This window comes from Procambarus clarkii, chromosome 10 (genome assembly GCF_040958095.1).
Source record: "Procambarus clarkii isolate CNS0578487 chromosome 10, FALCON_Pclarkii_2.0, whole genome shotgun sequence".
In the NCBI taxonomy this organism is placed as follows: Eukaryota; Metazoa; Arthropoda; class Malacostraca; order Decapoda; family Cambaridae; genus Procambarus; species Procambarus clarkii.
The window spans coordinates 43,171,108-43,235,792 of record NC_091159.1 but is presented as its reverse complement, the minus strand read 5'-3'; the positions used below and the strand labels follow the sequence as shown (position 1 = coordinate 43,235,792).

The following is a 64,685-nucleotide window of genomic DNA, read 5'->3' as shown; positions in this document are numbered from 1 at the left end:
CTAGGTCTGGGCCCAATGTATCAGAAGACTGGGCTCTAGCCCCCAACACAGTCCGACTCAGGGGCTTGGTCGCCTACCCCACGAGCCTGAGAAGTCATAAGAAGAATAGTACAGTATTCAGAGACATGGAAACGAGAGGTAATACTTTCATTCATGAATGTGCCCCCGTACCTACCACGGAGCCACAATAAGAGGCAGGACACCCGACAAGAGACATGTTGCTGATCTTGCCGGGCCCCCCTAGGGGTGCGTCGTGAGTATACGCCCCACAAACGCCACCTTAAGAACCGTCAGTCCGTCGAGGTTGAGTTCGGTGGGAAAAGGAGGATTGGCAATAAAAGGGTTCCCTCGCTCGAGACGTTGGGTGCTCCAGTTCTACAGGTGCAAGAGTATGCCTCCTCAAACACCCGGGCATCAAAACAAAAGAAGGCCAAAAGAATAATCAAAACAGGCAAAAGGGTGGCACGAAATGACAATTAGAAAGGAGAAGAGGGGGGGGGGGGGGAGAAAAACGAAACATAAGGAGAAGTCATCCAGCACAATTTGTGAGGACAGCACCAGGAACATAAGGCCACAAAGAAAAAGGAAAAAGGAAAAAATAATTAAAACTAAATGGGTAGAACACCTGGAGAGAAATGATATAATATCAAACAGACAGTATGGTTTTCGATCTGGAAGATCCTGTGTATCGAATTTACTCAATTTCTATGATCGAGCAACAGAGATATTACAGGAAAGAGATGGTTGGGTTGACTGCATCTATCTGGACCTAAAAAAGGCTTTTGACAAAGTTCCACATAAGAGGTTGTTCTGGAAACTGGAAAATATTGGAGGGGTGACAGATACGCTTCTAACATGGATGAAAAATTTTCTGACTGATAGAAAAATGAGGGCAGTGATCAGAGGCAATGTATCGGACTGGAGAAATGTCACAAGTGGAGTACCATAGGGTTCAGTTCTTGCACCAGTGATGTTTATTGTCTACATAAATGATCTACCAGTTGGTATACAGAATTATATGAACATGTTTGCTGATGATGCTAAGATAATAGGAAGGATAAGAAACTTAGATGATTGTCATGCCCTTCAAGATGACCTGGACAAAATAAGTATATGGAGCACCACTTGGCAAATGGAATTTAATGTTAATAAATGCCATGTTTTGGAATGTGGAATAAGAGAACCTAGACCCCACACAACCTATATATTATGTGAGAAATCTTTAAAGAATTCTGATAGAGAAAGAGATCTAGGGGTGGTTCTAGATAGAAAACTATCACCTGAGGACCACATAAAGAATATTGTGCGAGGAGCCTATGCCACACTTTCTAACTTCAGAATTGCTTTTAAATACATGGATGGCGATATACTACAGAAATTGTTCACGACTTTTGTTAGGCCAAAGCTAGAATATGCAGCGGTTGTGTGGTGCCCATATCTTAAGAAGCACATCAACAAACTGGAAAAGGTGCAAAGACATGCTACTAAGTGGATCCCAGAACTGAAGGGCAAGAGCTACGAAGAGAGGTTAGAGGCATTAAATATGCCAAAACTGGAAGACAGAAGAAAAAGAGGTGATATGATCACTACATATAAAATAGTAACAGGAATTGATAAAATCGATAGGGAAGATTTCCTGAGACATGGAACTTTAAGAACAAGAGGTCATAGATATAAACTAGCTAAACACAGATGCCGAAGAAATATAAGAAAACTCACTTTCGCAAACAGAGTGGTAGACGATTGGAACAAGTTAGGTGAGAAGGTGGTGGAGGCCAAGACCGTTAGTAGTTTCAAAGCGTTATATGACAAAGCGTGCTGGGAAGACGGGACACCACGAGCGTAGCTCTCATCCTGTAACTACACTTAGGTAATTACAAAGGACAGAGGACCGTCCCATGGAGTATCACACTCCGGCAACCGCCCACCAAGCCCCCTCATGGCATGCATAAGCATAAGCAATGTTAAAAAGAAAAGATGGTAAACCTGGAACCTAGTCTTGGGAAAAGGTATAAGATCATGATGCATCAAGATGAGGATGGCTTGTTCAAATTTATAGTGCATGCATGCACAAAAGGCAGGGTGTGCCTTAATGCAGTTGATGCATTAAACTTAGGAAAAAGAGCAATCTGAAAATGACCAGGGTCATTACACAAGATGCAAAGGACTGCACTTTGATGAACCATGTCCAAATTTCCAACACCTATTGCAGAAGTATGAAGGTAGTATATATTCCCGAAAGGAGCAGCTGATACTGGCAAGTACAGTATTACGGAAGACTTAAGGGTCCTATCGTCAAAAGTGACCGTAACGACTCAAAGAGGATGACAATGATGACCACGAGGGAGGGTGAGTGAATTTTCAATCGGGAGGATAGAAGAGCCTTATGTCTCGAGGATATATTTAATATACGAATGGTAGTTTGAGTTCTCTATCTCCAGTTGCAGTATGGTGCAGGACAATGACTGTGCCAATGCTGGCATGTAACTGGATATTTTTGCATACCTTAACTGGGGTCTCACCTTTGCAGGGCAAAGTAGCTAGGTGGGCCACAACTTCATGCATGCCAGTCTGGGTTAAAAGTAACATGGGAATCTACAGTCAACAAGGTGCTCATGTATATGTAAATCAGTGTGTATATTCACTTTGACAAAGATCAAAATACTTAGGCCATGTAGTGGGGCCAAACAAATCCTGGAATGTAGCAGCAATAGAAGGAATTGTGTGTGAGTGGCAACAGCACTGTGAAGCCCCATTAAGAAGGGGGGAGGGAAGTAAAAGGCATGGTTGTCACAAGAAATTTAGCCACCCCGGTCGGCCGGGGGACAGCACACTGGACTTGTGATCCTGTGGTCCCGGGTTCGATCCCGGGTGCCGGCGAGAAACAATGGGCAGAGTTTCTTTCACCCTATGCCCCTGTTACCTAGCAGTAAAATAGGTACCTAGGTGTTAGTCAGCTGTCACGGGCTGCTTCCTGGGGGTGGAGGCCTGGTCGAGGACCGGGCAGCGGGGACACTAAAGCCTCGAAATCATCTCTAGATAACCTCAAGATGATAACCCCCCCAGGTGAAGGGGTAAACATCAGTGAGGGCTTGGGGCTCATCCCTGCCAAAGAAATGGGAGAGGAATGGACTGGGTCAGGTGGGGGTAGCCTTAGCCCAAAGCCTGGTTTGGGCCAACTCTAGCCTGAGCCATGGAGCCTGATTTTCCAGTACTGTCAGACATGGAGGGCCTGGTCATCTACCCACAAGTCTGAGAAATTGAAACATCGTCTGAAGGAAACATTCAAAAATAGAAAAAACAAAACTTCACTGCCCATCACCCACCACTGAGCCTAATAAAGGGTGGCCCAAGCACATGGGTAAGTAAGTAATTATCAAAGAAGGTACCAAGCCAGGAAGGCTGTGTAGCACCAAAGCATATGGGTAACCAAACGGTATATTTGGGTAATCATCGTCTAACTAGGTGGACTAACCAGACGAGTCAATTGGTCCAAGTGGACAGAAACCAAACCTCCCAACCTATTCCCCCCACCCCCACCAAGGAATCATCCACTGAGGGGGGTTACCTTGAGGTGTTTTCGGGGCTTAGTGTCCCCTCGGCCCGGTTGCTGGACTGGTCGACCAGGCTGTTGGATGCGGCTGCTTGCAGCCTGATGTATGAATCACAACCTGGTTGATCAGGTATCCTTTGGAGGTGCTTGTAAAGTTCTCTCTTGAACTCTGTTAGAGGTCGTGTTCAGGGGAAATCCATTCCAGGGATGTGTTTGTGCTGTATTGTATGCATTATTTGACTCCCATGCATCTGCTTTACACAATTTAATGATTGCATTGACTTTTACCAATAAACCCACAACAAATTATTATACTGTACCATAGCTGTACTTAATTCTGGTATACCTTTTCATCTTAATTTAAAATTAGCATAGGTAAAAAAAAATTAATATTGTTAGTTAAATTTTTTATCATAGTAGGCTAGATACGTTTCAACAAAAACTGATTTTTCAGGTATATACAGTAGTATTTAATCTGGAAATTGTTTAGACAATGATTAACTGGGTAGTTTTTATGCATCCATTAATGTACGTTTGTCCATAATTTAAAATAATTAACTATATTTTTAGAAATAAATGTTCAAGTTGACATCTAAATTGAACATCTGGTTGTTCACCTGGTTCAAAGTGCTCATAACAATTCAGTCAGGTCAAGTGTGGCTCGACTAAACCCTAAATGATATAAACAAAGACTTCACCAGTACTGTAATTGCCTTTTCCTAGCAATTTCAAAATTCACTCCATTAAGTTAGAACAACACTCATAAATTCTTACATAGTACTATGACTACTACATTCTTTCAGCATTATCTCTCCTACTCGTAACTTGCTACTGTATATCTGGGATGCATATACTGTAGATGTAATAGCAATTGATATCTGTACTCGTGTAAATTATAATGCATATATATATACTGTATATTGTTCTGACATCAAATACATTTTACAAAACAGCAAATTTATTGAGCTACAACTTAGTAATAACTACACACACTACATTGTCATACCTACTTCTCAGAATGTTTCTGCTCAAGTTTTTCCACAGGTTACATGTTGATGTATGAAAGCTTATATCAGTAAAGAGTGAAACTTTTAAATACAGAACATTAACTATGAATAGAAAACAATTGTGTCAGAACCAGCATCCACCGTGAACCACAGTTTCACACTGGTTTGGTCCACAGCTTCATATTTTCTGACATGGCTAGTCTGAGAGTGGGAACTGTACACACTGTCGTCACAACAACTTGGTTTGATAAATTCTTATGTGAAGCTTCAGTAAACCAATTTACACTTAAAGAATCCACTTTAACACAGTGTTCAATATATAAACTGAAAAATAATAAATTACTCTCTATCAAGTGAGAATTTAAATTATTATACTGTACAGTACTAGGTAAATTATCATCATCTAGAAGCAAAGATATGATGATGAGACGACTGTGTGTGTACCTTTACCCTCATCCACCACGTGAAGCATTGTTCCGAGAGGGCCTCCAACCACATGCTCCACCACCAGCGTCTCCAGTCATTGGGTTGTATTCTGTTGATAGTTAATGGTAATTAATACTTAAACACATCACTATTCATTTAATAGTCAGCAGGAACACTACCTCAGATTTTTTAACATACCATGATATGATCTGCAATATATAAGATTATGGGTGACAATCAAAGAATATAGTGGTTTTATATGTTTACTTAATATGTAATGTTTTATATGTCTTGGTTACAGCAGTTGGATGTTAGAAATGGATCTAGGCCTGGATGGCAATTTTGTTAGGGATGGCCGAGGAAGGAAGAAGACCAAGCTAAAAGTTGAAAGAGGTCACGGTGGATGTTGAAGAGTGAGGTGGTGGTGAAGTAATGCAAATACAGTGGGTAGGGTGGGTAAGGTTTTCCACCCTTCAACTGGGAAGGGTGCAAAATGCCAGTCAGTAATACTTGAACACCCTCTGCCTCAGATCACAGTGGATGGGAAGAAGAAGAACTGGTGAAGGTGTCAGGGATTAAGGCACAAACAGTTGAGGGACTGTGGAAGGGAAGAAGGGTAGGAAATAGTAGTACAATGCACGAGCATCAGTTACATCAGAAAAATATTTAAAATGGCGGATCTGGGCCCCCTTGCCTCGGTCAAAGATATACAATCACAATGGTTTAAGTTACGAATAGCTTGTTCAAATTTATAGTGCATGCATGTGCAGAAGACAGGGTAGGCATCACTGTAGTTGATGTAGTGAGCTCATAGGGAAGGAAAATCTGTCTTAGAATGGACCCTAAAGGATGTCTCACTCCAGCCCTCTAAGGGGTTAGAGCTATGACTAAATATTTTGTCTATATCTGATACAATAATGAAAAAATAAATGGGGCAAGGGCTGTGCACCGGGGACTAATTTTTTTCCTCATTATGCTTCGACTATTTTGTTTGACTATTATTCCTTGCATTCTATAACAGGAAATGTAATATTCACCCTATTGAACCCATTATTTCTATTGAAATAATTTTATGGGCTATGACTCAATGAGCATATTTCTCAAATGCCTTGTCCTCCCTCTCTCGTATCCCCCCCCCCCTCTCGACTCCCTCCCTCCCTCTCATCTCCCATTTCTCTCCCCCCACTCTCGTTCCCTCTCCCCTTTCTCTTGTTCCCTCTCCCCTTTCTCTTGTTCCCTCTCCCCTCTCTCTCCATTGCCTCCCCACCCCCCCCCCCTCTCTCTCTCTCCATTCCCTCCCCCCCTCTTTCTCTCTCGTTCCCTCCCTCTCCCTCTCTCTCGTCCCCCCTCCCTTTACCTCTCTCTCTCTCTCGTCCCCCTCCCTTTACCTCTCTCTCTCTCTCGTCCCCCTCCCTTTACCTCTCTCTCTCTCGTCCCCTCCCTTTACCTCTCTCTCTCTCTCGTCCCCCTCCCTTTACCTCTCTCTCTTGTCCCCCTCCCTCTACCTCTCTCGTCTCCTCCGTCTACCTCCCTCTCTCGTCCCCTCCGTCTACCTCCCTCTCTCGTCCCCTCTGTCTACCTCCCTCTCTCATCCCCTCCGTCTACCTCCCTCTCTCATCCCCTCCGTCTACCTCCCTCTCTCATCCCCTCCGTCTACCTCCCTCTCTCATCCCCTCCGTCTACCTCCCTCTCTCATCCCCTCCGTCTACCTCCCTCTCTCATCCCCTCCGTCTACCTCCCTCTCTCATCCCCTCCGTCTACCTCCCTCTCTCATCCCCTCCGTCTACCTCCCTCTCTCATCCCCTCCGTCTACCTCCCTCTCTCATCCCCTCCGTCTACCTCCCTCTCTCATCCCCTCCGTCTACCTCCCTCTCTCATCCCCTCCGTCTACCTCCCTCTCTCATCCCCTCCGTCTACCTCCCTCTCTCATCCCCTCCGTCTACCTCCCTCTCTCATCCCCTCCGTCTACCTCCCTCTCTCATCCCCTCCGTCTACCTCCCCTCTCTCTTGTCCCCTCCTTCTACCTACCTCCATCCCTCTCTCTTGTCCCCTTTCTCCTACTCTCTCGTCCCCTCCCTCTACCTCCCTCTCTTTTGTTCCCTCCCTCACTCATCCTCTCCCTCTACCTCCCCCTCTCTCGTCCCCTCCCTCTACCTCCCCCTCTCTCGTCCCATCCCTCTACCTCCCCCTCTCTCGTCCCCTCCCTCTACCTCCCCCTCTCTCGTCCCCTCCCTCTACCTCCCCCTCTCTCGCCCCCTCCCTCTACCTCCCCCTCTCTCGTCCCCTCCCTTTACCTCCCCCTCTCTCGTCCCCTCCTTCTACCTCCCCCCTCTCGCGTCCTCTCCTTCTACCTCCCTCCCTCCTCTCTCGTCCCCTCCTTCTACCTCCCTCCCTCCTCTCTCGTCCCCTCCCTCTACCTCCCCCTCTCTCGTCCCCTCCCTCTACCTCCCTCTCTCTCGTCTCCTTCCTTTACCTCCCTCCCTCCTCTCTCGTCCCTCCCCCTCTCTCTCTCTTCACCTCCCCCCCCCCTCTCTCTCTCTCTCTCTCTCTTGTCCCCTCCCTCCCTCTCTCATCCCCTCCCTCCCTCCCTCCCTCCCTCCCTCTCTCTCGTCCCCTCCCTCCCTCCCTCTCTCTCGTCCCCTCCCTCCCTCCCTCCCTCTCTCTCGTCCCCTCCCTCCCTCCCTCTCTCTCGTCCCCCCCCTCCCTCCCTCCCTCCCTCTCTCTCTCTCTCTCTCTCTCTCTCTCTCTCTCTCTCTCTCTCATCCCCTCCCTCCCTCTCGTTCCCTCCCTCCCTCTCGTTCTCTCTCTCTCATCCCCTCCCTCCCTCTCGTTCCCTCTCTCCCTCCCTCACGTCCCCTCCCTCCCTCCCTCCCTCTCTCTCTCTCATCACCTCCCTCCCTCCCTCTCTCTCTCTCGTCACCTCCCTCCCATCACCTCACCATCACCTCATCCCCCCCTCCTATCACTCTCATCCTCTGCCCTCCCAGATATGACAAATGCACCCCGTTTCTTCTGAGGAAGAAAAACACAATGTTACACTGACCTGGTCTGAGTTTCGGTTTTCCAGATGGTTTATTATTCTCTGCACTACTCTCAGTGGCAGGTGCTTTTCCAGTCTTACTTCGATAACCCTCCCCTCGCTTGTGACGTTCCCAATCTTCCAAGTATTCACGCCTTCGTTTCTCTTCTCTCTGTAATAAAAGTATACCTAACGTAATCACTATTACAAAAATGTAAGATTTACAGCATTACAACTAAAAGTTATAGTGTACAGCTGTCTCAGTTGAATGAAACTTTTATGCAAGACCAGATACAATAGAATTACATTACCTTACCTCAAATTACCCTACTTGTGTTCATATAAAATAAAAAAAAGTCTCCCTACAATGCAAAGCTCTTGCACCAATTAATCTGGTGCAAGATACTGTACATCAGTTACTCAAATTTGTTAAGTACATCTATCATAACATTTACTTTTATGAGAAACATACCTCTCTCCTTTGCTCCTCTTGCTTCTGTACCTGTAGGTTGTACTGCTCTTGCATCCGAAGACGAGCGGAATCCAGTGCTCTTTCTCTAGCTAGCACTTTATCTGGATCTGAAGTAAATTATTACATCATTTAGGTATAGAGTATTTACAGGAATTTAAAGTAGTTATCACAATATAGTGCAGTATATAGTTCACCTAATTCATGCGTGTTGATAAAACCTACACATTAATAACAAAGTACTGTAACTATACAAGGCAAGGCTAACAGCTAGAGAAATATTTAACCCCTAAAGTGAAATTATTGTTATACTGTACTGTACATTGATTCACAGGGTGATTAAATTATCATCAAATGTTGACTTTAACTATTACTGTATTGTCTGGTTATACACCGGATGATGCGTGTGGGAAATAATCCACAGCCTCATCTAAATAATTATTGTATAGAGTTCCCAAAGTGGACCTCCTTCACGTGTGGATCAGGACGTTTTCCCCCTAACGAGTCTAAACTTGCGATGTATTAATGCTGGGACTATTATTATAGCCCTAGTTATAAATTACCAAAATTATCTTATTTTACCCTTGAACGGCGCAAATTGCATATATATGATTCTGATCTAAGTCCCTGCATGGCCCACATCATATATATATATATATATATATATATATATATATATATATATATATATATATATATGCTTTTTAAAGTATCGCGTATGATTTAAAAGTTTCACAGCTATACGGGGTTCACATCAGTTTCCAGAAGGCTCCAGTAAACAGATGCCATTTAAAAAAAAAAAAATCCTGTGTACCATTCCCCGGGTGTATTATGAAAACCTCAGTAGTGTACTATGTGAGCAACCATGGCTGGCGCATGCAGCATGACCTAACAGCACTACTGTTCAGCTTGTGATCACAGCATTGCTTAAAAATGTAAATACTGTATACTGTATATATGTAACTAAGTCATACCACATGACAGTGTTAACTAACAGGGAAACACAAATTAGTGACATCGAAATAGGGAGTGAGCTAGGTATTAGTGTAACTAACAGGGAAACACAAATTAGTGACATCGAAATAGGAAGTGAGCTGGGTATCAGTGATCACAAAGAAATCAGATTTAGCATAGAATGGAAAGGATTTGTAAGAGAAAATTCTGTTAAAGTGCCAGATTTTCAAAAAGCTGATTTTAATGGCCCAAGAAATTTTTTGGGTGAAATAGATTGGAGAGTCCTGGACATGGAGGGTGGGCTAGTCATGGAGCGAGACATGAACCCAGCGATGGGTGATGTAAAAAGGGATTTTGATGTGAACTCAAAATATAACTTATTTAAAAATATTCTAAGCAAAGCACAGGAACGTAGTATACCAAAGGATCTGAAGAACCTTATAGGTAGAAAGAGAGCTTGATACAAAAGGATTAAGAATAGGGAAGTCAATTTAGAACAAGAATTCGTCCAACTGTTTAGAAATATTGAAAAAAAAAAATAATGAGGACAAAAAGACACTATGAACATTGCATAGCAGGGGCAAGAAAGACAAATCCTAAAGGGTTTTTCAGTTATATCGAACAAAGATTAGGGAAAGGATATGTTCATTAACCCTTGTATGGCGCCTGGCTATTTAGCATTTGTCACCCACAGGCGCATAAAAAAAAAAATCTTTTTCCTTCCTAACCTGTTAAGTATTTGCATATTCGCTCATGCACGGTGGGTTCCGGAGGCGTCGCGCACGGTCTTCAAGCAGCCGCAGTTGCCACAAATTTATTTTCGTGTCATTATTTACAGTGTCTAGGCCTATTTTATTTGCAATATTAGTCACTAATTGTGTTGCACATAATGTTACATCACAGTTATTGTCAATAAATATTGCATACATCGAGAATACACATGCGCACACAAATGTTTTCCATTATGCCATTATATTATGTAATCACAATGTTCATTATTTTATATGTACACACAAGCACGCACTATGTACAGGTTTTTGCACTATTATTGAAGTCGTTGAAGCAGTCAACAGCACACAATGGAACTGCACACGCTTCACACCATGTTACGTTTCTGTTCTCTCCTTTTTGTTGTTTTACATACTAGGCATTCACGTTGGCCTATTGCACGCTTTCCAGCTGGTGGCAAATTCTTTAGTCTGTGTTGCTGAAAGGCATCTATGTGAGCGAGCCTGGGTTCATGATTGGTCTTTGTAAGCCAGGAACATCTTTACCAAACTTTGCTAATAACTGTGTTGCAAGTGTAAAAGCAAATGCACAGAAAATAGGTTTACGTCCAGTTTTCACCAGATACAAATTATACCAGTTCAACATGCTCATGTCAACAAGATGGAAAAACACTTTTTTTGTCCATTTCAATGTTTTCCGCACACACTCGATAATGCCTACCATCATGTCAGCCTTATTCAATCAAACGCATGTTGATATTGTAGTCAAGAACACAATCTGGCTTATATACTGGTTCTTTCATTACACGGTGCACCTTGCCACTGTTCACCATTGTACCCTCATGAACGGTTGTCAGCAGGTTCACTTCTCTCTTGTCTTTCCACCGTACCGAGAGTATTTGATCACATTTCCGTAGCTGGCACTCACCAACTGCAAGTCCACCGTCAAACATTGGCATTTCCCTTCTTCGTGCCTTTACTGTGCCAACTAATCCGGTTCTATTTTCAATCAAGAACCTAGCTAGCAATGGACTTGTATAGTAATTATCTGTGTATAGGATGTGGCCCTTGTTCATCCTTGGTGCCATCAGTGACTTCACCACACTACCCGAGAAACCATGTTCGTCATTACCAGGAATGTCTACATCGCTAGCTGAATACAGAGTCATATGTAACACGTATCCTGTTTCACAGTCACACAGTACAAAGAAGTTCAATCCAAATCTGTTTCGTTTGGAGGGAATATACTGCTTGAAGGCAAGATGTCCTTTAAAAAGCACAAGGGATTCGTCAATCACCAACTTCTGTGCTGGTACGTAAAAATCTCTGAATTTCCCAATCACTTCATTTATATAGTGTCTGAACTCGCCAAAGTCTTTCATCCTCTGTCTGGTCCTCATTACTTGCAAAATGCAGACACCTGAGGAGTATCTGAAATCTGTCTCGGGACATATATTTCCTGAAGAAAGGTGTTGGAATAGTCAGATCTTTGCTCCAGTAATCTGTGATAGCGTGTTTGACACAGTGTTTCATCAACATACATATTACTAAAAACACATACATTTCACCTACAGTGGTGGTTTTCGAACGTTGCAATCGTGAAAATTCTGTTATCTCTCTTCTAATGAGATGAGCCGCATGAAGGTTCGTTTGGTGTACAATATATTCCATGAGCGGCTCATCATAGAATGCTGTAAAATAATCCAATTCACTCATATCCTCTCCATTATCAGGGAAAAGCTCTGTAATCCCAATGTCTTTATTGTCAAAAGCAGGAATTCGAGGAATGAAACCAGCACCATCACTCCACACTACCTTTATGATACTAGTACACCTGGTGTTCTGCGAGACGCAGGGGACGCAACAGACACACCACAGCGAGGAAGCGATGCACATCGTGGACCAGGAGCTGAAGCCCGTCTACGCACAGTACGGCCGCTACGTGCACGTGAGGTGGAAGCATGTAGAGTCATCAAAAATCACTTTCCTCGCCATCAGAAAATAATTCACTGGTTATTTGCTCTTGCGTGAGTGATTGCGTGGTGCGTGCTCGGGAAGCGTTCGGCCGTGCGCTCAACATGATGGCTGCTGGGTAACTGAGGCCTCCCACGCGATGGTAGCATCAGCTGGATTTTTTTCAAAATGGCGGCTGTTTACTATAGCCCCTGGGCAGCGTATGGAGACCCCCCATACCCCGCGGGCCTTTCAAATCTTGCACGGTACTCCAAAACATCATATGATGTGGAGCAGAAATAAAATAATAACGGAAATCGACAAAATGATGAAGAATTCTTGGGACCTGGACTCTTCATGACCAAAAGGTCATAGATTTAAATTAACTAAACAAAGCCCCCCCCCCCACCCAAAAAAAAAAAAAAAAAAAAAAAAAAAACACTTTTGCAAACAGTAGTAGATGGTTGGAACAAGTGAAGTGAGGTGGTGGTGATGGCCAAAACCATCAAGCAGTTTTAAAGCATTATATGACATTGCTGGGAAGATGATACACCACAAGCACAGCTCTCATCCTGTAACTACACTTAGATAATTATAATTTCATTACATGCAGTCTAGTGTTGACAAATATGGCTGGGGCTCACTATCCGCAAACCTTGTATAGTTCACGTAAGCAATTAAAAGATTAGTATTCACATCATTTTCCCTTTTCCTTATGTATTTTACAACCAAATTAATAAATCTATAAAGAAATTAAATTTTTTGCATGCACATAGGCAGATAAGCGTGTAAATTCTTAACCACACAATAGGGGTTAAAGGGCTGTTTAATTATGAGAAAGGCCTATCTTTATGACAATACGAGAAAGGCCTACCTTTATGACAATACGAGAAAGGCCTACCTTTATGACAATACGAGAAAGACCTACTTTTATGACAATACAAAAAACCTACCTTTATGATATTGGGCCAATTCTTTAAATTCTTCTTGTCTTTTCTGCCACTGCTGGAATTTTGCTTTTGTATAGTGCCAAAATATATAGCAAAATAACAGAAAGAAAAGTATGAACCACCCATTGGATGCTATCCACGATGTTCCTGAAAGAGAGATTGGGAGAATGAAAGTAAGTTCTGTACAGATTCCTGTAAACCACTATTAGTGCAGTGTTTTAACCCTTGGACAGAGGTTATTGTCATACGCTGATTTGTGGAGAAATACGGTTATCATCATGTGATGATTTAAACAATTATTGTGTGGGTTTTACAAATATGATGCAAATATGGATATAATAGCTCTCTGTGGATGGAATGGAGTTTACCTTGACCCATGATAAAATACTACCATTTCATGGTTACGTGTACTAGGAGGAGCCTGCCACCATGCATACGTGCCCATTGGTGGCTTACGCCTTTCTTGCAGCCCATATTCCCACCCATATGTTACCAATTAGACCGTATGTCATCGCTCAGAGCCCAACACCATTGAATATTATGTCCATATCCTTTTCACTACTCTATTGTTGTAATGGAGTATACCAGGTAAATCAATCAATTGAAACATCTGTTATTGAAAATTGTGTTATGTGAATTTTGCAATAATCAAGATATTCAACACATATACTCTTGTAAATAAAGAGAATCAAGTGATAAACAATCTGTAAAACATCAGAGGATAAAACAGGAAGAGTCAGCAAAGTCGAGAACCGGGTGTCGACAGTTGCTAGACACAATACTGTAACTACACGACTTTACAGAGCACCTCCACCCAGTAAAAAGTAAAGAAAAAGATAAAAGATATCAGTAAAAAGATAAATATTCACTTTGTGTTTTTCTTACATTTTGCATACAAATTAATAATTCCATAATGACATATTATTTTCTAGATTTTTTTTATTTTTTTGGCACACAGGTATGACCATTTCTCCATAGCCACTGTCCAAAGGTTAATGAAGATTCCCATCACTTAGGACACAATGTAAAAAGCAGCACATTAAATTCTAAAACTTAACAAATGGCATTTTTTATTTTTAGAATTAAAGATTGGTTTATGAAGATGAGAATGATATAAACACCATACATGCCTACATTGCATGAAGGTAATAAAGAAACATATCCATGTACTGTATCTCGAGACATCAACAATAGGAGTTTCTGAAAATTATGTTTAGTATATACATGTACTGCATTACTAAAAGGTCTTGGCTGCAATGTGCCATATTGTATTATGTATATTGTCATATGTAGCAGTTAAGGTAAAATCAGTGCTTTAACAGTGTCCTGCGCTACGCAGGACACTCTGGGGCTGGGGTTCGTATCCTGGCCGGGGAGGATTGACTAGGCACCAATCCTTAACTGATGTTAACATCCTCAGTTCATGATGAATGCAGCAGTGAATGGCTACTGGTTGTTAAACGATTTGGTGGGTCATATTTCGGGGAAAATTAAGATTAAGGACCTGCCCGAAATACTATGCGTGCTAGTGGTTTTGCAAGAATGCAAGAACTCTCGTACAGTATATATAAATAAAAAAAATTTAAATGAATACCAGCTGCCTTCATAGTTAAATTTATGGTGTCATAAATTGTAAAAAAAAATTCTGAAATAGCCACAAAGGTTCAAGACCTTTGGTGCCTCTAATTTATCTATACTATCACTTACAGAGTATAAGGGGGTGCACAAACTACCACTCACTCTCACCCATTTTTCAGGCATCCCTGTATTTACCCAAGTGTAGTTACAGGATGAGAGCTACACTCGTGGTGTCCCGTCTTCCCAGCACTCTTTGTCATATACCGCTTTGAAATTACTGACGGTTTTGGCCTCCACCACCTTCTCACCTAACTTGTTCCAGCCATTTACCACTCTGTTTACAAAAGTGAATTTTCTTATATTTTTCCAGCAGCTTTACTTTGTTAGTTTAAATCTATGACCTTGTTCTTGAAGTTCTGGGTCTCAGGAATTCTTCCCTATCAATTTTATCAATTCCTGTTACTATTTTGTACGTAGTGATCATATCGCCCTTTTTCTCCTATCTTCTAGTTTTTGCATATTTAATGACTAACCTCTCCTTGTAGCTCTTGTCCTTTAGTTCTAGGAGCCACTTAGTGGCATGTGTTATATCCTTTCATCTACTTGTATACTTCAATAACTCCCCACCCACTTCTTCTTTGCCCTGCTAAAGAAAATCAATACCTTTTTCAATCTATTCAAAAGGTAAGTTACTAATCCCCTTGGATAAACTGCCCCCTCTCTCTCACTTTCTCTATAAATTTTCTAAAACAAATGTATTATAGTCCAGTGTCTAAAACTGAACTACATAATCTAAATTGGGCTAACAAGGTAAGTACTGTAACCGTAACAAGTACAGTGGTACCTCGCATAACGATTGCCCCAAAAGACGAATATTTTGGGTAACGAACGGCCCGATCGGCGTCAAATCGTCCCGTATGACGAACGCTGGTTTGAGTAACGTCAACACAACATGGTGGGGTCGCGCTGCTGTTTGCACATTCTTAGACGCCTCCGACGATGCACATAAATTATGTTGTTCTTGTTTAAAGATGCTAATGATGCTGGGATATAAAAGGGTGACTGCTGAGATGTTGCAAAGCATTGACGTTTTTGTAGGAAAAAAGAAATGAAATATCTGATATACAACAAATGTCAAAAAAGTTCGTTCGGTGTTCGGCAGGTAGGCTGCTCCATTATAACAATCTTTCTTTGTTTCAAATGTGTTCCATTTGTTTTTTATTTGTCATTTACGTCTCAATAATGGAGAAGCCTACCTTACATACACTGAATAAACCATTATGATATTTTCCTTTCTTCAAATGTGTTCAATATTTATTTTTCATTTGTCTTATAGCAAAAGGTTCGTTCGGTGGTCGGCAGGTAGGCTGCTCCATGTTTCTTACATACAAAAAACGTAAATAATAAAAAAAATGAAGAATTTTGAAAACCAGTACAAATGTCAAAAAGGTTCGTTCGGTGGTCTACAGGTCGACTGCTCCATGTTTCTTAAAAAAAAAAAAAACGAAAAATAAAAGAACTGTTGAAACAATTTGAAAAATGGACAAATGTCATAAAGGTTCGTTCAGTGTTTGTCGGGTAGGCTGCTCCATTATTGAGACGTAAGTGATAAATACAAAACAAATGGAACACATTTGAAACAAAGAAAGATTGTCATAATGGAGCAGCCTACCCAACAAACACTGAACGAACCTTTTGCTATAACGAATATGAAAGACAAGGGCTGCTGGCTGGGTTAGTAGTGCGTGAGCAACCATTTGTAGCACACATGCCTCTGGCTCTCAAACACCTGTCCCACACGGTGTTGAAAGACTGTACTCAGTCAGTGCAATTCAGACCCTATTGTTTGAAGAACATAAGGGTCATAACATTGGTGAAGCTAGGCGCAATAAGGGCTTAACACAACGGTCGGATGCCTGTGATACAGCACCTATGAGGATGATACAGCGAGCGTATCCAGGTGTAGCTCTGAGCCCCACCCTTGCCATCTCTAATGTATATAGATGATACATAGATGAATCGTTTTCTGCGTTCAGTGATGATGCATCTGATACAAGTAGCATAGATGAACAGTGTTAGCGGCTTCCATGGTGGTGGTGTTCATTGATATTGTTAAGAATACCTGAATCTTTTCCTGACCGATGGACACTCTTTGAGGCTAGCTGAATCTCTTCCTGACTGATGGACACTCTTTGAGGCTTGCTGAATCTCTTCCTGTGTGGGACCTTACAAAGCGATCTTTTCAAGACTACCTTACAAATTGAGCTTTTCCTATAATCGTTTCAATACTACTTTATGCTTTACAAGCTTGGCTACATACCACCTACAAGTACTAAAGCCAAGGGTGCACGCGAGTGCATTATTTGCAAGCACACAGAACGATGAAACAGGAAACAAAAATCTATCTGTAGCTGGTGCAAGGAGAGCAAAGTCGCGCTGTGTACCATGGACTACTTCGTTGACTATTACGCACCTCCAAAGTACTGAGTGTGTAATACAGTGTGTTACTGTGTAAATAGTATGTGAAACTGTACATATTGTAATATTAGTGAATTTTTACCACGTAATATTGTGACAATAAACATTTATTGTGGACACATTACTGACACATGTATCACAGTTTCATGGAAAATTATGAACATTCTACTGTATACATATTGTAAAGGTCACAAATATGCATCATATACGATAAAAGAATCAAATAAAACCGCATTGGAAATGCATAGGAAAAATATTTGAAAATATATTTGTGGCAACATGCGGTGCTTGAATGGCCTGCGCGACCGTGTCTGGGAGCTTCACACACGGGCGACCAGGCCCTGATGACGTCACAGCGCACCTTGTCCACGCCCTCACAGCCAAAGTAAGTGGAATTTGGTAATTATTTTTACATAGACATGTTCAGGGACGGTAATTTATCATTTTACAAAGAAAAATTATATTTTGGGGAACATTTGATGTCATGCACACTAGGGAAATTTCACAATAAACACAGTGCATCACACTGGTTACATGGGGGACACTCGTTTTGTATGACGTCCGTTTCACATGACGAACATGGAACGGATTAAATTCGTTATGGGAGGTACCACTGTATATATATATATATATATATATATATATATATATATATATATATATATATATATATATATATATATATATATATATGTGTGTGTGTGTGTGTGTAATTACCTAAGTGTAGTTACAGGATGAGAGCTATGCTCGTGGTGTCCTGTCTTCCCAGCACTCTTTGTCATATAACGCTTTGAAACTACTGACGGTCTTGGCCTCCACCACCTTCTCACTTAACTTGTTCCAACCGTCTACCACTCTATTTGCGAAGGTGAATTTTCTTATATTTCTTTTTCCGTGAATCTGTTTCCCATTTCCAACCTCTGGATATTATCCTTTACCTGCAATTTGTTGTTTATGAATTTGTAGAATAGGCCCGGTTCTGTTTTACATTTATCTGCTATCCCTTTTTCAAAATTTCTTTCTGCCTCTCTCCTTACTGCTGTATAATTGTTTCTCGCATCTTTGTATCGCTGGTATGTTTGGGGGTTTGGCCTCTTCCTATACTGATTCCATTTTTGTGTCTTTTGGTCTCTTGCCCTCTCACAATTTCTGTCGAACCAATCCTGTTTTCTGGTCCTGCATCTCTGTTTTGGTATGAATGTTTGTGTGCCTTCCTCGTATAGTTTTAAAAATTTGGCATACATTTCATTTACTTCCCTGCCTAGCAACAATTCTGTCCAATTACACTCATTAAAAAAATTTCGAAGTTCCCCATAGTTGCCTCTCTTTAAATCGAGTTTATCAACTGTTTCAATGTCCCCATTTTCTTCTAGATGATATCTTAAAGCATATTTAATGTCTAACAGGACGTGATCACTCTTTCCCAAGGGAGGAAGGTACTGGATGTCAAAAATCTCTTCTTCTTTCCTGGTGAATACTAGATCCAGTACTGATGGTATATCTCCTTCCCTCATTCTTGTGGCTTGCTTTATGTGTTGATACAAGAATGTCTCCAGAATGAGGTTCACAAATCTGCATGTCCAAAAGTCCTCCGTTCTTGCTTCATAGGCCTCCCAGTCTATTGCTCTAAAGTTGAAGTCCCCCAGTATCAACAGTCGTGATTTATCTTTATCTGCTTGTACAATAATATCTCTCATGACCATTATGAGGCCCTCTCGTTTGTCATCCAGTTCTTCCTTTGTCCACGTGTTGCTTGCTGGTGGGCTGTAGGTATTTACAATTATCAGGTTATCATCCTGATTCCAGACCTGCAATGCCATTATGTCAATATCTCGAGGGTTTTCAAATATTAACTCTTTTACCTTCAGGTGTTTTTTCACCAGTACAGCCACTCCTCCTCCCTTCCTAGTTTTCCTGTCACGTCTCCAAACTGAGTAGCCTCTTGGGAATATGACTTCATTTATTATATTTCCTTCAAGTTTCGTTTCTGATAATGCAACAATATCTGGGACCCTAAGCTGGATTATATCTTGCAACTCCAAAGTTTTTGACCTCACTCCATCTATGTTGGTATATACAATTTTCAGGAACATGTTCCCTTTTCCTTTGCTCTTTACTCCCCTTTCCACTACTGATCTTGTTGCTTTGTTTTTATGTACCATTTCACAAGCTTTCCAGTCCCTGTCACTTTGTAAAAAAAAGAATTTCTGTCTTCTTCATTTCTATCCCCATTTAGACGTTTTGCCTCAATTAAGTTCATTTTCAGCTTTTCTCTGTCTTCCTTGGAGAGGTCTTGTCTTATTGACCAAGATTTGCCAACCTCATCACTCTGCAGTTTCCTGGCATTTCTTAGCACTTCCATCATGTTTTTCACTCCATTAAAGGTCACCCTTAAGAGTGTGTGTGTGTGTGTGTGTGTGTGTGTGTGTGTGTGTGTGTGTGTGTGTGTGTGTGTGTGTGTGTGTGTGTGTGTGTGTGTGTGTGTGTGTTAACTTGATAAACTTGAATAACTTGATAAATTACATAATTCACACAAGACATGATAATGGGGAGCCGGTGGCTGAGCGGACAAAACACTGTACACATGATCCTGTGGTCCCGGGTTCGATCCCGGGCGCCGGCGAGAAACAATGGGCAGAGTTTCTTTCACCATGATGCCCCTGTTACCTAGCAGTAAATAGGTACCTGGGAGTTAGTCAGCTGTCACGGGCTGCTTCCTGGGGGTGGAGGCCTGGTCGAGGACCGGGCCGCAGGGACACTAAGCCCCGAAATTATCTCAAGATATCTCAAGATGTTTCAATTGCCTGGTTTATTCCATTACAACCAGTACAGATTAATGAAAAGGATATAAACATATTATTCAATTGTGTTGGATTCTTGATGATGACATATGGCCTAATTGGAACCATATAGGTGAGAGAATAGATTGAAACAAAGATATAAGCCACCAACCTGCACCCACAGATGATGATCGTCATATAATGATAATCGCATTTACCTAGTAAGTAAAGGGATTTACTTGTAACTAACGAGCAGGATTTTTTTTCCTGAGTCAAGGGGAAAACTCCATTTTATCCACAGACCAATTATATCCTTATTTGCCTCATGCATGTAAAACTCGGGCAATAATTATTTAAATCATCATATGATGAAAACCGCATTTACCTAGTAACTAATGAGTAACAGGATTTGTTAGTACCTAATGAGCAGGATTTTTTTTTTTGAGTGTCAAGGTAAACTCCATTACATAGATAGTCCTATTATACCCTTTATTTGCATCATGTGTAAAACAAAAAAAATATTTGTTTAAATCGTGACCACTACCAAAGGGTTAAGAATAAAATTAGATGTCTTATTACTAACACATCTTATGAATCCAAGTATATCATATTTACCTTATTTCAAATACAGTAGTTATACTACATATTGAATTCTTGGCTTAAGATTCCTATGAATTATGACACTTCACATTCAGATCTGGCAATATCAACATTATCTAAATTACATCTGCTAACTTAGCATTTTTTAAGCTTAGAACTTGGCATTTGTCAGCACTGAACCGTTTAGAAAGGTAGAAACACACAGTATTGGGTGCTATCTTAAGTTGGATAAGGGGGATGGTTATATCAAAGGAAACAAAGTTGTGGGATCACTGTATTTTCAAGCATAGGTTAAACATAAATATGAGCGAATTTGGATGGATATATATGTATCATATAAGCCATATGGGCCAAGAGGCCTTCAGCAGTTTCCTTAATCTACAATATTTTCTGTACTAATACTTGCTATACTAATGCTTTCTGATACTAATGTTTCTGTTAAATGCTGTCAAAATCATTTATAGTATACTAGAGGAGGTGTCTGGCAATGCCTGGGTCTGTCTGCATTCTATTTGTCCATCCATCCATCCATCCATCTTGCTATCCGTATCTATCTATGCATCTTTATATCCTGCCATTTATTCATCCATCTACTCGCGTATTTATCCATTTATTCATCCGCACACTGTCTGCCTGTGTGTATGTCCTTTCCCCCTTCCTGTCCCTGCCTCTTATAATATGGTGTTCGTCCTTCGGAACCGAAGATGACCATGACTTCAATATACCAGGTCGAAAGTCGGTGGCTGTGTGCCAGATGGTTGAGGAGACCAATCTGGGATTGGAAGGCTCACCCACACATGGGACATATGTGGGTGAATGCTACTGCAGCCTGTCCTCTTAAAAATAACATCGCTTTTTGCCCGTATGTGTGCTATGGCCAAAAATGGACGTAATTTGAAATGAAATCGGGTCACGAAAGTGATGTATTGTCCCGTTTTCAGTTTGAGTCATCCGGCTTACTCAGAGAGGTTAGGAGAGGAAACTTTCAATTAACGTTTTCATGATGTTTTGAAACTTTAGAATTTCCTGCCTTCCTAACCTACCAGAGGACCCATATATTACTGCTTTGAAAAAATAATAAACATTTTAAATTTTGTTTCATTTTCAAATTACGTTCATTTTCGGCCATACGGGTAAACAGCCAAATTCAGACGTAATTTGTAAGAGGATAGGTTGGCTACTGTAAAGATGAAGGTTGCTCTTGCTTTGCACACGGTGTTTTCCTCTGGGCCTCTGCAGTCTGTCTATTCTCTGCCACATGGGCCCCTGTGGTGACTTTGGTTTTTCAAGTTGGAAGTTCTTGAGCAAATGACTTCCAAATATTGGGGTTATGTCCAGGTCTTCGAGGGTCACCTTGAAGCAGTCCTTGAATTGTTTCTTCTGCCCCTCAACTGAACGTGTGCCCTGACAATTCTCCATACAGCAGTTGTTTTGGCAATTGGCTGTCAGGCATTCTGACAACATGGTCTTCGTTTTCTGTAGGAGGGTGTAGACACTGGGAATACCGGCCTTTCCAGGACCTCCATATCTGGGATTTTGTCCTGCCACCTGATGTGGATTATGCAGAGACAGCTCAAGTGAAAGTGATTGGAGATGTTTGGTGTGTCTACTGTAGATAGTCCATGTCATGCTAGAAGGATGGCGAGTACCACTGCACGGTAGCCTTTCAGTTTGGTTGTAAGGCTAAGGCTCCCTCCCTCCGCTCCCAGACATTCTCACGTAACCTTCCAAAGGCAGCGCTAGCTTTGGCGGTCCTGCTGTTGACTTCTGAGTATGTTTACTGCTCTTGAGAGTATGCAGCCAAGATAAGTAAAGTTGTTGACTGCCTGCAGGTTCTGCCCCTTGACAGTGATTTGTAGTTCCGGGTAGGGTATTCCAGGTGCAGGTTGGTACATGACCATGTACTGTACATCACAGTCTTTTTGCTGGTGATGACAAGACTAAAGTTATCACAGGCTTGTAAGACTCATTCCATTTTGTGCTGCATCATTTGCTCTGTGCTGGCATTGAGGGGGTGCAGTCATCAGCTAACAGGAAGTCTCTTATGACCGTTTCCTTCACCTTTGTAATGGCCTGCAGGAGCCCGAGTTTCTGATACCCACCCACCCTCCCTCCGGTTGGCAGTTTTCATCGTTCAAGAACTGGAGTGGTGGGCGACTCGCTCCTCCTCCCCCTCCCCCCGCTTTTGTAGAGGGGGGTAGAGAAAACGAGCGGGAGTGCAAGTTGCATGAAGTGTTGCTTGCTGGGTTTCTTTCTAGGGGAGATATTTTGATCTTTTCAGGTGTAGATTGCACTGGTTAACTAGTGGTCTGTTTTGATTCACCTACCTTTCTGGGTCCTTCCTTGGTCAATGGCAATTATGACATACTATACAGTGGTACTGTACCTTCATTTATGATCGTAATCCGTTCCCAGAGACGCATCGTCAGCCAAAAATTAGGCAATCAAAACAAATTTTCATATAAGAAATAATGTAAATTGAATTAATCTGTTCCATACCCCCAAAAATATTAACTTAAAAATACATTTTATACTGAATAACACTAATTTTGTACTAGCTACAATACAGTACAGTATGTATATATTACCCTGAATGAGGACTCTTGTTGGTGTATGGAAGACAGTGATGAGGAGGGGAGGAGGAGAGGTGTTAGTGTTTGGAAGGGGCGTCCCCTTCCATTATAACAGCAGTGATGACATTTCTGGGGTACTCTCCTACGTTGTGCAGGCATACCACTAGGACATGGTTGTGGCTCACTGCTCACTTGTCTTACTAAGAATCTGTAAAGAAAACACTTGCCTAAGGTTTCCTAACGTTTTCTAAAACGTTTCCCTCTTCCTTAGGGCAGGGTGTGTGGACTTGGGCAGGCGGTGTGGGTGGGCAGCTATTCGGGCGGAGTGGATGGATTTGGGCAGGTGGATGGGCGGCTATTCAGGCTGGGTGGATGGCTTTGGGCAGACAGATGGCCAGCTATTTGGGTGGGCAGTGTGGGTGGTTGGCTATTTGGGCAGGCAGTGTGGGTAGGCAGCTATTTGGGCAGAGTGGGTGGATTTGGCAAGGCAGATGGGCAGCTGTTTAGGCTGGCAGGGGGGGTGGATTTGGCAAGGCGGATGGGCGGCTGTTTGGGAGGGCAGGGTGGGTGGATTTGGCAAGGCGGATGGGTGGCTATTTGGGTGGGCAGGGTGGGTGGATTTGGCAAGGCAGATGGGCAGCTATTTGGGCGGGTGGTGTGTGTGTGAACGGCTATTTGGGCAGAGTGGGTGGATATGGCAAGGCAGATGGATGGCTATTTGGGTGGGCAGTGTGGGTGGGTGGCCATTTGGGCGGGAAGGGTGGGTGGATTTGGCAAGGCAGATGGGTGGCTATTTGGGTGGGTGGTGTGTTTGTGAGCGGCTATTTGGGCAGAGTGGGTGGATTTGGCAAGACGGAAGGATGGCTATTTGGGCGGGCAGTGTGGGTGGGTGGCTATTTGAGCGGACAGTGTGGGCAGGCAGCTATTCGGGTGGATGGTGAGGGGTGGGCAGCTATTCGGGCGGTGTGGGGTGGGCAGCTATTCGGGCGGTGTGGGGTGGGCAGCTATTCGGGCGGTGTGGGGTGGGCAGCTATTCGGGCGGTGTGGGGTGGGCAGCTATTCGGGCGGTGTGGGGTGGGCAGCTATTCGGGCGGTGTGAGGTGGGCAGCTATTCGGGCGGTGTGGGGTGGGCAGCTATTCGGGCAGTGTGGGGTGGGCAGCTTTTCGGGCAGTGTGGGGTGGGCAGCTTTTCGGGCAGTGTGGGGTGGGCAGCTATTCGGGCAGTGTGGGGTGAACAGCTATTCGGGCAGTGTGGGGTGGGCAGCTATTCGGGCGGGGTGGGTGGATTTGGTCAGGCCGATGGACAGTCAGTCGGGTCTAGTCTTCACATGCATAGGTAGACAAGCCTTAACTCACCAAGGGGTCTCAAACTGTCAGCTACCCTCATATTATAAAGAATATAATTGTCTACCACTGATGTGTGGGTGGTCACTGGTAAGAGGAGCTGACTGCAGTGGTGTCAAATACTAAAAAAAAAAAATAGAATAGTTACCCAATTTATTCTGAGAAAGTGGTGTGACTTCAGAAACCTTTGAAGCTGTGGCAAAATTCTCTCTTATGCAATTATGGGCAAATTATGGATTAGCAGGAAATTTTTAAATTTTCCCATAGTGAGTAAATAATGGTTTATATTCCTATATGAATTTTGTTATGTTTGTTTTTAAAATATTTAGACGAGGGTCTGGCCAGCAGTTACCTTGTGGTGATTTCGGGGCTCAATGTTCCTGTGGCCTGGTCTGCAACCAGGCCTCCTGGTTCCTGGACTAATCAACCAGGCTGTTGGATATGGCTGCTCACAGCCTAGTTGATCAGGTTAAGTTTTTTGCACTGCCAAAAATAATTGTGGGGGTCTGAATGTGATTCTGGTATATTGTTTCCTTTTGAATTCTGGCAACCCCGACCAGCCTATGTTCATCCCGGACCCCAGACCATTCCCTCTGTCAATTTGGATGAGGTTAGCCTCAAGTGTCTGGCCTCCAACTCTGGACATTCTCACTTATGGGTATGGATATACTGGTATATTAAAAATAGCAGTCTTGGAACAGAGCTCTGGGGCAGTCTACTTACAATGGTAACTCACTCAAATTTGACTCCACTTGTGCTTATCCAGTTTCCTTGTAATAATGATGTCCTATCAATTTATTCTGAAATGTATACTGGTATTTACAAATACAAATATTTATTCAGGTAAAGTACATACATACAAGGTGAGATACAAAAAGTTGATGGATTTATGGATAGAGCTAGTACATACAATGCCTAAAGCCACTATTACACAAAGCGTTTCGGCCATTTTCGGGCTTTCGGGAAAGCTAATTTCTTAGCCTTACCTGATGTAACCAAATAGGAGATCACCCAGGGATTCTGCTGCGTAAGTGATGGTGGGTGGACGATGTCCTTGTTTGGATCCACCTCTCCCATTGTAAATATCTGTAAACAAAAAATTATAACTATGTTATTACTCTCTACAGTATATTCTTTCTAATCATAAAAAATCAATATAATGATGTCAGTGGTGAAATTCTACAGGTGATGCAACTGGAAGTCTAGTACTGTATGTGCAGTAGAGGATATTTTTATGTAATCAGTGCAACCCATCCTCCAAAAAAAATGAGAGCCTATAGCTGCTATGCATGGAATATACAAAATATATATGGACTGTTGCACCCATAAGAATGTATGAATAAAGGAACTGCCAGAGGATTATGTGCCCATATGAAGCAGCTTCTATTTTCATCAAACCAAACTTTTATACACATCTAACCTACACTTAACACAAAGTGACCCCGTCTTATTTTTCCCAGCAATTTGTTCCATAGATCAAACACCATTTTCAAAACCAGTACATACCCAGGTCTTTCCTGAATCCAAACTTACCCCAATTATATCCACTGTTGTATGTTCATATATTTAACACATTATTATTAATATCCCCTTTGTTATACTCTTTCATCCATTTATATAAGAGTACTGTACCTACAGTAAATTATATCAACCCTTAGTCCTCACCTCTAGAAAATATATATTAAACTTTAATCTCTCTTCGCATGGAAGGTTTCCAAATTTGCAAATATCCCTTCTCAATCTGTATCTATATCATTTATATACTGAATATTGTAACCAAAGGTCTCAGGACAGAGCCCTGGGACACACTACTTACAACAGTTTCCCCACTCAGACTTAACTTTATCTATACTCTTTCCCCTTGAAATAAGCATGCCCTTATCCATCTTAGGATAGCACCCACAATATTATGAACCTCTACTTTTCTAATCAGTCTTTTGTGAGAATATCAAAAGCACTGCTAAAGTCAAGGTACACAATGTCACAATCCTTTCTGCTATGAAACCCCAAGGTAAGGTATCCAAGAGTATTATTCTGTATAAAATGTGTTTTTTTAGTTAATATTTTTGGGGATGTGGAACAGATTAATTCAATTTACATTATTTCTTATGGGAAAATTCATTTCGGTTTTCGTAGTTCTGGTTTTCGTAGTCTCTGAGAACGGATTAACTACGAAAACAAAGGTTTTCGTATAACATAACTGTATAACAAATGATGAATTATTATAATGTTTTATTTCACTAATTCTATAAATAAATACAAATAAATAAGTTGTTAAATGTGAGAACAGCTGTAAATGCAAGCTAGTGCACAAGTACTGTACAAGAGACCAAAATACTGTAACACAACTGACGTGTAATTACCCAAGTGTAATTACCTAAGTGTAGTTACAGGATGAGAGCTACGCTCGTGGTGTCCCGTCTTCCCAGCACTCTTTGTCATATAACGCCTTGAAACTACTGACGGTCTTGGCCTCCACCACCTTCTCACCTAACTTGTTCCAACTGTCTACCACTCTGTTTGTGAAAGTAAATTTTTTTAATTTCTTCGGTTGGGCAAATTTTCTTTCACGTAATTCACCCAGTTCACCTAGCAGTGAGTAGGTACTCAGGAGTTAATCAGCTTGTTGTGGGGTTGCATCCTGGGCAGGGTCTGAAATTCAGCCTTGGGGGGGGGGGGAGGATGAACCTCAATAAAAGCCAACGGTCCGTCTAATTACCAAAAACTACCACATGCTACACACGCTTCAGAAAACTTCCTGGCAATACGTTAGTAATGAATAAATATGATATATTTACTCATTACAATGTTGGTGCTGAACATACAACATGAAAAAACATAATTTTAATCTGAAAAAGTATCTTTTTATAAAGAAATTAGACGAAAATAAAAAGCTGGTGACGCCAAATCAAGTCGACGATCCAAGCTTCAGTTAGGTTAGGTTAGGTTTGGTTAAGTTAGGTTTGGTTAAGTTAGGTTTGGTTAAGTTAGGTTAGGTTAGGTTAGGTTAGGTTAGGATAGGTTAGGATAGGTTAGGTTAGGTTAGCCTAACTTAATATATCATATTTATTCATTACTAACGTATTGCCAGGAAGTTTTCTGAAGCGTGTGTAGTATGTGGTAGTTTTTGGTAATTAGACGGACCCAAAGCCAACGTGTATGAATGCACTCTGGCTTCCTGTTCCCCAACACAGTGAATTATATTCCCATCTCACAGAATGTTTAGTCATACATGGAATCAGGGGAGAAAATACCACCCTTGATACAAAAACAAATCAACTCTGGCAAAATCAGGAGAGAACATTAAATGTAAGGCCCCCACTAGCAAAATCTGGGTACAGCACAAGAAGATCTTCCAATATTCCCGAGTGTATGAAGTAATTATAGAGCTCAAAGTACCTCATACCATTTGGTCTGAAGTCACCGATAACGGCAATCACAGATATAGTGTTGGAGAGTATGTCCTAGCTCTTGTACATTGGAATTTTCACCATTGGGGGGGGGATTCATTACCTGCCATAGATATTGATATCCCAGCCTAATTCTGGCAATTACAATGTCAAACGTCTAGTGGATGAGTAAAATGGCAATGGTAAAAATGTCTTCTGTACCAACTGACTAGTAACCATAATAAATAGTTTTAAACGAAAAAAAAACTTTCGTTGAATCGTCTCGTCCAAAATGACCAGACCCCCGTCAACCCCCCTTAGGACAACTACTCCATACTCGCCGTCTGAGGTATGATTCTTGCCCACAACACGAGTCACTGAAGCTCGTTTTCCGTGTTAAAATTGTATATATTGTTATGCCAGGATGCATCAGCTTAGATTAGGCTGTATTGGACCCGGTTAGGTAGATTTAGGTTAGGTTGAATCAAGTTAGGTTTCAAAATCCATTGGCTAATCATCATTTGTACGATGTGACATGTCTCGCACCTTTCCCGGGATACAACATAAAACAGTTGCTCAACTTTTATCATTCAATTGTCATACAGTAAGCCGCTCCTCATACGCACCTTCCTAGGTTAATTTAACTCATATAAAAAGGTTATGGAGGCTACTTCAGCACAATATGATGGGCAAGACGACAGTCACCCACAACGTTTAACTTGTTTATGGTCCGGGCAGACGTGGCTTAGCGACAGGGTTACCAACTTATCTGGTGGTGGCTCTGGTGGTGGCATGCCTGCCAACCTTCCTGGTACTCATACATAAGAACATTTATTTATTTATTTATTTATTTATTTATTTATTTATTTATGCATATACAAGAATGTACATAAGGAATGTGAGGATACAAATATGGTAATTACAGTCTTGTAAAGCCACTAGCACGCGCAGCGTTTCGGGCAGGGCCTTAATCTAAGAAAATTTTAAGGAGGTAAATACTTGCAAAATTATAGACAAAAAATGATAACAGATTACATGAAATGAAAAAAAGATGAGAGAAAATTGTAGGTACAGTATATTAAAGCACATAGGTAGCTAAGATTGATTGCAATGACAGCTTGAATGGTAGTTGACAAAAAAATTGGTAGGCATAATACAGCAGAAACAATATAAGATTGGTTGCAATGACAGCTTGAATGGTAGTTGACAAAAATTGGTAGTCACAATACAGCATATGGCTAGCACATAAAAGAAGACAGCAATGAATACAATGATAAGGTTGTTTGAAATTACATAAAAATTAGGAGATTGGGTAACACTAGGTACAGAGCAAATTTAAAGCTCAGTGTAGGAAACTAAGAAGATGAAGTTAGGTACTTTTTGGTTTTGCTTTTAAATAAGGCAAAAGTTTTACAGTTTTTCAATTCACTAGGGAGTGAGTTCCATAAACTAGGTCCCTTAATTTGCATAGAGTGTTTACACAGATTAAGTTTGACCCTGGGGATATCAAAGAGATATTTATTTCTGGTGTGGTGATAATGGGTCCTATTACATCTGTCCAGGGAGAGTTTCAGAGCATGGTTTGCATTTAAGAACAGGGTTTTGTAAATGTAGTTGACACAAGAGAATGTGTGGAGGGAGTTAATATTTAGCAAGTTTAGGGATTTAAACAAGGGAGCTGAGTGTTGTCTGAAAGCTGAGTTAGTTATCATTCTGATAGCAGATTTTTGCTGTGTGATGATGGGCTTAAGGTGGTTTGCAGTGGTAGACCCCCATGCACAGATACCATAATTAAGATAGGGGTAAATTAGTGCATAATATAGTGAGAGGAGAGCAGAGTTAGGAACATAATATCTGATTTTGGAGAGTATACCAACTGTCTTAGAGACTTTCTTAGTTATGTGTTGAATGTGGGTGCTGAAGTTGAGTCTCTTGTCTAGGAATAGGCCAAGAAACTTGCCATCATCTTTATTACTGATGTTAATGTTGTCTATCTGTAGCTGAATTACATTTGATGATTTGCTTCCAAATAAGATGTAGTAAGTCTTTTCGATGTTTAATGTTAATGTTTGTTCGTTGACATCCATAAGTGGACTTTTTTAATTCATTATCCTTAATTATGTGTTGAATGTGGGTGCTGAAGTTGAGTCTCTTGTCTAGGAATAGGCCAAGAAACTTGCCATCATCTTTATTACTGATGTTAATGTTGTCTATCTGTAGCTGAATTACATTTGATGATTTGCTTCCAAATAAGATGTAGTAAGTCTTTTCGATGTTTAATGTTAATGTTTGTTCGTTGACATCCATAAGTGGACTTTTTTAATTCATTATTCACAACATTATTTAGTGTATGTGGGTTGAGGTTTGAATAGATAAGAGTAGTATCGTCAGCAAACAGTATAGGTTTGAGAATATTAGAGACATTAGGCAGATCGTTTATATATATAAGAAATAGAAGAGGTCCTAAGATGCTGCCCTGTGGCACTCCAACGGTAATTGGTAGAGTGGACGAAGTTGTATCATTGATGGTTACATATTGGTGTCTGTCACTAAGATAGGATCGGATGTAGTCAAGGGCAAGGCCTCGGATTCCATAATGCTGGAGTTTAAGTAAGAGGTAGTTGTGATTAACAGTATCAAAGGTTTTTCTTAGGTCAATGAAGAGTCCAATCGGAAACTCATTTTTGTCAAGGGCTGAGTAGATAACGTCAAGGAGACTAATGATTGCATCGTTGGTGCTCTTTTGGGACCGGAAGCCAAACTGGCAGGGGCTGAGTATGTCGAATTTTACGAGGTAGGAATAGAGCTGTTTGTAAATAATTTTTTCAAATATTTTTGATAGAATGGGTAGATTTGATATTGGTCTATAATTGTTTATGTCCGCCGGATTGCCTCCTTTATGGACTGGCGTTACTCTTGCTTTTTTGAGGATATCAGGGAAGGTGTGACACTCTATAGATTTGTTGAACAGTAGTGCTATGGGTGGGGCAAGGGCATGGGAGGCTCTCTTGTACACAATGGACGGAATTTCACTGGTGTTCCCTGCCTTGGTTTTTAGAGAGTGTATGATGGACACAACATCTGCCGGGCTGATTGGTGAAAGGAGAAGAGAGTTTGGATAGCTGCCTGAGAGATATGTGTTAATATGTGTCTGAGTCTGTGGGATTTTACTGGCAAGATTAGCACCATCCGATGAAAAGAAACTATTAAATTCATTTGCCATTTCTAAATCAGTTGACGGTATATCCCCATCCTTGTAGAGTTTTATTTGGTTATGTGAGTGTTGTTTAGTTCCTAGGATACTAGAGATAGTTTTCCAAGTGTTTTTCATGTTGCCTTTTGCTTCATTGAATCTATTCACATAATATGCAAGTTTTGCCTTTCTTATGATACTGGTAAGCATAGATGAGTACCTTTTAGCTACTTCCTTTGAAACTAGGCCAATCCTAACTTTCTTTTCATATTCATGTTTCTTGTTGATTGAGTTGAGAATGCCACTTGTGAGCCATGGATTGTTTAATCTTTTGTCAGTTACTTGCTTTGTAAGAAGGGGACAATGAAGGTTGTAGAGGCTTAGAGTTTTGGAGAGGAAGAGGTTAGCTAATGAATTTATATCATGGGTATTATTGAATTCAGAATCCCAGTTAATATTGTGAAGTGCCTCTGTAAGATTGTCTAAAGCTGATTCACTGTGTAGCCTAAATGAAAGTTTCTTGCTTTTTGGTGGTGTTATGTCCATGTTCGCTATGAGAAAGGTAGGATAGTGGTCAGTTGTTCTGTCGTAGATTATACCAGATACAAGGGGAGCTGTTATGTTTGTCCATATGTGGTCCAAGGTAGTGGCTGATGTTTGAGTGACTCGGGTAGCATTTCGTAGCATCAGACTCAATTGTCTCAACAGGAGAAGATGAACGGGAGTGAACAACATGGAGATTGATGGGAGGGTGATGGACATCAGCCTGGCCAGACAGGCGGCGTGGAGGGAAGTGATGGACTGGGGGAAGTGATGGGAAGAAGGATTGGGGAAAGAAGGGAAAGAAGACACGGGAGACATGGCAGATTGGGTAGGAAGGGGGGGAAACTTCAGATGGAGAACCAGGAGAGGGCCCCTTCGGGACAGAACGTAAAGGAACAGGGGAGGTGGTGGTGGGCGTGTCCGGGTCTAAGATCTGGAAACGGTTGTGAGACTGAGTAAGATGGGAAGGACGAGGAGAGGTAGAACGCGAATTGATTGATGAAGATTAAGCCACCCAAGAGGTGGCACAGGCATGAATAGCCCGTAAGTGGTACAATTTTTTTTTCTCAGTATTCTGAGGTTGCATTTAACCATCAAGCTGTTATCGCGGGGGAGGATACTGCTTCACAGTCTTTATGAGGGTGTCCAGCTGCTGGACACCTTTGTTGACCAGGAGAGTGGCTGTGTTGATGGCTTCAGGGTGGCCACTGCATGATTCAGGAACTCTTAAAGCTCTTCTAAGGTCATTGGTTGCTTCACATTCCAGAAGATAGTGAAGTAATGGCTTTTCTGTGACAGTTTGGCAGAAGATGCACTCTCTCTGTCGGGGTTCACCAATCTCCCAGTTGCATCTGTAACCAAGACGTTGTCTATATAGCCTAACTGCTATTTCCCTGTGGATTCCTTTTGGGAAATTTAACCTTTCTAATTTGGTTGCCTGAAGATGCCATGTTGCAAATTGGCGAACCTTCAGCTATTCTCTGGTGTAGGTAGGCTTTATTGAGATGTGAGAGTTTTTCGGTGATGTTTTTTATGTTCTCTAGGCTGGGTTGAATTGTTTTATGTATCACTGGATGACGAGTTGCCAATTTAGCAATTTCATCAGCTTTTTCATTTAATGGGATGGGATCCAGTTTAAGGTTATGTTGAGTCCTTTGCCTTTAGCGACTGCTCCAAGATACAAAATGGTGGTAATTATTTCCACGTTATCTTTCCAGTTTTTGTCCTAGTATTTGAAGTGCAGCTTTTGAGTCTGTGTGTATGATTGCATTTTGAGTGTTTTGTGCAATCACATATGCGAATGCCTGTTGTATGGCAAACAGCTTAGTTTGGGTTGATGATACTAGTCCTCCCAGTCTCCAATATGCCTGTACGCTGGCCGTGCAAAGAGCAGCGCCAGCAGGTAGAACGCAACACGCGAGCGTAGATATATGCCAGCAAAAGGGGTGAGATGGCGAACTTGGCGTCTCGCTTCAGGAAAAGGCAGACGATCCGGGTGTTTCAGGTTGAGGACGGCTTCCTCAAGTTTGTAGTGTATACACGAGCAGCAGAAGGTAGGGTGGGCCTCACCGCAATTGAGACAGCGAGCCTGGGAAGAAGTGCAATTGGATTTAGTGATCATCGGCCCACACATGGGGCATAGATACACAGTACTTGAGCATTTGAGGACACCATGCCAGAACTTCCAGCACTTATTGCAAAGTCTAGGAGAGGGAATGTACTCCTGAACGGAGCATCTGGCACCAACAAGAATTATAGAGGGCGGAAGGGTCCTACTATCAAAGGTGATTTTCACAAATCGAAGGGGCTGACGGCGACGACCACGAGGGGGTCGAGTGAACGTGTCTACCTGGAGGACAGGATGGCCTTGGGCTTTGAGGATATGTTTAATATCCTCATGGCAGTCTTTTAGGTCCCTAACACCAGTTGCAACATGGTGCAGGAGGAGAACAGTGCCAACACTGGCATTTAACCGAGCATTTTTGGAGTCCCGAACAGGGGTCTTCCCAATGCAGCTAAACGAGTAGCTGCATCTGGTGAAGGAGCAGTAACGACACGTGTACTTAAACGGGTGGGGTTAAAAGTAACAGAGGCATCCACTGAATCAACAAGGTGTTTATGGAGTGAGAAATTGTCAGGTGTAGAATTCAGAGGAAGGAGATCAAAGTATTTAGCCTGCGAAGCAGGACCAAACAAGGCTTGGTACGTATTAGTATGAGAAGGGATTGTGCGAGTATGGCTATGGCGGGAACGGTGTTGAGAACCCATAGAGAGAGAGGGGCAGTAGTCACAATGAGAGACTGAGCCGCACTAGGGGACGAGGCGGTCACCGCTGGGGGCGTATGGCTCGATCCAACCACAGAGGAGGGAGGGGAGCTGGGGGAAGTAGTCAGGAGGGTCAAAGGAGGAGCTAGGTCTGGGCCCAATGTAGCGGGGGCTACAGAGCCCGGTCTTCCAACACAGTCCGACTCGGGGGCTTGGTCGCCCACCCCAGGAGCCTGAGACATCATAAGAGGAATGGTATTTATCGACATGAAAACGAAAGGTAAGACTTTCGTTCACGAATGTGCCCCCATACCCACGACGGAGCCACAATTAGAGGCAGGACACCCAACAAGAGACTTATTGCCTATCTTGCCGGGGCCCCCCAGGGGTGCGTTGCGAGTATACGGCCCACAAACGTTGCTGCCTTAAGAACCGTCAGTCCCTCGAGATTGGGTTCAGTGACGAAAGTAGGATTGGCTCACAATAGCCCGTGCTACTTTGGAACTTTTGTTCTAAGTAGCTGAATCTAAAACAACAACAACAAATGCTCTGTGGACAGAGTATCAATATGGCTTAAGGCGTTGAACTTTGCCTCAAGACGAAGCTTGGGCTGATCTCTAATTTGCTTCTTGGGTGGAAAGGGAGGGAATTAAAATTGGAAAGGGTGTAATCTCCCACGGTGCAGGAAAGTGCCGTTGTTGTTTCTCTTTGTATAAATTATAAACCTGATACACTTTGAGTTGAGTTCTAGTTTTAATTCTCCATTTGGAACAATATAAAAACGGAAACCACATACAAAACTCAGGCAAATCATAACATAGAACGAAAAGGCAATGTAAAGGATCTGGGTGTACTCATGTCGGAAGACCTTACCTTTAAAGAACACAATAAAGTAGCCGTCACAACTGCAAGAAAAATGACAGGTTGGATAACAAGAACTTTTCACACTAGAGATGCTATACCGATGATGATACTTTTCAAAACGCTTGTGCTCTCTAGAGTAGAGTACTGCTGCACAATGACAGCACCTTTCAAAGCTGGAGAAATTACTGACCTGGAGAGCGTGCAGAGATCCTTTACTGCTAGAATCCACTCAGTAAAACATCTAAACTATTGGGACCGACTAAAGAGCCTAAAACTGTACTCCCTTGAGCGCAGGCGGGAGAGGTACATAATAATTTACACTTGGAAAATATTAGAGGGGCTGGTCCCAAACCTGCACACAGAAATAACATCACATGAGACCAGAAGACATGGCAGGATGTGCAGAATACCCCCGTTGAAAAACAGAGGTGCAACTGGTACTCTGAGAGAGAACTCTATCAACATCAGAGGTCCGAGACTGTTCAACACGCTTCCACTACACATAAGGGGCATAACTGGCCGACCCCTCACAGTGTTCAAGAGAGAACTGGATAGGCACCTCCAAAGGATACCTGATCAACCAGGCTGTGACTCATACGTCAGGCTGCGAGCAGCCGCGTCCAACAGCCTGGTTGATCAGTCCGGCAACCAGGAGGCCTGGTCGACGACCGGGCCGCGGGGACGCTAAGCCCCGGAAGCACCTCAAGGTATACTGACCTTCAATAAAGAAATTCTGGAGGGCTTCTGTGCAAGGGTTAGGATGAGTTAGCCTAAGCATTTTTATACCAATTTGACAGTTAATTTCATTAACACGATCACCAACGCTCAGAATATTAAGTTCCTTTCTTATGTTAAGTATCTTTGTGGTACGAGGGCACCCAAGGATTATCCTCAAGGCTTCGTTCTGCAATTTTTCAAGCCTCCAAGCTTTCTTTCAGGCATCAAAACAAGCAGAGGTGCAGCTTAATCCACTAAAGATCTGATGTATGCAAGGTACATCATTTTGACAATTCTGACATTGGCACCATAACCTGAGTGATACCCTGCAACAGCCTTGAGATGATTGATTGATAAAGATTAAGCCACCCAAGAGGTGGCACGGGCATGAATAGCCCGTAAAGCCTTGAGAGTTGTTGTTGTTTAAGATTCAGCTACTGGGAACTAAAGTTCCAAGTAGCACGGGCTATGGTGAGCCTGTAACTTACCTGGCACAGGAGCGGGGCAAGTAGCACGGGCTATGGTGAGCCCGTGGTGGACTTACCTGTCACAGGAGCGGTGGGGCCTTGAGAGTTGTTGTTGTTATAGATTCAGCTACTCGGAACAAGTTCCAAGTAGCACGGGTTATGGTGAGCCCGTAGTGGACTTACCTGGCACAGGAGCGGTGCTGAATTAGTGTCTTGAGAGTAGTTGTTATTAAAGCTTTAGCTACTCAGGACGAAGTGTCCATGTAGCACGGGCTATGGTGAGCCCGTAAGGACAAGTCTTGAGAGCTCGGAGCCTCTCTTTATACTGAGGACAGAGTCTGATTAAAACAGAACCATACACTGGCACCTCAAGGCCAAGGTATTTGAATCTGCTTACATAGTCAAGCTGTGAGCCATCAGACAGTTGCATCTTACAAACAGTTCCTCCCTGCCTGGGTGGGCGCCGATTTAGTATCTTTGTTTTCTCTGCTGAGATGACTGAACCTAGGTCCTGACATGAGTCTAATATAGTTAAGAGTATTCTGCGTGTTAGCATACCCAGTGGTGTGTATCATTATATCATCAGCATAGCCAATGATGTGGACGTTGGGTTTGCTCGGTACAGAGTTTAACAGCGTGTTTATTAAGATATTTAATAAGATAGGACTGAGGACACCTCCCTGCAGGGTACCTAGTTCAAAGTCTCTTGTTATACTCATATGCCCCTGGAAAAATACAGATGACTTCTTGCTGGATAAGTAACCTCTGATCCAACAAAGAAGCCGACCACCAATATTCACTCTTGCAAGTTCACTCATGATAACATGTCGATTTGCAATATCAAAGGCAGACTCAAGATCTAGGAAGGTGGTATATGACTTCAGTGTGCAGGGTAAAAAAAGGTGGTGATGCAATGATGCACACTCCTTCCATGCATGAAGCCATATATCTGGGGGGATAGCATGGTTCTTACTCTATGGAGGAGTCGGTTTAGGACCATTCTCTCGAATGTTTTGCAAATGCAGCTAGTAAGGGAAATTGGGTGGAAAGCATTCTCTTGATTTGGCTTGAGAATTGGAATGATTATACTGTTGGTCCAAGAGATAGGAAGTTCCCCAGTAACGTAGCTCATAATCTGAATTGTGTCTAGAGGAAGATTATTGAAGCTAGAGGTGGTTGCCCAAGCATCGACTAACTCCTTTGCTCTGTATAGAGGGTGAGGGTGTGATACTTGGCCGATCTTATCTCTTTAATTCTTTTAATATCCATCCATGCCTGGCTGAGGGGAGTGTGAGAGTTGAGACTTAACAAAAGTTTCCCAGTTATCTTGCCTGAGCTCTGCCATGTGCTCACTCGCCTTGGCTAGGGCTTTCTGAAAGAGCTTTAGCATTGCTGGGGTATGTGTTTCCCTATATGCAAGTCCAACTCTTCTGGCAGTGCGTTTCAAAGTACGCAAGTTTTGGGTCATTGTAATAGGCATGGTGTTTATTACTTTTCCAACTCGGCAATAAGATGCTTATCTTAAAATACTAAGAAGGTTAGGTAAGGTCGGTGTTTTCTATGAAGCTTTTCAAGGTAAACTAAAATATTCACAATAAATTAGTATGTCACATATGCACTTATCTAATAAGTCAATACTGACTGTGCGAAAGTGCGAGACCGGGTTGAAACAAAAATAAAAACACCCCAAAACCTCACAACAGCCAACAAGCAGTCGAAGAGAAATGTTGGCTGCCGCGTGATAGTTTAAGCTGGCTGTGCCAGCCGCTTAGCGCCCCACCAGCCAATAAACACTCCCCTACCCGGGGCAAGACAGAAAGCCCAAGACTCCCGACCTACCCAAAGGGCAAAGACAACCACAAGTGGTGGTGGTGTTTGGTATTGTGTGAAAAAAGATAACTAAGATAAAAAATAGATAAATAACGGCTTAATGTGTATACAAAAAAATTAAGTTCCTTTCTCAAGAACAATAGCTGTTCCCCCCCCTTTTTTTTACAAAATTATATATTTTCTTTAATATTTGTTATTAAAACACAATATACAATACTGGTTATGTATAATCTGAAATTTATTGTAAAAAATATAGTACCTGTCCAAAGTACTGTATTTACAACAAGAATGATGTGCTCATTGGATACTGTGAAAGCTGGATATAATTAGGTACCTGTACTGGTAATAATAATAATAATAATTTATTGTTTCGGGGGACAGGCAGTCAGAGTTTATTTATATATGTACACATTATGCTTACATCAAGGTCTTCCCCAAGGTCGAATTACTGACGCTTCCCAGGACGCAACCCCCCACAAGAAGCTGATCAACTCCTGGGTACCTATTTATGGCTAGGTGAACAGGATCATTAGGTGATGGGAAATTCACCCAACCATATCTGCCCCATGCGGGATTCGAACCCAAAATTCTCAATTGTGAGTCGAGAACAAACCTGACTGTACTACTGTACCAGGACCCTAAGTTTTTAATATGGTTTTAGATTTCCAATAACTTCCAAGTACCTATTTAATGCTAGGTGAACACAGGCATCAGGTGCAAGGAATCCTATTAAAAATATTTCACCCTGCCCAGGAACTGAACCCAGGACCAAGTAACTAACTTCAGGTCAATAAAACATGAATACATGATATTAGGAGAAAACATCTATGATTACAGTATATACATCCTATAAATGCACCAGTCACTTATCCTACATGTAAAAGACAAAACAGAAAGATCACATTTAATATTTGTTTTTATGCAAAATGAATGACTATATAATAAATGCTTTTGATTTTCAATTAAAAAAATAACCATTATACATCACAGTATGTAAGAAATTCAGATGCATTTCATAACCTCTTTCTCTATAGGGCAACAAACATCACAAGTTTCATTATATGTATCTCAATTTTTTTAATTCTTGTAAAAAAATCTTTTGTAATCATTCATGACATTCATGGCTACACATTGTACTGTATATACAATACTATACTGTATTTTATGTTATGCTATACAGAAGTGCATTATTAAATATCCTAATCACTCAATGATTATTTAATTATTTTGTCTGTAGTAGGTATGAATATAATCTTACAAGAGAGAGAGAGAGAGAGAGACGGGGTTTGATGTAGAGTGGTATAGTGATCCTTCAATAACTTATCAGTAATTTACACATCAGATAATGCCGACTTCCTGCAGAGGCAGAAATGTTTGACTAATCAAAGAGAAAAATACTAATGTTTGACCTGCTGAAGAAATATAGATGGTAATGTTAGACCTGCTGAAGAAATTTAGATGGTAATGTTAGACCTGCTGAAGAAATATAGATGGTAATGTTAGACCTGCTGAAGAAAGATAGATGGTAATGTTTAACAGGAACCTGCTGAAGAGAGATTGTAATGTTTGTGTGATCACCCAGGAAGTTGGTTCAGGTCTTCCAGCTTGTCATAGTCTCCTTCACCATTGCCACTACTGCTGCCTCCATTATTTCTCTCAAATGACTCCTTCTCAACTACCTGGCACAGTTTCACCAAGTTGCCAAATGATCGGACAATGGTTGCCAGACGGTTGTCTGGTAGAGGGGTTGTGAGAAGTGTAAACACGTGTCCAAACACTAAAGCATCTAATTCAGTTGGTCTGAAATCAACAAACAATTCAATTTTAATTTTAAAAATAGTACAGAGTAACTAGTTGACTGTAACTGTAGCTACCATGTGAAAAATATTCATCATTGTTACAGGATAGTCTCTGGATAATGATCGATCCATGGAGGTTTGGATGTAGAAACTTACTTTACCTTCATTATAAATATTAGAAACTTTTAACATACTACAAAAGCTGCTAATCATTTCTGTAAATAAATATCTTGGTCACTACAGTACTGTACATTCAAATTAAATTTCCCCATAAAAGTATACAATATGTATGAAACTTATAGCTTATAATTCATCACAAACTCTACCATACTAAAGATACATAGAACATATGAATACATGACACCACAGAAGATTTACGTGTTTAGCATACTAGGATGCATGTCGGTCTCACAACCTTTCTACGCTTATATGCTCTCAATGGCAGAATGGGTATGGTACCAAGTTTGCCAGTGGTTGATGATCTGGCGGTGCAGAATGTATTTCATCTACATGCCTTTCCTTCTGAGATCGTGTGATATGCCATCTTGTATTAAAAAATTATGATCCATTTTTCTTGGGATACTTCTGACCCGGCTGACCCAGTCCCCATCCCTCTTCTTTCCAGGCGAGGGACGGGAGGTGGTGGGGCAAACTAGCTCGTGCTAGTTTCATAATATTTTGGTTGCTTGTTTTCATAATTGGGAAAGTTCTTCTGGCAGTTTTGAGGCTGCAGTCTTGGTTTTAACTATGTAGTGGTCTGTTTTCTTTCTCTCACTTTCTGGATGCCTTCCTTGGCGGTGGCAGACATTAATTACTTTAAATGTAAGATGTTCATATTGCCGCTGCTCTCTGCACTTCTCTGAGTGGGGTCAGGTTCTGGCTCATGGTTCCTGGTAGGTCAATAGAGCTCTGCCATTAATGGCACCTAGTAGCATGGCAATAAATCAGTAATAGCTTCAGGGAGGCTCACTGGACTCCCCCCAGAAAAACATTACGAATGAAAATGTTTACTTTTCCACTGTACAGGAGGTGGGGTACACGAGTTATTGAAATTATTATTTTAGGTGATGATGTTGAAAAGTTATGTAACAATGTTAACCAAGGAAATATCCTTGGGATATTTTCTCACCTGTTACCAAAGAAGTAGTCTTGTTTGTCCAAACGTTCAGAAAGAGCGCTGCAGCAGTGTTCTACTTCATTATATACCTATTAGTGAAAGAAATATTCAAGATTGTGGAATAGTTATAATTGGATCCATCCTTATTGCATATATTCAAACAAACTAATAATAACCAAAAACTAAATATGAAAATATTGGTGGCATTTTATAAATAAAAGCTGCCCCCTCAAAAAAATATACATTTAACAGTACTGTACTGTATTTAAAGACCCTAATATTTTTATTATGAAATACTGTATTAGTTTTTTCATAACTACAAATAACACCTGAAGATGCCCTTGATAGTTTACCTCTTCCAATGATTTTTGTTTCCATCCAAGAACATGTAAGCGTCGCAAGACTTGACTGCGCTTCTGGTGTGTTAAAATATGATTAATTGGCCAAGGGTACACAGAGCCATATCGTGACTTTGTTACCTCTTCGTAAGTTACTTGATCAATCCACGAGATATAAAGCTGAAAAAATTAAATACTGTACTGTAATTGATGAACATGAGATCTGACACTGAAGAAAGGTTGCAATACATCACAGTATTGTACTAATTACATAATAGTACTGTATTAAACATATCACAATACTGTACTGTACTAATTAGATTACAGTACAGTACTAAACATTACATCACAATACTGTACTAAACATTACATCACAGTACTGTATTAAACATTACATCACAGTACTGTACGAATCATTATATCACAGACCATGTAGCAGCTGTATCTAATATTCATTATTTTATACAAAGTCTTGGGCCACAATTATTATATTAAATTATTATTATATTGAATTACTGTATTATATGGTTATTTACAGAAATGACTGAAGATACTACCTGGGATAGAAAAGCAGAGTCCAAGTGAAAGGCTTCAAAGGAAGAAGGGGGTTGGCTGAAAGGAAGACCCAGAAGCCTCGCTGAGACTAGCAGGCTCAATTGCCTCTGGGCCCAAATTGGAAAGGGCAACCCCAGAGCTGGCTAAGCCATATCCCAAACTAAACTGTGCCCCGACGCCGAAACCATCAGATGCTTTGGGGATGAAAGCAGGGAGAAGGATCAATATAAGGGTGAACCACACTTGAAGGGGAAGGAAAAGGAGGGGTAGATGGAACGAAGGTACCATCACCTCCAACTTCAGGTCCCTAAACACCAAATGGGGCAGCTCTGGGGCCTCCAATTGGGTACAGAACCAGGATCTCTGCAACCTAGAGAACCTAACATGGAAAGTTATTACTGCCTGGTAAGCCCTAATCACATCAGGAGGGTCAGAAAGAAGAGCAACATGTTGGAAGCAGACACTACATGAAATCAAAGTCAAATGCTGCCTGACCCAACAGGCAGCATAGCAGAGGCAGAAGAAATTAACATTACTACATGGCACTGACAATGTGCAACCCTCAAACTCGCATGAAATGTAAGCAGGTCCAGGGGGTATATCCAAGGCACTACCGAACCTGCAGGGGAATACCAGGGCCTGAAGGACTTGACCAAACAGGACATCCAAGCACTGGGATGCAATGCCAGATCTTTAATGGAAGGGTGTCGCATAAATATAAAATGGCAAACTAAGCCCACACAACCTGTTTCACCCAGCTGTGAAGGCCGACTTCAGCATGATGTAGTGTAGCATTTGAAAACTCAGCCAATGTTACTACTGACCAGTGTGAAGACAGGAAGGTCCCAAGACACCTGACTCACCCTGGGCCAGGGCCACCACAAGCAAAGAGGGAGTGACTTCCCAACACTCTGGGGAAGGGAACCATGGCAGTGTAAAAGAGCAACATTAGGGAGCACACAGGGAAGAGAACCCTGTGCATATGCTGCTCCAAGCCCTCATTACCTCCAAGCTCATGCATCACTGCACTGTGTACAGGAATGCACTCGAAGGAGAAAACCACCATTTTGAACAGCAATATATTGGAGCCCAAGCAGCAGAGGCGACCAGGCACACACTACACATATCAGCATAGAACTGAAGGTCATGTAGTCAGCTGACTGCGAGCTACCTCCCTCCTCCCCCGAAACGATAGGGGGGAAGTGGGGTCAATTAAGGAAACGCTTGAAGGCCACATGGGTACCAACACACACAACACAAACAAGGAATAACAGTTTAAAGCTAGACAAGCCACAGTGTAGGACTGACAATAGGAGATGCTTTTCCATCCACAAGGTTATAAACCAATGAAACTGCCTACACGCCAAAGCAGTAAATGCCTTGACTGTTGAATTTCAAAATCTAACTGAAAAAAAGATTATCAAGGCAAATGGGGGGGGGGGGACCCTCAACAAGCCATCAGCTTCCTATCCTTGTCGAGGCCACTAGTGTTAGTGGCCCTCGGGTAAATTCAGGTAAAGTCTGGGTAAAGTCTAAGCCTTCTCACTTAACATGTTCCAACCATCTACTGTGGTGGGGCTGGTGCTTGCTTTTCTGGCGGACCCCTGAAGCTCCCCAATCATATGGCCCATGTGTGTTTATTCTCCACAAGGCTCATTCGCTTCTGCTAACAGGCAATGTTCAGTTAGCTGTACGGCTTTGTAATTTACCCTATTTGGGTATGCCGGGGCACATATGGCACCTCTGTAGTTTCAGCCCCTAAAACAACAGCAGCAAGGATAAGGAACTCTGAGAAGCTAAAGGAAAAGAAATTTAACAGGAAAAAAAAACCATAGGGGTGCCAGGCACGATTCAAAATGTCTATGGCTACACGTGGTTCACATCAGCTTCCTCAGGGCTCTTGTAAACAGACGCCATTTTTTTTAAAAATCGTGAGCAATATTCTCCAGTGGGAGAGCCACAGTACTGTTGGAGCAACCAAGGCTGGCACATGCAGCATGAGCTAACAGCATTGCTGTTCAGCTTGTGACCACAGCATCGCTTAAAAAATGTCAAAATAAATATGTAACTGCTATTATTTAGCAATGACAATATTACAGACGACTCCTGACTGTGATAAAAATGACCATGATTGTGATAATAGCAGGATTGTTGTGATAATTAGCACTATGTGGGAGTAGTAATGCTGAGGGAGGGAGGGAGATAGCGTCGTTTACTGACTGTGTGGCCACCTGTTATTGTCTGCATTCACCATACCAGCTCAGTGGTTCTCTATGGTGAACACAAATGTAGATACTTATATATAATGTATGTATTAGAGTAATAACAGCAAAAGGATTATGTTGGGAGGAGCCATTTGGGTTACTGAATTACATCTTTTTGCTCCAGTATTTTTTATCTCACTATCTATGTTGGTACAGTGGCACCTCGACTTACAACTGCCCCTACTTGCAAATTTTTTGAGTTATGATAAAAATTTTGACTACATGTTACTCGACTTACGACCTTTGCCTTGAATAGCGACTTTGTTGATACGCATTTGGGTTGACCGAGTGCATGGTTCCTATGGCATGAGAACTGTGGCATAATTTGTAATATTTTGCTTATGTGCACATGGGAGGTACCCTTGTTACCCCTCTCCAATGATAAACCCTTGCTACAGCCATTTAATGGTTAAGATAGGTGCAATAAGACCTGTACCATAATTAAGATGGGTGAAACGAGCTGTATTATAACTAATGTCAACCAAACTTTTCTTACTAGTTGTATATAAGAAGGGCTGCAACTGTTCTACGTTTCAGTATCACACCCTATATAGAAAGGGAGATATATAAATATTTTTTTTTACAACAAATTTTACACATTTTCAATAATTAACTACAACCACAAGTTTCAAATGACAATTTCTATGACACTCATATATCATATTAGCATATAATAAAGGATTTGGCTAAAAAGGATTACCCAAAATATGTTTGATTTTACTAATACAAGTAGTCAAAGTTCCCCCCAAAATATATGCTAATATTTCATGTTTGCAAAGATTTATAAAATCAATAAATGAACTCAGGAATAAAGTGTTTTAGCATTATTGTAGAGACGTCAACTCTACATATAAGGTGTAAATTTCATGTAAATTGAAAAAAAATGAAAGAGGAGATGCAATTTTATGTTAATTGAAAATAAATAAGATCAAACACTGCCACCTGTGGTTGAAGTTGACTTCAACCAATTTCTTCCAAAATTTGCAACTTTACAGATAGGCATATGTTCTGTAAGCTGTACAAGTTTCATGCAAATCGGCTGATAAAAAAAATGAGAAAAAAAAAATTGAAAACAAAAAATCTATTTTTTGGGGGCATAAAACCGAATATTAAAATACTTTATTATATGCTATTGTGATAGCTTAGAGTCACAGACATGATTTCAGTTGACACTTTTGTTTGATGTTAATTTTTGACCATTTTGGAAATTTTTTTACACATAATTCAATACTTTTTCTTCCTTCCTATTTATGCTTTAATGCTGAGAGTTGGGCCAGTTGAACCAAATTTTATATACAACTAGTCAAAAAAGTTTGATTGAAATTGAATCATTTTTCATTTATCGCATTTTTCCGTAATATGCCCCCCTTAACTGACAGCAAAGTATACCTACAAAGCCAAAGGAAGAAGCGGAAGGACCGCCAAGAGACTTCATACTGCCGCCTGGACGAAACCCACAGGTGGGACACCAACAACGAAGCCACCTTATCACCATAGAAATGATGATAGACTTGAGTCAAAAACACCATACGCGTAGACTCGAGGAGAAGACCGAACCAGCTATGTGACGCACTGGCCCATGGGGCCAAAAGGACTACTCTTCCCTGGTAAGTCTTCAAGCGAGTCAGGACCTGGAGCAACAGCTGAACTGGGGGAAAAGGGTCCAGGAACCCCCACCTCGAGCAGTCCTGCCGAGAGGCATTGATCCCGACGGTCTTGCAGTTGGGGAAGGGCGCCAAATACATCGGGAGGCACTGCGACCATGCCGACGTGAAGAGGTTCACCTCTGGGCGCCCGAACGTCTGGCAGAGCCACCTGAATGAGTCATCGACCGTCCATTCCGTGGACAGGGGATCAAACCGAGACAGGCCATCCGCCAAGACATTGGACACCCCCCCCGGATCGTGAACTGCCAGTAGAGCCAAACCCCGAGAACTCAGCAAACGAGACACCCAAAGCGACCAACACCAAAGAGCCTGGGACCATATCGAACCCCCTCGGTTCAGGCAATGAACCACCTGGGAGCAGTCCGAATCGAGCCGGATCGTCGATCCGCGGACGACCCGAACCCTGCGAAGCACAAACCAAACCGCCGTGAACTCCTGCACCGTGCTGTGGGCCTGACAGAAGGACAGACCCCATCGTCCCTGGCCGGCCTGATGAGCACTGGTCACAAAGCCCCAGCCGAGAGATGACGCGTCCATGAACACATCGAGCAAGGGCTCGTGTAGGCGCTATGGCAATGAACCCCCAAAACCCGAAGAGGAAACAGGCGACGCAACACTTCAACACCTTGCCCCGGGGGTCGAACCCAGTGATCGCATGAGAGGTGGAAGGGACGTCCATGAAGGAACCAAAACAGGCAACGCAGACAAACCCGACCCAGCGGGCAGACCAACATCGCAAAGTTCAGGCTCCCACACAGATCCTCGAGCAACCGCTGAGTGGCCCGGGAGCCTCCCAGAAAACAGCAAAGGCGGGATCGCAGGCGAAGGAGACTCTGGAGGGAGAGACACGGAAGTGGTCCGAGAGTCCCAAACAAGACCCAGCCAAGTCCGAACCTGGAAGGGGGGACCAGATGGGACTTCCTCCAGTTCACCAAGAACCCAAACCCGGCGAGCTGGGAAAGAACCAAACTCCTGGCTAGCAGACATGCAGATCAGCTGGGAGCCCAGACCAGCCAGTCATCGAGGTAGGCGTGTGAAAATGCGAGGCGCTAGATTCAACCTGAGCGGAAGACAACAAAAGCGGTAACTCTGACGCCCCACAACAAATCCGAGCCAGTCCCTGAAACAATCACTGGAGCCAGAGCACATGACTGCAGCTTACAGCATCAGCCTCAGAACCGAGAGATGGATGGCCGGCGTGGGGGTCTGGGGCTCCACCTTCTCCCTCCCGGGAAAGGAGGAGCTGTGCAGACGGCGGCGCAACGACGTGTGATGTCATACTCGTTTGGTTGTTTCTGTTTAGGGAGTTCTATCCACTTGTTCGGCTTTTTGTAGCAATTTTCACCAGAATTGGGGTTTGTTTTGGGATGCTTACCTTTCTGGGTGCCTAACCCGATCGATGGCAGATAGAATGCTTCCAACCACACGGTGGTTTCTATAGGCCATTGCTTCTCGTGCCTATGTGAGGGGGGGGGGGGCTAGGTTTTGGCTCGTGGTCCCCGGTAGGCCCACAGAACTCCATACACATGACTGATGCCAAAGTCTGACATTAGCATATCAGCCTGGATAGCTGCGGGAAGTCGACGGGGCTTCCCCCAGAAATGGTATAAAATTATATTAATTTGGGTAGGTAAATACAATAAAAAGTTGTAAAATAAAGCAGAGCTGAAACTTACCTCGGCATTTGCCAAAACATTGCTAACAAGTGACATATAAGCACGCATGTCTGCTTTTTGTGTAGTGTCCAGCACATCTGTCAGAGTGACACCCTGGGGAAGACAAAATTGTTCCAAGTATGCCACACAAGTTACAGCTTTCCAGATAAATCATTAGTCTACACACTTTAAATGCAATTGTATGTTTCTCTTGTTTAGCAAGAAAACAATAATTATATAGTATGAGTGAAGAATACCATGAACACTATAGATAGATGAGGCAAGGCGCCCAATGATGAATTGTGGCAGATGCACGCACACACATGAGCATTTAAGAGTCAAATGGAATGTGGTTTAGAACAAACATTTAGGAATGATTTAGCACTAACACTTGCCCCTCACATATATCACTCACTTCCTATTCCTCCTTTTCTCCCTTCCCCCTTCACCTTTCTGTTGCTCCCCTTTCACTTTTCAGTTCCTGCACCCTCACCTTCCTGTTCCTTCCCCCCCCCACCGTTGTGTTTCTTTCCTTATCACCTTCCTGTTCCTTCCCCCCACCCCCATGTTCCTTTCCCTCCCTCACATTTCTGTTCCTTCCCCTAACTCCTCCATTCACTTTCCTGTTCCTTTCCCCTCACCCTCATGTTCCTACCCCCCTTATTTCTTTTCCACCCTCCATACCACCTGCTCCCCTCCTTACACTTTCCTGCTACCCGCCCTCTCAACACCTTCCTGTTACCCCTCCCCTCAACACCTTCCTGTTACCCCTCCCCTCAACACCTTCCTGTTACCCCTCCCCTCAACACCTTCCTGTTACCCCTCCCCTCAACACCTTCCTGTTACCCCTCCCCTCAACACCTTCCTGTTACCCCTCCCCTCAACACCTTCCTGTTACCCCTCCCCTCAACACCTTCCTGTTACCCCTCCCCTCAACACCTTCCTGTTACCCCTCCCCTCAACACTTTCCTGTTACCCCACCCCCCCAAAACTTTCCTGTTACCCCTCCCCCCAACACTTTCCTGTTACCCCTCCCCCAACACTTTCCTGTTACCCCCCCCCTCAACACCTGCCTGTTAACCCCCCCCCCCCCTTGACACCTTCCTGTTACCCCTTCTCATCTTTCTAACACCACCATTCTCACCACTGTGTGGTCACCTGCCATCACTGCTCACCTTGTTTGCGACGAAAGCAACAATGGGGTCCAGTTCAGCCACCACAAATGCTCCAGCTTTGATGAATGGCACCTTGCCTGCAATAGCCAGGAAACATCCATAATTTTCTCACTCAAACAGTCTTTATGCAAAAGGTAATCAGTGCTTTATCCAAGGTACTCAATTACAAAACAAATGGGATCTGCTGCTCAACACTTCTGTCTTGCACTTGGAGGCAAACATGAGCTAAATCCACATAAAATGGATAGATAAAATTGTTAAAAATATCGTTTTATATATCTAGCTTCAGAGTCAAGCTCGTTACAACTGAACCATAAGGCATTAAGGTTACTTGAATTAAGGAGTCTAATACAATTCAACTGGTGGTATTGTAGTGGTGGTGTTGTAACACCCAGATTTTCATATATGGTCTATGTTGACACTGGGCTGCTTCCTGGGGGATGTGTAACAAAAAGGAGGCCTTGTCGAGGACCGAACTGCGGGGACGCTAAGCCCCGAAATCATCTCTAGATAACCTCTGGACACCCTGCTGGTAGCTGTGTACTTGTGTGGAAACCTGTTGACAAGTTCAGTACTGTACATCCATTCCACACCACACTTTCTCACTTCTCTGGCAGGCAACATGTATGGAACACTTCACTATATTTACTAACTACTTGGACTACTTGGTTACACATACTGGTAGTGGACATCCATGGGTATAAGCATTCATATATTCATTAAACAAGTATAACTTCAATTTTATTAGTTTGGTAACTGTAAAATTAGCTGAAGATGGGGGATGACTGGTACCACAGAAAAAGGAGATATTAATTAATATAAATAGATAGATATAGATGACAGACAAATCCAAAGAAGGGAATAATCGACTAAGGGGAATACTTTCAAATCACAATTTAACAAATTTATGCAATGAAATGCCAATTTCTGGGGTGACCCCCGGTGGTTCCCTGAAGCTATATGCCGAGATGGTCACCATCTAATAGGTCACATCTGCCATAGTGTTCTACAGGCCTACCTGGGATCAGAGCCAGAACCCGGCTCCCTCACAGAGGCGCTGTGAGCAGTGATATTTGTATTCTCAATCTCACTAGGGAAGACCACCAGAAAGTCAGGAAGTCAAAAGAAACTACTGCTGGATACAAAAGACACCAAAGCCTCGAAACCTGCCTAAAGATTTCCCCCAACTAAGTAAACAATCAAATTCTCCCAGATCTTGCATGAAATCGTTTGCCTCCCCTGCCCAACTCATTTGGATGTAGGGTAGGTAAGCTCACTGCCTGCCAGGTTCTAAGCTCCCAGTTCTAGATGAGATGTAAACATCCCCCCAATGACCTTGAGAGGAGGGAGGCGATCAGGGAACTGCTGGTGCTCACCCAGAAATTGGCATTTCATTACATTCAATGCTTGTTTCTGGGAAGAGCCACTTGTGACTCTGAAGGAAGAAGGAAAATCACATGGGAACTCACCAGGAACGAGAAAGCACCACAGAATTCATGATGATAACGAGACCCCGGGCTAAGAGACATAGCCCAAGGCCACATATGGGTGCTGACCCTCAGGAACATTCATCAATTACCAGTCCACCAGAACCTGTTTGACCTCCAAAACTCCTGTACCCAATTATCAGCCCAGGACATGTTCACAAACACAGCTGAAAAGAGCAGCATACCCTGTACTTCCTAAAGTCATGGGCACAAGGGTAGACTGGCTGGCTAGATTTAGTAACACTGTGATTGACCTGGGAAATATGAGACTTGGAGCAGGGGATCAAGGAAACAGGATCGACAAGCAAGGCATCCACCAAAGCAGAATTGGTGCCACAAAGGTAGTGGAGGACAGCCACCACCAGACAAAACACACGATGCACCCCAGCTAAACCAACTGAGTAGCAATGGTCAAAGGGCCCCTTCAAGAAGTCAACTGACTCGATCTTTGCCAAAAAAGGAGCCGACTGCAAACAAGCAAAATGCCACCAATGCTGAAAGAACAAAAACCCCACCTCCAGAGAAGAGAATGAAGCTCCCCAACATGAAAACCAGAGATAAGAGAAAATAAACAACAATGCAAGAGAAAGAATCATAACTGAAGGGGAGGGGGCAGTAAAATGAGGAGGAAGAAAGAAAAGCAAGAACATGGCCCAAAGACGAAGCAGACTCAGGCAGTGCATGAGCTGGCTGGAGGTAAAGCAAGGTATGAGACAACATGCGAGATGAAGCCGAGGTAGTACCTGTATTTACACTGAACACAAGCTGCAGCGGCTCCACCAGCACCGCATGATACGAGGCAAGAGCATTCAGCACGAGATGCCAATAGAAAAAATAAAAAAAAAAAAAAGAAAGGAGGGCACCACATGCATCGTTGTTCCACGGAAACAAAGGAACAATGATGAAGTGAAGAGAAGTGGCAATAGGAGTACTGTACTGTACTACGAAACTTCATACTGTTGCCGAGAAGAGGAATGCAGGTGGGACACCATCAACGAAGCCACCTGCTTGCTGTAAAGATGGCAATAAAGACATGTCAAAAAGACCAAAAGTGAAGAGCTGAAAAGGTCAAACAAGTGAAGCAAGTCACTATGCCAACCTTCTGGTTGAGGTGAAGTCGAGGAATTACATCATCATTAGCATTGGAATTACATGCACCTCCAAATCTTTTTCTCTTTCCAATTCCTGTAGTTGCCTTCCATTTATGTTGTAGACACTTTTCAGTCTTCTTTCTCCCATCTCCTTCTTCATTACATTACACTTTTTTATATTGAACTCCAGCAACCATTTGTTTGCCCATTCCTGGAATTTGTCAAAGTCTTCCTGTAAAATTCTGCAGTCCTCTTCAGTTGTAATATTCCTCATTATAGTGCATCACTTTGTAGATCTGTTGTCTGTGTATATTCTAAAGGCTGCTGCAATGCAACTATCTTTCCTAGAAATATTAACATGAAGATGCAAGTGATACAGCACGGATGAGGATGATTCAGTGAGCATATCCATTAGTAGTTGAGCATCAGGCGTGCTGCAGACTCTCAGGCCATCCAATCGCCAATATTATCACCACCTGTCGGATGGACCGAAACATCATTGTTTCTTCATTTTCTGACGTGGTTTGGTCATCATATCTTTGGATGAACTGCGGTACTGGACAGACCCCACTAAACAGCTGACCTCTATGTCAATACCATAAGCCTTGCATCAGATATTCTCATTCTTATTTATCAACATCCCATTATGGAACATCTGCATCACCCCTTGTTGAATATACAATACAGAATTGTACTTTATAGCATTACCAGGTTCATATACAGTACAGTCATAGGAAACTTTATAAACAATGATCCTGCTATAATATTAAATACATAATGCAAAATACAGTACTAAGTTAGTAGGCAAAGGAGTTGAAGACACAATGTATACTCACCACTGGGTGACATATGCTCAGCATTGCCTCTCATCTCCAGGGAAAAGTTAAGATGGCACATCTTAAGAAATGCCTGTACTGCTAAGCAGTTAGCATTGTCTGGTAATAGAATTTGTTCAACTTCATACTGCTGGAACAGTTTCACATCTGTTGGCCAGGGTTCTTGTGCTACATTGATAAAATGTATAAGCGTTATACAAAAAGAGTAAAGGTGAAACAAAATGTTTAAAAAAAAAAAAAAAAAAAAAAAAAAATATGACATTTAAAATTATCATTTATTGAATTAAATGCATCATTAGCTAAGCTCAGAGTGAGAGTCTAGTAAGGAATAGGAAATGAATTATAAAAAAGTAGTTATTGGATGATAAGCTTTCACAAATTGACTTTAAATTATTATTAGTTAATTAGTGGTTAAAAAAAAAAAAGACTTCACAGTACAGCAGTTAATTGGAACAAAAATCGGATGGTTTCAATCTCGTCCAGTTGTTCCGTAACATGTTGTAATCTGACTCAACTATCAGTTGGGTTAACCCATGTATAGGATTAAAAAATGCGAAACCATGTTGGAACAAACACCCAAAGAATTTTTTTTTTTAATTTTATAAGTTAATAAAAATACAGGGGTACCTCAGTTTAAGAGTTTAATCCGTTCCTGGAGACGGCTCGTAATCCGAAAACTCGTAAACCGAAGCCAATTTTCCCATAAGAAATAATGGGAAATGAATTAATCCATTCCTGACTACCCAAAAACCTCACTTCAAACTAAATTTTATACCTAATTCATCTAAATCTACACTACAAAAGTATGTTCAAGTTATTACTTACCCTTGCTGATGACTCCTATTGGCGTATGGAAGATGGTGAGGAGGGGGAGGAGGAGAGGTGTTACTGTTTTGAAGGCAAGTCCCCTTCCATTATAACTTCAGGCAGTAAAGATTTTTCTGGAGTGTACTCTTTGGCACATTTTGTCTGCCTACCACTAGGTCCTGGTTGTGGCTCACTGCTCGATTTTCTCACAACGAAACGAGCCATTGAAGATTGTTTTTCCCTTCTTTGCAACACTTGTCTGTAGTAAGACATCACATTGTCATTTAAAAGGTCAATGCAACGGCCTGCTACAGCTTTATCTGGGTGAGTTTTTTCAACAAAACTTTGCAGTTCTTCCCATACTTCACACATTTTCTTAACGAGGAAGGGACATCCTCTACTCAACTATTTTCTTAGAGGTTGAACTTTACCACTGGCTTTCTTGGGACCCATAGCGAGATACTGTATATAATAACTTTTATGCTCAAATGGCCAAAAATTTGACAAAAAACTGTAAATCCTTGTGAAGAATTCAGGTAGGATAGTCACTGGGCGCATGGCTCTGGTAAACTGAGGGGCGAGCCGTGCCACCACGCGCTAGGTCGACCAGTACGCGTATCAACACCCTCGTATTCCGATGTAAATTTTCCGAGCAAATCCTGCTTGTAATCTGAAAAACTCGTAAACAGGGACACTCGTAATCCGAGATACCACTATAAAAATTTATTAATTTTTTGCTGGGATAAAAATCATTCCACACAATGCCATAAATGCTTCATCCACATACAGTGGTACTGTACCTTCGTTCACGATCCTAATCCTTTCCCAGTGACAAGTCGAACACCAAAAATTCATAAACCAAAATAAATTTTCCCATAAGAAACTGTGTAAATTTAATTAATCCATTCCACAAATATTCCACAAAAATATTAACTTGTTAACACTATCGCTCGCTTTGGACACCAATCACTTCCACTTTTCCTCTCGAGTCTTAGCTGTGGACAGGACTTGCATCCACTCCAAAAACATTTGTATAAAATTCATTTTTTATCCGATCGACCTCGGGATAGTTTCAAAATAAGCGCCTTTAGAATGCGCACAATTTGACAACAAAATGAAAGATGTAACATGAAACTTGATGTCTAAACACTTGAAAGATTATAAATACGTTTTTGATCAAAATTTTAAAATATTTGTTAAAATTCTATTTATTGTGCGATTATGTTGGGACTAGTTTTAAAATGTGCGCCTTTACGTTACGAACAATTTGATACCAAAATGAAAGATATAACACAAAAATTTATGTCAGAACACTGGAAAGATATAAATAATTTTGTGATGATGAGCTTCCAGAATTAAAATATTTGTTAAAATTCCAGTTATTGCTAGATGGGACTAGATTATGGGACTAGATTTATAATACGCGCCTTTTTATTACGAACAATTTGATACCACCATGAAAGATGTAACACGAAAATTGATGTTATCAAACTGAACGAGTATACACATTAGGTTGTGGTGTGCAAATTGGTGCTCGTTCACGGGTAACTTTAGGCTTAGCTGCGGGGAGTCTCGCCAGGCTTTTGGACATTATATGCATATACACCTGCAGGGAATTTAATTGCGAACACAATGATACCAAAACAAACAACGTAGCACAAGAATTAAAGTGAGAAAACTGAAACTAGTATACCATTTAGGCGTCGCCATACGCTCGCCCACACCGTCCGCCCCCATGACATCAAAGTCTGTGGCGCTCACGCGCCGCATGCGTCTTGTCTTTAGTAAGACACCACATTATCATAAAAAGGTTAATGAAAATGGCCTGTTACAGCTTTATCTGTGACACTTTTCAGCAAAACTTTGCAGTTCTTCCCATACTGCACACATCTTCTTAATTAATGAGGAAGGGAGATCAACAACCTGCATATCATTTTCATGTTTACGAGTGATTTATTGTTTTTCCTCTATCATCATCCTTGACTATTTTCTTAGGTTGAACTTTACCACCAACTTTCTTGGGATCCATGGTGTGATATATAATAAGAACTTTTCTGTTCAGAAGAGGAAAAAAAAAAAATTCTTTACAGAGAATTAAAGCACGGTCATTACTGGGCAGGTAGGCGGGATACAATAGTAAACAACTGCCCAACACCCCAGCACCATGCGCTCGTTTGATCCAAACACGTCCCAACAGACATCGTATTCCAAGAAAAATGTCATACACCAATTCAATTTTTACGATGAATTTGATGTCGTATGCCAAAAAATTCACTCTCTAGGGCAGTCATACACAAGGTACCACTGTACTTTAAACACAAATGATCACCAATAGAACCTAAACACCTAACCTAACCTATACTTGACTATACATAGAATTTTAATAAATAAATAAACTAACTTTTTTATTCATTTATTTATATAAAAGAAGGTACAATGGGTTTATGAGTGTACATAGCATTGATGTTTTCACATTATTGCAAAGCCACTAACACACAGCATTTTGGGCAGGTCCTTAATCTAACAATTTTTAGTAGGTAATTTGTAACAAAATTTGAAGAATATTTACAGGTAAATTGTAAGAAAGTGTGAAGAAAATTAATAGGTACATTGTAGTCAAATTTGAGGATTATTAATAGGTATTGTACATTGAAGTAAAATTCACGTTCAACATAACCCATGATATAAGTTGATAGGAGTGATTACAATGGTGAAGTTGCATGGCTTAGGCACATATATTGGGGGGAGTGGGTAGTACAAGATACAGTGTGAGTTTGAAGCACTAGGTACTTTTTGGTTTTACTTTTGAAAAAAGGCATAGGTTGGACAGATTTTTAATCCATTAGGGAGCGAGTCCCATAGACTAGGTCACTTTATTTGCATAGTGTTTTTACACAGATTTAGTTTGAAACTCGGGATATCAAAGATATATTTATTTCTGGAGTGGTGATTATGGATTCTATTATATCTGTCAAGGACAAGTTTCAGATCAGGATTTGCATTTAGGAACAAGGTTTTGTATATGTAAATGGCACAAGAGAATGTGTGTGTGGAGTGAGTTTATGTTTAGCATGTTTAGGGATTTAACCCCTTAACTGCACGGCCTCCAAATATGACACCCCCCCCCCCCCAGTGCGCAGGAAATAAAATCTCTGAAAAAAATTATTTTCTGTATATAAAGTGTCAAAAACCCTTCCCTGAGTAAGGGTATAGTAACAGAAGGTCGAAATTGTAAGTACTTTAGCTGCTATGGAGTCAATTCGTGCGTGACGTCATCTTTTCCTGGTCGCCCGTGGCATACGCCCCGGGGCCGGTAGGGTGCTCGGGGCAGGATGTGCGAGTTGCCGCGAATATATTTTTAATTTTCTGCGTTTAATAAAAAAAGCATTTAATATGCTTTTATGTGCCAATCATATGTATAATAAACACGTACACTATATTATGGCAGTGGAACATCCGTACTGTCCGAAGACATTGTGTTACGTGCATGACACATGTGTACACATATCCGGCACATATTTCCATTGTATTATGCTAATTTATGTATACATGCAGTCTATTTACGCACTATACACTATCACACACTATATACATTCACCATGAACACACTCAGAACTCCGCGAGTGTCAGCTGCCACACCCTCACTCCTCCAACATCCAGCCTCTCCCTCACTCCTCCAACATCTTACTCGCCAACATTGCTCATCCCACCATACTGTTGTTATTTGTATTACACATGTTATGTATACCTATCTACATGTTTTATACAACAGAACTATGCAAGTAAGCCAGTACTGTGTCCAAACTTTGCAGTGGCCACCATACACTGCATGAGAAATCACACAGCAGCCAGCAGACAACACTACGATTACGTCACCTCCCTCACCAAAATAGCTCCTCCCAACATACTCCTGTTGCTGTTACTACACTATATACACACATTGTATATACCCATGTACAAATGTGTTCACCATAGCGAACCACTAAGCTAATATGATGAGCAAAACAAGAGTGGCTACCACACAGTGAGGTTATCTTGAGGTTATCTTGAGTTGATTTCGGGGCTTTTTGTTTTTAGTGTCCCCGCGGCCCGGTCCTTGACCAGGCCTCCACCCCCAGGAAGCAGCCCGTGACAGCCGACTAACACCCAGGTACCTATTTACTGCTAGGTAACAGGAGCATAGGGTGAAAGAAACTCTGCCCATCGTTTCTCGCTGGCGCCCGGGATCGAACCCGGGACCACAGGATCACAAGTCCAGTGTGCTGTCCGCTCGGCCGACCAGCTCCGAGGCTACCTCGATTCTCTCCCTCGCTCCCTAACCACAATTACTCCTCCCACAATACTACACACAGTGCTTATTATAACCACAATCCTGTTGTTATCATAATACTGGTCACTAAATCCTGTAAATACATAATTGACCACAAGTTTATTTTGTAAAGGACTCATTTGAAAGAAGAAAGAAGAAGAAGTCATTTGAAGATTCCTAATGGACGAAATAATGCTGTGGTGATATGGCTAGTGCTGTGAACATCGTGAACAGCATTGAATCACTAATATTTGAACATTGTACATAAGTCATTATCACACTCAGGATCTTCTGTAATACTATCATGGCTAAATAATACATGTTATATATACAGTATATATTTTGACATTATTAGGCGATGCTGTTGTCACAAACTGAACAGCAGCGCTGTGAGCTCATGCTACGCACCTGGAGGCGCGTAGTGCACCCCAGACGTGGGCCTGCAGGCGCGTTGCGCAGTTAAAGGGTTAAACAGAGGGGCTGTGTTGTCTGAAAATAGAGTTGTTATTGTTCTGATAGCAGATTTTTGCTGGGTGATGATGGGTTTGAGGCAGTTTGCAGTGGTTGAACCCCATGCACAGGTACCGTATGTAAGATAGGGATAGCTTAGCGCAAAGTATAATGAGAGGAGACCAGAGCTTGGAACATAATATATGATTTTTAGAATTATACCAACTGTTTTTGAGACTTTTTTTGGTTACATGTTGTATGTGGGTGCTGAAGCAGAGTTTCTTGTCTATGTACAGACCAAGGAACTTTCCAACATTTTTATTGCCGATGTTAACATTGTCTATCTAAAGCTGAATTTAATTTGATGATTTGCATCCAAGTAAAATGCAGTACAGTAGTTCTTTTCTATGTTTAGTGTTACATATAAGAATATGGTTTATGACTATGAAATTGACTATAATTAGATTACATATAAAAAAAAAAATTTAAACACAAGCAGCTGATAACGAAACGTAAGCTGGAGAAGATTCAAGGGTACGCGACTATAATAGTCCCAGAACTTAGAGATATGAGTTACAAGGAAAGTTTGCGTAAATTGCACCTCACATTGCTGGAAGACACGGGTTCCGGGAGACATGATCACCATATACAAAATTCGCAGGGGAATTGGCAGGGTAGATAAGGACAGATTATATACCACAGGTGGTACTCACACAAGGGAACACAGGTGGAAACCGAGTATTCACATGATCCAGAAGTGGCTTTAGGCACAGTATATACTAGCTTTATCTAGAAACCCAATATTGTGCTTGTAACTCATTTTGAATGTACATATGTTCTTTTACCAAAGTATTACTGTATTATTATTATTATACAAAGCCATTAGAGCAAACTTTTTTCAGTGTCAGAGTACTGTAATTAATAAATGGAATGCTTTAGGAAGTGATGTGGTGGAGGCTGATTCCATACAGTTTCAAATATAGATATGATAGAGCTCAATAGGCTCAGGAACCTGTACAACAGTAGATTGACAGTCGAGATGCGGGACCAAAGAGCTAAAACTCAACCTCCTCAAACACAACAAAGTGAGTACAACTAGGTTAATACTTGGCCTGAGGACAGGTTGCTATAAGTTTGGGTGCTCGTCTGTTCCAACATAGATGCACATTTTTGGAATTCTATACATGAGTTAACCCAACTGACAATCGAGTCAGATTTCAATATGTTGCAGAACAGTCATGAGATGTATGCTAGGCATATCTCACATTACTAGTATTGTACTTAAAATATTCTTAAAAACAAAAAAGTCCCTCACTCAACCTCAGGTATAGTCAGGTCCACAACCCAGGTATAGTCAGGTCCTCCACCCAGGTATAGTCAGGTCCTCCACCCAGGTATAGTCAGGTCCTCCACCCAGGTATAGTCAGGTCCTCCACCCAGGTATAGTCAGGTCCTCCACCCAGGTATAGTCAGGTCCTCCACCCAGGTATAGTCAGGTCCTCCACCCACAACCTTGGTATAGTCAGGTCCTCCACCCACAACCTTGGTATAGTCAGGTCCTCTATCCACAACCTAGGTATAGTCAGGTCCTCCACCTACACACTGGGTGTAGTCAGGTCCTCTATCCACAACCTAGGTATAGTCAGGTCCTCCACCTACACACCGGGTGTAATCAGGTTCTCCACCCACAACCCAGGTATAGTCAGGTCCTCCACCTACACACCGGGTGTAGTCAGGTCCTCCACCTACACACCGGGTGTAGTCAGGTCCTTCACCTACACACCGGGTGTAGTCAGGTCCTCCACCTACACACCGGGTGTAGTCAGGTCCTCAAACCACACACCGGGTGTAGTCAGGTCCTCAAACCACACACCGGGTGTAGTCAGGTCCTCCACCTACACACCGGGTGTAGTCAGGTCCTCCACCTACACACCGGGTGTAGTCAGGTCCTCCACCTACACACCGGGTGTAGTCAGGTCCTCCACCTACACACCGGGTGTAGTCAGGTCCTCCACCTACACACCTGGTGTAGTCAGGTCCTCCACCTACACACCTGGTGGTGTCAGGTCCTCCACCCACACACCGGGTGTAGTCAGGTCCTCCACGCCCACTGCAGGTACAGTCAGGTCCTCCACTCACACCCAAAGTATAGTCTGGTCATCCACGGGTGTCGGCAGCACACACCGTGTAACTCACCTCCCAGCTCCACTGATATGGAGTCAGTCAAGAGGACGGAAGGCATGTTGTTGTGTGTGTCAGCTGGGAGTGTTGTGTGGGTCAGCTGATGCTCCCATGATGCCTCCTGGCGGCCAGCTGAGCATCGTCGCCATGACCACCAATCCCACGCTCAATACAACATGGTGCTGGCTCCTACAATTTTTCAAATTCAAATTTCAAAATTCAAATGTTTATTCAGGTAAAGTACATACATACAAGGTGTGATACAAATATTGATATTTTTATAGATAGAGCTAGTACATTCAATGCCTAAAGCCTAAAGTACGCAAAGCGTTTCGGGCAGGAAAAACACTAAAGACTAAAACTTAATTAATACTAATTGAGATAAAAGTATAAATTGTGCTGAGAAAATATAAAAGTAAAAAAGGTGGAACATGGTAGAAAAATAGCAAATATACAATTTGGTCGACAAACAGCATTGTTTAAGAATAACAGACATGGGTTGACATTATAGGGGTAAGGTAGGTAAGGTAGTTCGGTAGTGCTTAGTTTTTATCATAAACTGGTTGAGAGAGGTACAGTCTTTAACATGATTGGGAAGGTCATTCCACATTCTGGGTCCCTTGATTTGTAGAGTATTTCTAGTTTGATTAAGTCGTACTCTTGGAATATCAAAAAGGTATTTGTTTCTGGTGTGGTGCTCATGGGTTCTGTTACAACCTTCAATGAAGCTTTTAAGGTTAGGATTGACATTACAGTTCAGCGTTTTATATATATATAATACACATGAGAGGATGTGCAGGGACTTAATATCTAACATATTCAGAGATATGAGTAAGGGTACCGAGTGATGTCTGGGGCCAGAGCTAGACATTGTCCTAATAGCAGCTTTGTGTTGAGTAATTAGAGGAAGTAAATGATTTTGGGTAGTAGAACCCCAAGCACAAATACCATAGTTGAGATAAGGATAGATGAGAGAATAATAGTGTCACCAGGGCAGGGCGGGGTACATAATATCTGATCTTAGAAAGACTGCCAACAGTTTTTGAAACTTTTTTGATATATTTAGAATGTGTCCCTGGAAATTCAGCTTGTGGTCAATGAGAACACCAAGGAATTTGCCATCTACTTTGTTACAAATTTGGGTATTGTTTATCCTGAGATTTATTTGATTAGAGGATTTATTGCCAAACAAAATATAGAAAGTTTTGTCAATGTTGAGGGTGAGTTTGTTGGCAGTTAGCCAAAGATGGACTTTATTTAGCAGTTTTCACTGTGACATTTAGAGCAAGGGGGTCAGGACTGGAGTAAATGTAGGTTGTGTTGTCAGCAAATAGAATTGGTTTGAGGTGTTGGGAGGCATTTGGAAGGTCATTAATGTAGATGAGAAAGAGGAGAGGGCCAAGTATGCTGCCATGGGGAACACCATTGTTGATGGGTAGGGTGGGAGAAAAAGAATTATTCACAGAAACATACTGGAGCCTGTCAGTGGGGTAAGATTTAAGGTATTGCAGGGAGTTACTCCATAATGATGTAATTTAAGAAGGTTTTGGTGGTTGACAGTGTTATCTTGAGATGATTTCGGGGCTTTTCAGTGTCCCCGCGGCCCGGTCCTCGACCAGGCCTCCACCCCCAGGAAACAACCCGTGACAGCTCTATTTTGTTATATATCATATAAATATATTGTCCAATGTTAATATATGTTACTTTAATCAATGTCCCAAAAATATTTTTGTTTTAAGATTTTAATTATTTTTTTCTCCTTTGTTTATTATCTGATTTTGTTGTAACCTTTACATCCTGGAGAATGTATATGTTTTCATAACTTAATGAAAATAGAATGAAATTGGTCAACAAATAAGTCAGTCACAACTAGCAAAAATTGAGACAATTTTTTTTGGCTGATTTTTTCTCTGATTTCAAACTATTGTTTCTTTAGGTTGTTTTGATGATTAGGGACCATACTAGGGCTGTTTCACTTATATAAAGGATACCCTAAATATATCCCCTAAATCATTATATTTCTTATAATTATCCCTATATTTTGTGTTTTTTTGAGGTTATTTTTGTTGAAATGAAGTCTAAGAAAATATAATATCCACATATTGACCTATAACTTTCACATATTTGAGTACAAATGCCAAACAATACTTATTAAAACAAACAATTAAATTACCAAATTAAAACTACTTTTATTCCATTGTTGATAACTTCAACTTCAATTATCTCTGAAACCAGAGTTTCAACTTTGAGTGGCTTCTAAAATTTCAGTTATTAACCAATTCTCACTATTTTGACATATTGTGTGCTCTGCTGTCTTTTCTACAATCCCATCAAATGGATTTTTCATAAACTTTATACAATTGGAGATATAATTTTTTTTGGTCTAAATTTGCGGCATATTTCAAATGTCCTATTTTTTTTTTTACAGTAAACTGTACTAAAAACCTATATTCTAATTTAATATGCTATTCTGAGAGAATAATAACATTAAATGAACACTTAATGATAGTTCATATTTTTTATTCTGAATTGAAAATCTGAAGTTTTCAATATTCAATTTTAAAATTAATTTTGATTCTCTGGTTTTTCAAGTTACGCTGTGATCATTTAAACAATGTTGGAGCATTTGTCTAGTTGATTATGCAAAAAAATTGGAAAGTGTTTGTGCAAGTTTTAAAAACATCTTAAATTATTTTTTGTCAAATCTTTTATGTATGTATTGTGCAGTTTTAAGGTTAACCAGTAAAGCAAAAAAAACACCTTGGACAGGGTTAGGTTAGGTAATTACTTAAAGCTTCCTAGCATTACATAAAAAATTTTGAAATACGATATATTTACTCACTATAATGTTGGTGCTGAATGAACATATTTTTACTCTGAAGTAATATCATTTTATAATTAAATAAAATTTAGTCCTGACCCTCTTGCTTTAAATGTCACAGTGAATACTGAACTTAATAAAGTCCATCTTTGGTTAATTACTAACAAACTCACCCTTAACATTGACAAAACTTTATGTATTTTGTTTGGTAATAAATCCTCAGATCAAATTAATCTAAGAATAAACAATATCCAAATTAGTAACAAAGTAGATGGTAAGTTCCATCGATAAGCTGAATTTCTAGGGACACATTCTAAATATAGCAAAACAAGTTTCTAAAACTGTTGGCATTCTTTCTAAGATCAGATATTATGTACCTAGCCCTGCCCTGGTGATTCTCTATTGCTCTCTCATCTATCCTTATCTCAGTTATGGTATTTGTGCTTGGGGTTCTACTACCCAAAATTTTCTACATCCTCTAATTACTCAACACAAAGCTTCTATTAGAACAATATCTAACTCTGGCCCCAGACAGCACTCAGTACCCTTACTCAAATCTTTGAATATGTTAGATATTAAGTCACTGCACATCCTCTCATGTGTACTCTATATATTTAAAACTCTTAACTGTAATGTCAATCCTGACCTTAAACGCTTCCTAGAAGGTTGTAACAGAACTCATGGGCACCACACCCAGTTTAAGAGAAAATTAAGTACTACCTAATAGACTCCATGTAACCAACTTTACCCCCTAAATGTCAACCCATGTCCTGCTATTTTCAATCAATACTGTTTGTTGACCAACTTGTATAATTGATGATTTCTGCCATGTTTCCTCCCCCCCCCCCTCTATTTTTCCCTTTTTCAACTCAATTTATACTTTAATCTCAATTAGTATTAAGCTTTAGTCTAAGTGGTTTTTCCCCACCCTTGCCCGAAACGCTGTGCGTATTAGTAGCCTTAGGTATTGTATGTACTAGCTCTATCTATAAATCCAACATTATGTTTGTAACTCATCTTCTATGTATGTACTTTTACCTGAATAAACATTTTGATTTTTTTTTTTAAATTAGAAGAAACTATGTGGCAGGTGATGCCATAGGAAGTCGATGCTCCAAGCAACAATGTTGTGGAGCAACTTATCTAATCTATAGTGTTGCCTGGGGGTGTGTCATATTTCTTCATTACTTACATAATGCTAGGAAGCTTTAAGTAGCTTTGAATAATGAGACATAATTTGTCTTCGTTATCTTTTCCAGCTGGATTTAAAAATTTAACAGTTTTGGCATTTACGGCTTCGGTGAGTAGGTGGTTCCATGGGTTTATAACCCTGTGGGTAAAAAACATCTCATATTCTGAGTTTTACATTGTGGCTTGTTGAGCTTGAAATCGTTGCTCCTTGTTTGTGTTACCTCTGATCTTTTGAAGAAATTTTCCAGATCAACATCCTCCAAATTGTTCAGTATCCAAATGGAGTCCAATTTGGATACTGAACAATTTGGAGCTGCACTTTCTCCAGAGCAGTTACGTCTTTCTAAAGATGTGGTCTCCATGCTTCAATACAATAATCCAAATGTTATGTTATGTTATATTATCCAAATGTTATAATAACACACTCTGCTTTTAGACAACACACAGCCCCCCCCTGTTTAAATCCCTAAACATGCTAAACATAAATTCACTTCACACATTTTCTTGTGCCAAATTACATTTACAAAACCCTTTTCTAAAGTGTAAACCCTGTTCTGAAACACTTCCTGGACAGATGTAATAGAACACATAATCACCACACCAGATATAAATATCTCTTTGATATCCCCAGAGTCAAACTTAATCTGTGTAAACACTCTATGCAAATAAAGTGACTTGGTCTATGGAACTCGCTCCCTAACGAACTGAAAAGCTGTCAAACTTTTTCCTTATTAAAAAATAAAACCATAAAGTACCTAATTTCATCTTCATAGTTTCCTACCTAGTGCTTAATACTCGCACTGTATCTAGTGCAACCCAATTCCCCAAAATATGTACCAATGCCATACAACATTGCCATTGTAATCATTGCTGCTATCTTGTATCATATTATACACATAGTTTGCTACATTATATCTTGCAATTGTCCTCAAATTATGCTAAAATGTACTTGTGGATAACCCTTAAATTTACTTCAATATACCAAATTTTGTCAAATTTCTTATATAATGTATTTTTTTTGTACTTACAATGCATTTTTATACCCTCTTACAAGGTATTTTTATACTTTCTTACAATATATTTTTATACTTTCTTACAATATATTTTATACTTTCTTACAATGTACTGTACCTGTAAATTTTTTTGTAATTTTGCTTGAAATTACCTCCTTAAAATTATATGTTAGATTAAGGATCTGCCCAAAATGCTGTGTGCCAGTGGCTTTACAAGAATGTAAATCTTCAAGTCTCTGTACTCTTATG

General features: G+C 41.4%; 2 protein-coding genes across 4 annotated transcripts; both read right to left on the bottom strand.

Moving 5' to 3' along the window:
- Nucleotides 1-3,945: 3,945 nt before the first annotated feature.
- LOC123773366 (selenoprotein S-like) lies at nt 3,946-28,575 on the bottom strand. 3 transcript variants are annotated; one of them, XM_069321936.1, is made up of 7 exons: nt 28,428-28,566; nt 26,790-26,928; nt 25,399-25,498; nt 13,063-13,206; nt 8,478-8,584; nt 8,030-8,177; nt 3,946-5,095 (listed from the first exon to the last, which is right to left on the bottom strand). In XM_069321936.1, the coding sequence occupies exons 3-7, from the start codon at nt 25,487-25,489 to the stop codon at nt 5,013-5,015; spliced, it is 573 nt and encodes a 190-aa protein (XP_069178037.1). In that variant the 5' UTR covers nt 25,490-25,498; nt 26,790-26,928; nt 28,428-28,566; the 3' UTR covers nt 3,946-5,012. The 3 variants fall into 3 exon arrangements, with proteins under 3 accessions (XP_069178037.1, XP_069178035.1, XP_069178038.1); XM_069321934.1 differs by lacking the exon at nt 26,790-26,928 and having other exon boundaries at nt 28,428-28,575; XM_069321937.1 differs by lacking the exons at nt 13,063-13,206; nt 26,790-26,928 and having other exon boundaries at nt 4,117-5,095.
- A 9,314-nt stretch (nt 28,576-37,889) lies between these two features.
- LOC123744991 (metaxin-2) lies at nt 37,890-59,586 on the bottom strand. The gene is made up of 7 exons (XM_045725229.2): nt 59,427-59,586; nt 51,665-51,832; nt 48,251-48,327; nt 47,097-47,189; nt 40,950-41,114; nt 40,609-40,685; nt 37,890-39,480 (listed from the first exon to the last, which is right to left on the bottom strand). The coding sequence occupies exons 1-7, from the start codon at nt 59,470-59,472 to the stop codon at nt 39,255-39,257; spliced, it is 852 nt and encodes a 283-aa protein (XP_045581185.1). The 5' UTR covers nt 59,473-59,586; the 3' UTR covers nt 37,890-39,254.
- Between the last annotated feature and the right edge of the window lie 5,099 nt (nt 59,587-64,685).

Coding starts and splice junctions, on each gene's coding strand:
- LOC123773366 (XM_069321934.1), bottom strand. CDS start 25,489: ATGGGAGAGGTGGATCCAAACAAGGACATCGTCCACCCACCATCACTT. Junction 13,207..25,398: donor CTCCTATTTGGTTACATCAG/GTAAGGCTAAGA, acceptor TCTCTCTTTCAG/GAACATCGTGGATAGCATCC. Junction 5,096..8,029: donor AAAACCGAAACTCAGACCAG/GTCAGTGTAACA, acceptor AACTATCAACAG/AATACAACCCAATGACTGGA.
- LOC123744991 (XM_045725229.2), bottom strand. CDS start 59,472: ATGCCTTCCGTCCTCTTGACTGACTCCATATCAGTGGAGCTGGGAG. Junction 40,686..40,949: donor AACAAAAATCATTGGAAGAG/GTAAACTATCAA, acceptor TTTCACTAATAG/GTATATAATGAAGTAGAACA. Junction 39,481..40,608: donor GACTACTTCTTTGGTAACAG/GTGAGAAAATAT, acceptor TGTTGATTTCAG/ACCAACTGAATTAGATGCTT.